Source organism: Eublepharis macularius, chromosome 8 (assembly GCF_028583425.1).
Source record: "Eublepharis macularius isolate TG4126 chromosome 8, MPM_Emac_v1.0, whole genome shotgun sequence".
NCBI lineage: Eukaryota > Metazoa > Chordata > Lepidosauria > Squamata > Eublepharidae > Eublepharis > Eublepharis macularius.
In genome coordinates, this window is record NC_072797.1 from 652756 (window position 1) to 718033 (window position 65278).

The 65278-nt window shown below is 51.3% G+C and overlaps 2 protein-coding genes and 1 pseudogene across 2 annotated transcripts; 2 read left to right on the plus strand and 1 right to left on the minus strand.

Annotated features, from left to right (window-relative positions):
• Window positions 1-29565: 29565 nt before the first annotated feature.
• Window positions 29566-40138, plus strand: LOC129334472 (B-cell differentiation antigen CD72-like; annotated as a pseudogene).
• A 4683-nt stretch (window positions 40139-44821) lies between these two features.
• LOC129334986 (uncharacterized) lies at window positions 44822-45843 on the plus strand. Its single transcript, XM_054987398.1, has 2 exons — window positions 44822-45060; window positions 45153-45843. The coding sequence occupies exons 1-2, from the start codon at window positions 44845-44847 to the stop codon at window positions 45720-45722; spliced, it is 786 nt and encodes a 261-aa protein (XP_054843373.1). The 5' UTR covers window positions 44822-44844; the 3' UTR covers window positions 45723-45843.
• A 9266-nt stretch (window positions 45844-55109) lies between these two features.
• LOC129334473 (uncharacterized protein F54H12.2-like) lies at window positions 55110-56423 on the minus strand. The gene has a single exon (XM_054986609.1). The coding sequence runs from the start codon at window positions 56421-56423 to the stop codon at window positions 55110-55112; it is 1314 nt and encodes a 437-aa protein (XP_054842584.1).
• Between the last annotated feature and the right edge of the window lie 8855 nt (window positions 56424-65278).

Sequence of the window (65278 nt, forward strand, 5' to 3'; positions counted from 1 at the left end):
TGCTCTGGACTCCCTTTCGCCAGATGATCCATATTTAAAGCTTGCTGTCAGTTTACAGGTCAGAAGTTCAGTTGCTTTCATTATGAAACTTTCTCTTCTGCTCAGGTCCCGGCCACAAGGTTCCTTCCGTGTCTCCCCCATTTCTTCAAGTTGCCTCCTGAGGACTTCATAGTCAGCCCTTGTGTGCTCAGTAGCAAAGAGTCCAGTAGCACCTTTAAGACTAACCAACTTTACTTTAGCATAAGCTTTCGAGAGCCACAGCTCTCTTGGTCAGATGCATGTGGTGTTTATGGCTGTTGTGCCATTTGTTCCCGTGTGGACCATCACAAATGGGTAACTGTCTGTTGATTTGACTAGTTTGGCCCTCTGGGCTCTGATATCCTTGATCTTCACCCCTGGCAAGTAACACACCTCTTGGGCCATGGAGTCAGGCCTGGACACATCACACTCCATACTCCTCAGCAAAGAGTCAGCGGTCACCAAGACTTCCCTTTTCTATCTAATGTCACTTGCTTGTAGCTCCCGGGTGCCCCTACTTGTTCTTTCCGGTCCTTGTTGTTGGACATCTGCCAGTAATTCCATCACGACAGCAAGGGCCTAGAATTCATTTCTCAGCTCCAGTGACAATGAGTGCCGTCTTGCTCTGCACCTTCTGGCTCATGCTGTCGATCTCTGAGGAGGTTCATTAGGAAAACATTCTATGTTACTGCCCCTTCCACCCCTCTTTCCATCTCTTTGCAGAGCCTGAAGACTTTTGGTGATGAAATCTTCTCCTTCTTTGATCTCTTGAAGGGTACTAATCCGTTCCTCCAGGCTCTTCGCTTTTTCTTCCAGTAACACAATCAGCTTGCACTTGTGACTAGGGGTGTGCGCTTTGGGTCCCCGGTTCAAACCCCCCCCCCAAACCGGGCCCGATTTGTAAAGATTTGGTATTTCCGAATTGGAGCCGGTACGATGGCCCTGATTTGAAAATACCGAATCAAAGCTTTCCGAAGCAATTTGGATTGCTTCGGAAAGCTTCGGGGCCTTAAAAGGCGCCCACCCTCCCATTCTCCCACCACCACCCCCACTTACCTGGGGCAGTGTTCTGGCAGCGGTGCGGGCACCGGCATTTGCTGCTGCCCTACCGGCCACCACAGAAGCCTCAGTGGCAGCTCAGGCAACACAGGTGCCAGTGCTCACTGCTGCTCTGCCGGCCGCTGCAGAGGCCTCCATGGCAGTGCCGGTGGCACCAGTGGCTGCACTTGCTGCTGCCCTGTCTGCCACTTACACAATAAAGAAGCCAACCTCCGTTAAACAGCAAACCAACAATGGAAACCACACTGGAGGATCCAAATCAATAATTACCACACTAAAGTAAATATTTGTTTATATATTCATTGCTCAGTGAACCTCAATATAAATATTAAACAATCTATTCCAAAATACAGAACAATAATTTACATTCCATACAGTGAATAATACACATTTTAGTAATTTTCACAAAGACCATTTTAACACAGCTATAATAGCGACAGCTCCAAAATGAATATTTATTAAATCCTTTTAATAGCTCAAATCCCCATCTTTGACATACACAAGTCTCATCAATTGGGTATAGAACCTAAGAAAATGCAGCATGATATTCGCTAGTGCACACAAGGCTAATAAGTTTTGTCGGTGTACACAAGGCTGTTCATAAAGTCTAGTTGTATGTTTCAGGTGGCTGAGAAGATATCAAAGCCCGTGTCTGGCATGGACTCAACAAGGGGCTGGCTGATGTCCAACTTGTTTCTCTCTGCTTCATCAGGAGTCCCTTGTCAGAACCACCATCAACAATTCAATCTTAAACCGTAAACTTTGCAGCAGAGCTTCAGGCAGCTTCACAGCAGAGAGATATGCTCTATACATGCTGAAGAGATGCAAAGTTTGCAGTTTATGAAGGCCGAATCATTTTGAAGCATACCAAAGCAATTTCTGAATACCTGAACCCGAAGCAGCTTGCTGCTTTGGGTTTTGGGGTATTCTGGATTGTTTTCCCACTTTGGGTAAATCCGAAGCGGGAAAACCGAATCTTTCCCCGCTGCACACTCCTGCTTGTGACAAATGCAGTCCTCGTCCTCATGGAGGAAGACAAACTTGGCACACCCCTGGCAGGTAACTGGAAATGGCCCTTCAGCAGCCATCGTCTTCTTCAAAAAAAGAAGTCTGCCTATGACTGCCATACACAATAGATTTTCTCCCTGGAGTCTACTTTCTGCGAGGAACCCTGCCCCTGCCCAAAGCCTGGTCTAATATCTCCTGAGAGCAAAGAGGTAACACAACAAGGGAAGTCTAAACAGAAAAAAGTGGAGGGGGAACATTACAGGGTCACAGGCCAAGAGCCCTTTGGCACTCGCCCCTCTGGCAAAGATGAAGCCTTTAGATGTCAGGAGCCCAGCCTCCTGCCTGACGATGGCCGAGGGGGGTAGCGCTCACTCCCCAGCAGACCGGCCCTCCTCAGTTAGCCCCTCCACACACAGGGGGAGAGGAGGGGGAAGCCTCTCCCCGGCAGGCTGAGCCCCCCACTAACTCCCAGGCCAGAAGCACCAGCTCCCTCTCCACCCGTTCTCTCTCTCTCTCTCTCTCTCTCTCTCTCTCTCACTCACTCACTCACTCACACATACACACTCTCTCTCTCTCACACTCACACATACACACACTCTCTCGCACAGAGAGAGAGAGAGAGAGAGTGAGAGCATGGCTCAGTCAATTATTACCCCATCACCTTACCTTCTTACCCTGACAAGACATCCCAAAGGAAATGTGCAAAAACGGAACTCCTCTGCCCCTCACTTTTTCCATGCCCTGGCTGATGTCCCAAAAGGAAAGGGACTGCAGACTATACTACTGAATATAGTATATATTATTTGTTGTGGTATGTTCTAGTCGAACAGCCCCACTACTCTGTCTTGCCCTCTGAGGCCTCTGGGGATTAACCAGGAGCAGCTCAAGTCTGCCTTGCACAGGCCACCCACCCAGTTCCTCCCAACCCTCAGAGGGGCTTTTGATCCTTTCCCCTGGTACCTGCCGTCAACACGTGGCTTTCGCAGGAATTGCCCATGGGGAGGGCCAAGGCTCCCTGCTCCCTGCGCGGGCTTGCCTCTCTGAACATTGCCTCGTGCCCAGTTTCCTGCTACCCAGCACCTGATTGTTGCGCTTGTGCACTACTGGGGGATCAGCAATTGCCCACAGACCACTCTCTTCTCATGGCACCTGTTTTAAATAGCATGGTTGAGCAGTGGAAATGTATGTGGTACAGAGAACAGCTACCCGCATTTCAGAATTTAAAAAGCATTTGTTTTAAAAAGGGGGGGAGATGTTCGTATGCATACTTTCAAGCACAGCAAGAGATTTGAGCAAGGGATGCCAAAGGAAACATGTAGAAACAGAATTCCTCCACCACCCCCCCCGCCACTGTTTCCACACCCTGGCTGACGTCATTCTAAAGCAGGCTCTCTCCCTTAGAAGGTTCCAGGTTACTGAGAGGTGCCCATCCCTTGCCAAACTGGTTTAGGCTTCCACTCTGTGCCAGGAGATTTTGTCATCTCCCTTTGCCCACCTCCTGGGCAGGTCAAAGGGCAGGTCAGAGCCGCTTTTCCTGAGGGGTCCAGGAAGAATCCACGCTGGCATTTTAGTCCTCAAAATCTCTGTTTCCAACCCACCACCCTCGCCACACACCCCTGCAAGGGTCAGCTTTTAGCAGAAAGTCTTAAGGGCCACCCCTTGGTCTTCAGCCAGGTGGGGCACCTGCTGCATACCTAAAGACCCCGGGTGCGGCTTAGGAAGCATTTGGCTTCCCCTCCCCCCTCCTGCCTGTTCTCGGCTAAGAGACACTTTTAAAGATTTTCACACCAAACCTACAAATAAAAAGCATTTCTCCACGTATGTATTATCAGATGATGTTATTTTTGCCTTTTTAAACATATCGTGTTAATACTTATGCTTTGTTTCATCTTTGTTCCAGATTTATGCTTGCTTTTAGAGTTCACAATCCTAATCCTATTACGCTGCTTATTGGATGTCCCATCCTATTGATTGCATTGCCTTACACAGTATGATCTGCCTTGACTCTCAGTGGAAAAGGTGGACAATAAATAACCAATAAATAAAATAAATGCAAATGCTTCAAATAAAACCAGAATGAGCTTGACCCCCTTGGAGCCCGCCTTGCATCTCCCCTGCCCAGTGCCTTTGATGGCGGCGGAAAAGGAGCAGGCGGACACTGGACTAGCAAGAAAGACCCAGACTCCATGGTTTTAACTGAAACAAATTTATGAGTTTATTGAAAGTGAGAGTAAAATTCTACACGGAGGGAGAGGAAGAAGTTAGCTCAGGAACAGAAGTACTGGCTGCATGGAAACACAATCGCTTCGGACCTCTGGTTCTCAGTTTGGCCTCCACAGCCGCCCTCCCGCCCACTCTAATTTAAAGCTCCATGTCGCAGTCCTTCTAGGCCCATGAAGCATAGATCTCCCCAGTGCAGAGGCCCCTGGAGGGGCTCCGGACTCCTCCCTCCCCCCAGGGGCCCAGGCTGCTCCGCCAGGCCTTTCCTTTCGTCCACTCCCCTGCCTTTTCTTCTTTTCTGGTGATGGGTGGTGGGGACAGGGATCAGGGCCAGTTCCAGGTTCTGGAGGGCCCTGGCAGAGGGTGCTCAGGACCCCCCCCATGCCCCCTACTAGGCTCGCCTTCCTGCCCTCTCACCCACCTGCCCCCACCTGCCTGTGCGCCGCAAGCCCTCCCGCCACCTGCAGTCACAGCGGTCCCCGCTGCCCTCACGCTTTCCCCCCAATGGTGGGTGCAGCTGGGAGTGCCGCTGCTGCCATGGCCACGAGGAATGCAGATGCTGCATGCTCCACACACACGCGCCCTTCTCCTGCAGTGCTAGGCAGCATATGCAGCTGGGAGCACGCAAAAGCAGGCCGTGGGAGGGGGTGAGTGCAGGCGGCAGAGGACACACGGGAGCAGGGAGTCAGCTGCAGTGGGAGCCACCAGACGCCACGGGCCCATCACACCATGTGCTGATGCCCGCCCTGACAGAGCGTATTTGCATTGTCTTAGTTTCCTTTAGCACCCTGTCTTTACCCCAAAAAGAGAAGAATACACACAACCCCTCTAGTGGTACCCCAAACACTGCCCTCTGACCCTGACCCCAGATGTCGCTTGACCAGGCTCCTCGGGGTTGGCATATTCGCCCCTCTTGGGCTTCCGTGCCTGTCAGGGTTGCTCCTGTCTGCTTGCCCCCCCCCTCCAGGCTTTCTCAGGCCCTTTCCATCCTCAGCCCCCTAGTTCAATCCGGAGGTCTTCAGGTGACCTGTTCATTGGGTCTCTTCAAGCCCCACAGCTCAAGGGCTTTTGTGATGTGCTGCAAGGCCCATCTCTGAGAGCCAGCAGTTCTGGAACATGAGAAGGGCTCCACGCCGCCCCCACCCCCTGCACAATGAACAGCTGCCCCGAAGCTGCTCCTGGGAGCTCCGTGTCTTCCGACGTGCACATTCGCTCCGTTGGCAGAATATCGCCCCGTAACGCCAAGCGCTGCCGCTGCCTGTTCTCCAGCCTTCGGGCTTCTGCTCAAGTTCATCACTTTAATGTTTCGAGAAGCACATGAGCGAATCGCTGAGCTGCTTTTAACTTCGGGGCCCGAAGATCCTTTAAACGACTTTGGTTGTAACATTATTTAGAACATGCTGGAAGACAGAAACCCCCTCTGTTCTTTTGTTAAAAATCAGTCCTAGTCCTTCCCCCCATAACCATATTCTGTGAAACTGGGGGCTCCTTTCCACGACCCAGTAAAGGCATGGGTGCTGTAGCAAAGGAGACCTGGTTACAGGGGGTGGGGGGCCTGACCACCTACCCATAGGCTGGAATGCTCCAGCTCCTTATTTACATTAGGGGCATTCTCTTGTCTCCCGGAAAGCAAAACCAAATCATTGCATTTCCAGAAGGTTGTGCCTCGGCAGAGGTGGGTTCCCAAGGCGAAGTTCTCCACAAGTCTGGAATGACCCTTCACTCCGTTCAGGTGTTCAGCTCCTTGGGGCGGGGCAGGGGCGGGGCTCGTCTTGTTGCTTAGGCCACCCTGTCAGGGATCACATGCACTGGCGCTGCTGGCTGAATCCTCTGAGGTGCCCGGAGCCTCCCCCTGGCAGTCCTCTGTTGCCCAGCTATCTGTGGATGCCCATCAAAGGACGGGAAAGCTGCATCACTGCATGAGGGATGGGGGAGGGGTGCAATGCAACCCCAACCTGTCCTCCGAGGAGCTCAGGGTGGCATGGAAAAGGGGCAGGATGCAGGAAGGTCCAGCAGAGTCATGCTGTGGACTTTGCCCACCGGTGGCACAGGGGGTTCGGTGGTGTTACCAAAGGAGAGAAATGGGGGTGGGGGGGGAAACCAATGTCCTGCAGCTGGGTGGGAGCTCTGCCGCAGCAGCGTCCTCCTGTGGCTTGGGTCCTCCCACCAGTTCCAGGTCCCAGGATGCCTGGGGGTGGGGGTCTGTGCCCTGCAGCGTCTTGTGCCAAGGGCTCCTATGATCCAACATGGGGCAGCAAGGCAGGGTCAGGGTCAGGGTCAGGGCCCCCTCCTTACCCTGGGTGCTGGTGGTGGTGCTGGTGGTGGTGAAAGTCTCAGCCTGGGACCCTCCAGGCTGGGCCCCTAGAGGAGGCAAAGCACTCCTTCCGTAGCTCTCATCGGGCTCTTGCTCTATGTTCTGTGGGCTGCAGGGGCAGGGAAACCAGCGGCCAGCTGGCAAGATGTTCTCTGCAGGGGGGTGCTTGGTTTCCGGGATTCAGGGGGGGGCAGGTCACACTGAAGATGGCCAAGGCAAAGGAGCATCCAGGCTGTCCCAGGCTCTCTCTGTGTGTGAACCAGAGGCAGTGCCATGCTGGCGAGGGCAGGAGCCACAAGACAAAGCCCAGGCTGAGCAGGAAGGGGCTCTGCCCGCCATTGATTATGGGTGCTTGGCTGGTCCAGAATGATGGGCATCAATTGGAATGGAAGCTGTGAGGGTGTGGGGGGCTTTGTGTGGCTGGCAAGAGATGTGGGCATGTGGCTTCCAGCTCTCAGGTGGTGGACTCTAGCTAGGGCAGCTGGGACTCTCCTACAAGCCATGGTGTGTGTGTATGAGAGAGGAAGAGAGAATGGGGCTCATGCTCTCTCTCTCTCTCTCTCCTATTCCAGTTAGATTTGACGGCTGATGTTCGTCACAGAGGCCTCGCCTGGCTGGGCTGCTCTTAGCCGCCCCCCCCCCAATGTCTTTCGGTCCTGGAAAGGCCATGTGTGGGGAGGGAGCTTGGGAGGATTTCCTCTTCTCCTGCTTCAGCTCTTATCACTACAGGGGGCTCATGAGGAACAAATCCCAGAAGACCCAGGCGTGGCAGGGTGCAGGCAGGCCATGCAGGCGCCTCCTCCCATGCTGACACGGTTGCATTGCAGAGAAGTACAGGGGGGGGCTGGGCCTTGTGAATCCAGCAGGAAGGGGTGGTTGAAAGGAGCCTGCACCCAGGGCCTTCTGTGGGGGCCTTTGTACTTACATGGGCCTCCCTGGGGCTTCCTGCCAGAGAGGCGGCCTCCGGAGCTTAGGCCAGCCAACTTGGAAGGGAGTCTGGTCCTCCAGGCCAGGCTGGCTTCTCACAGATGTATCGGCCTGTTCTAGTGCAAGTTCCTCGTGACAGTTTTCTTTGGTTCAGTGTGACACAAACGTCATATGGTTTGTAAGAAGAAGGCATCTGAGGCATGTCAGCTCTGGAAGGATCAAGGAAGACCAACTCCATGAAGTGGCCAAAGGTCTAGCTCCCCGCCAGCTGTGCATTTTCTATCCCACCACACAATGAGCCATTGCCAGCTGGCCCCATTTGCAATGCCCAGGCTGGTCCCAAGGCTCCGCAGCTCCAGCCACACCCAGTGGACGGAGGGCCAGAAGACGTGGCTGGCAGCAGCAGACCTGGCTCCGGGCACCTGGTCTCTGCTGAGCAGCTGCAATGAAACAGGGGGGGGGATGTGACTTGCGGCAGAGGAGTGGCAAGTGGAAGGGGGGTGATTAGCCTCCCCCCTGCTTAGCTCTTTCCCCTGCACTCATGCTCAGTCGGTGAGGGGTGGTGGCTCGGATCAGACTTGGGTCGGGGGGACCTGGGTTCAGATCTCTGCTCTCCTGCAGAAGCTGGCTTGGTCACACCCTCTCAGCCTAGCCTACCTCACAGGATTGTTGTGAGGATACAATGGAGGAGGGGAGACTGGTGTAAACTGCTTTGGGTCCCCACTGGGGAGGAAGGTGGGAGTCAATAAAATAAAAAATGAAAATAAGCCGGGGTGCCTGAGAGCCTGTACTAAGACCAGGGGTGGCACTTGGTATATCGAAGGCGGCACCTTCCATCCATCACTGCAGAGGCTCAGGACGAGGCTAGCAGCTGCAGAGGGGGAAGAACAGAGACATCACCCATTCTTTGCCCAAGCTGAACAGAAGTTGTTGATGGGGAGCCAACGCAACGTGACACTTACCCTGCGTAGGGCGAGCGGTCGACCCAATGCCAGTTCCACTGCCTGCTATACCATGCTGCGCTGAGACCAATCCAGAATTCATTTGACTGCAGATGACTCTGGGACCACAAAGAAAACGATGAGATGGGTGAACGCTGCTGCCCTGGGATGCTCTCAGCACAGAGCACCTGCGGCAATGCTCAGGTTTCCACTTGCGAGGGGAGGGGGCTCCGCCTTCCTTTCCACCCATGACTAAGAGGGCTCTGGCTTCAGTACATCTGATAAGAGAAGGAGGCCATGCGAGGGGGGGGGTCCTCCGGGGTCTTGACCACCTTTTGGGCCTGGAACATGGGCAGCCTTTGCCTCAGCTGCTGGGCTTGGGTCTGCACCGACTCCGCCTTGGGGCCAGGCCAGCCTGCCTCTCCAGCAGCTGCTTCCCCACTTCCAATCCCTTCTCAGCCTCCATGTGTGAGTGGGGGCCCTTTCCCAAGGCACCCTCGATGCCCAGCAGTTTCTCTTTCACATTGTGGGTGGAGGGAGGCACAGGATGTAGTGCTGCTCCATCCCAGAAAAATCCCTGCATATAGAAATATAGCGCACAGGTCCCAGTGCAGACATTCCTCTGCCTCTGTTGGGCTCCCCTTTCCTGGCCAACGAGGTCCAGTCAGAACGCTGGCTGAGGTGGGGACTGCAGTTCCAGTACCGTTCCATCCCTGGGTGATGCAACTGGGCCCCCACCACAAATGGTTTTCTCCTTCTCTTGAGGCAGGAATATCAGAACAATCCCAAGGGGGTGTGATAGACTCCTGTGTGTGGGGGGGTGTCTATAAATTCCCAGGGCACATGAAAGAAGCTCTCTTATCTTGCATCTTGGGACCAGGGAGGCAGAAGGCATGAAGGGCTACGTCATGCTCAGCACCCCCTTTTCTGCAAATGGAAATGGCGTTCCTTCTCACCGTTATCACTGCAGCGTCCCACAAGGTTCCAGCATCCCAGGGCTTGACAATCAGCAGCTGAGAGGATTGCCTTTGACAGTCTCGCTTACTGTCTTCCCAAGTCTTCCATTCATTTGACAGCCACAAGCACTTCCATCGGAAGAGCGTCCATCCGTTGGGACAGCAGCCTGGGGAAGGGGAAGGCACAAGGGGAGGGGAGGGGGGGGTCCCAGGTGCACCCTGATCTGGAGCCCCTGTTATTAAACTGTGCTTCACGCTAGGCTGCCTTTGGGGACAGCTCACAAACTCCAAGTGTGACATGACAGCTACGACAGCATCATGCTTAAGCATCATGCTTGGACAGAGACAAATCGGACAAACGAGGGGTGAAATAATAGTATTCAGAGACATTTCCACCTCTTGCCACCACTCAGGCTCTACAGGGAGCCAAAACACACGGCCCAAGGGGGTAGGAGGCTTGCGGTCCATTTAACTGACCAATGCCAGTTCCTGGATCAGCTGAGGGGCTGGGGGCAAGGCACAGCCCTCTTAGTCGTTGGACTTGGGCAGGAGCCACCAGCCAAGCTGGACCCCCACAAGCAACAGGCTTACCAATCCGCTGGCATGATGTGGCCTCCTCCAGCTGCCGGGTGGCCTCCTCCTTGTCCCGCTGCAGGACAGTCAGGTTGCTCCGGGCCCGCCTCCGCTCCTGCTCCAGCTGCCGCTGAGTGCCGTTGCCCGCCCGCCAGCTCTCCCAGAGGGCCAGCCGGGTGGCATTGAGCTCGGCCCGGGCCTGGTCGAGCTGCCCCAAGGACCGCTCCAGCTCCTCCTCCCGGCTGCCGATTCTCTGCCCCAGGGCGCCGCTCTCCGCCGCGTGCCTCTGGGATGCCCGCTGCAGCTCCCGGGAGACCTGTCCGTCTGCAGAGATATAAAGGCGGGGTGGGCACCAGGCGGGCAGGGGCTGGCGCCGTCGGCAGGGCGACCCATGGCCCCGACGGGGGAGGGGGTACTGTACCGGCAGGCTCTCTGCTCCCCAGCAGCAGCACAGGGCAACCCGCCTCGAGCCGATCGGTTAGGGCGGGCTATTCGGTTCACCCAAGGCAGGGGACTTACATCGGACGCCGAGCGCCAGGCAGGTGGCCAAGAGGAAGAGGCAGGAGCCCAGCAGGGCCAGCAGCGGGACGCGCCCCCTTCGTCGCCGGGCGGGCCCTGCAAGAGAAAGCGGCGGCTCGTCGGGGGCCCTGCGGAGGGTCCCCCTGCCCTGCCCAGCCTCGCTCGGCCCTGCTCGCTCTCCGGGCGCCCGCTGTGGTTGGCGGGGCCGGGCCGGCGGGCAGTTCTCGTAGGTGAGCTCGCCCTCGCCCTCGCCCTCGCCCTCGCTGCCGTCTGCCGGGGGGGCGGCGGGGCCGTCGGCGGGCGGGCGAGGCGGGCGGCTCTTGCGCGGGGCGCCCTTGGCGAAGCGCAGGTCCGCGTAGGTCACCGCCTTGGCCATGCCCGGCAGCCTCCCTCGGGGCCCACCCGGCGATTCGCGGGGAGCGGAAGGGGCTCCCTGCGAGGAAGCCTCGCCCGCCTCGCCCTCGGCCCCGCCCCGGAGGACACCAGCGGGACCGTCCCGCCGCCCTCAGGCGCCTCCGCCGGGGCTTTCCGCGGGAGAGTGGCGCGCCGAAGGGCCGGGTCGGCTCTGAGGTCCGACGGGGGGGGGCGCATTCGTAGCTTCGGGGCAGCGAGATCGGACGGTCTGCGAGGGGCAAAGCCCGGGAACGGCCCGCTGGGCCCTCGGCGCCTGGCGCCCCGAAAGGAGCAGTCGGGGCCGGCGGCCGCAGCCTGGAGCATCCGCCTCCCTCCGACGAGGCAGGCTTGGCAGGGGCAGACGAACCTTCCCTGGGCAAGACCCCCAACCACCACTTCGTTTTTAAAAGGGGGGTTGTAAGAACGAGGCAGGAGCCCCGTGGAGCAGAGTGGCAAGCGGCTGTACTGCAGCCCAAGCTCTGCTCACGACCTGAGTTCGATCCTGGCATAATCCGGGTTCAGGCAGCCGGCTAAAGGTTGACCCATCCTTCCGAGGTCGGTAAAATGAGTGCCCAGTTTCCTGGGGGTAAAATGTAGGTGATGGGGGAAGGCAATGGCAAACCCCCCCGTAACAAAAAGTCTGCCAAGAAAACGTCCTGATGCGACATCCCCCCAGGGGTCAGTAATGACTCGGTGCTTGCACAGGGACCACCTTTACGTTTACCTAAGAACAAGGCAGTGCCCCCCCCCCCATGACATGCTGCACTTTAGGTGTTTGCAGGGGACCGCTCCTAGACGTGCCCCATCTATGACATCTATGCAGCGCTATGCTGCACCATCCTGCAGTCCCACTGAAGCAGAGACTTGGGCCAGGGGGAGCAAAGGACCGTCTGTGTTGGGTGCTCAGAGCTCAGATCGTGTTGACTAGCCAACTCTGCCCCCCCAGACAAAGAGTGCTGGGTTCCCTTCCACCCCACCCAGCTTGCCCTCTTCTGCATCCTTTGGCTTTGCCAGTGCTGCCCAGTGCAACCCGCCACTAGCCACCTCCCCTCCCCATGTGACTGCCCTCCTCTCCTGCACTTCCTCAGGCATGCAAATCGTCCGCTGTTTCCTGACATCTGCCTTCTCTTTCTCAACAGGCCCACCTCAAAAGGAGTCTAAATGTGCAAATTCAGAAGGAACTTCCTTGTAAAAAGGAGAAGACGCTGTCCCAGGCTGTGTGATTTGAATGTCAGAAACATCAGCAGGCTTGGCATCTATTGGCCAAAGGGGTTTTATATTGAATTTCCTTCAAAACATTTATATTAACATTAACAGTTACAAACTCTTACATGTTACTTACTAGCAACAAAGCCCATTGCGTAAAAAAATGCAACGGGCTCCAGCAAATGGTTGGAAGGGGTGCATCATGCCAGGCCTCCCTGCCACCACTGTGGCCTCTGGAGGGACGTGCCACCCTGCCTGGCCTTCCCACTGCCATGGCCTATGGAGGCCTGCCACCTTGTTTGGCCTTCCCACTGCCGTGGCCTATGGAGGCCATGTTGCCAACAACTCAGTTTTTAGCCTTGTTCTCAGGATAAGAACTGAGTTGTCACCAATACGACTTGGCTTTTAAATGGTAGGATTATATAGCTACTCAGGATGTGTCTAGGGCTGAAGGGGCTTGGAGAGCCAAACCATACCTTGCCATGAGACGCCCCTGCTGCCCCCTAATTCTGCACTGGGTCTGACTCTCTCCGGATAGGCCAGTCACCCCAGTGTAAAACCTTGGGAGTTGGGCTTTGGGCTGCACTGACAGAACCCCACATCAGAATAAGGATGGCCTTGATGGACTGTAATGGCCTGACTTGCTATAAAACAGCTTCTTCATGTGTTCAGTTTGTACTGAAAATGTAGGGAATTCTGTTTTAGAAACTACTTCCTACGACTTTCACATTGATGAACAAAATTTGAGTCCAGTAGCACTGTACTGTAACCACAGCGTAGAAAGCCTCCGTATCTGTGTAGTCAGAACTATGTGCTGTCCCTTTAACAATTGGTACTCCATGGGAATCGTAGTTCCCATTAGGACAGCGGGACATTTGAGAAGTTTGTTGTAGGTCTTCCTGTTAGGGTGTTCGTTTTAGGGTCCTCTTCCTTTTTCTTTGTTCGGCAACTTACCCTCTCAAGCAAGGATGCAAAAGCCATTATGAATTCACCTCTTGTCTACGAATAAATCTGGAGTCTGGACCAATAAAGATGTACCAAGTTTCTGATTGAACCATGTCTTGTTTATGTTGGAAATAGCAATGTCTGGTGTCCTGCAGCAGCCAGAAGAGAAGAAGAGCCTCCCATGCAGGGGGCAGCCAGGATCACTTAGTTAGGACAGTGAGAGCAGCACCTCCCTCGTTCCCTGGGGGTCATCTCCTTGTCTTGACTCCTATTGGGCTAAACAGGGCAATATCCTGCTTCTTCTCTCTCCTGCCACCACTTCTCTCTCTCTCTGCAAGATGTAGTCAGATAGCAAGGAATCTATCCCTGTCTCTCCTTCTTCACTATCAAGTATGTATTTCCTCAAATAAAACTTTTTATCTCTCTAATCAGCACAGCATAATTCCGCTGCGTTATTTGCACTCATTCATCAGTTTACTGGCTCCAACTGTAAGTAAGGATTCCTTTAAAATCTGGGTTGAAAGAGGCAGCACATTAAAACTACCTGGAAGCCAGCCCCTCCTTTCAGCTGCTTCCAGAATAAGCACCTTAAAGACTAACAAATCTTTCCAGGGTATTCTGGGGGTTTGGGGAGGGCTGAAAGGCAGGAGGGGTCTGGGGAGAGATGGCAGGTAGGGAGGCAATGGGGGTTTAGGGAGGGCTGAGAGGCAGGAGGGGTCTGGGGTGGGATGGCAGGTAGGGAGGCAATGGGGGTCTGGGGAGGGCTGAGAGGCAGGAGGGGTCTGGGGACGGCTGGCAGGTGTGTGTGTGTGTGTGTGTGTGTGTGTGTGTGTGTGTGTGTGTGTGTGTGTGTGTGTGTGTGTGTGTGTGTGTGTGTGTGTGGATGGCTGGCAGGCAGGATGTGGAGCCAGGGAGGGCAGGGAGGCGGGCTCACTCTTCCTGCCACATCCCCGGCTTGTGCCCCGTTGCCCCGGGTCCGAGGAAAGCAGTGCGCCGCGGCTCTCAAGGGCCTCGTAGAGTGGCGGTGCTCCACTTGTGCCCCCTTGCCCCAGGTCTGAGGAGAGCAGCGCGCCATGGCTCCCACGGGCCTCATAGGGCGGTGGGGTTCTGCTTGCGCCCCCTTGCCCCGGGTCCGCGGTGAGCGGTGCCCCGTGGCTCCTGCAGGCCTCGTAGGGTGGCAACGCTCCGCTTGCACCCCCTCACCCCAGGTCCGCGGAGAGCGGCATGCTGTGGCTCCTGCAGGCCTTGTAGAGTGGCGGCGCTTTGCTTGCGCCCCCTCGCCCTGGGTCCATGGAGAGTGAAGCACCCGGCTCTGGTGGGGCTGACGCGGCAGCGAGCACTTTGCCCTTGCCCCGTTGCCCTGTCCCTGCCGAAAGTGGTGCAGCTCGGGTCTGGCGGGGGTCAGAGGGCGACGGGTGCTTCTCCCCCACCGCGGCTCTCCCAGGGCTTGCTGGCGCGCCATCCTTCCTGCCCACCGCCAACTGGGCTACGAAGCCCGGTGGCAGCAGTCCGGGCCTACTCTCCCGGCCCTCCACCGCTAGCGGCGCCCTCTCAAAGTGGTGTTCCATGGCGCCCTTTTATGCTGGTGTGCCTGCGCAGGCGCACCAGCATAAATGTGCATCATCGGAAAGACGCTAAGGGAATTATATAGTAGGATAAGGTTATATCAATACATAAACATACACATTATAATTCTTGATACAAATTAATTTTTTACAAACTTGTTTTTTATTAAGTAAGAGACTTGACATTGGATTCATAAGATTTCTAGTTCTTTCTCCCCTCTAATTTTGATTCTAATATTGTTCAGTATAATGTATTGGATGACTGTATATCGTTTTTAGTAATAAAGTCAATAAAAGGCATCCACTTTTCATGAAAATTTGTTGTTTTAATGTTGCCAATTGAATCTTGGAGACCGTCTGTAATTTTGGTGTAGTAGTTTGGTGTAGTGGTTAAGAGTGCCGGACTCTAATCTGGAGAACCGGGTTTGATTCCCCCACTCCTCCGCTTGAAGCCAGCTGGGTGACCTTGGGTCAGTCACTGCTCTCTCAGAGCTCTCTCGGCCTCCCCCACTTCACAGGGTGTTGTGGGGATAATAATGACATACCTTGTAAACCGCTCTGAGCAGAGCCGGATTTAGATGCAGAGAGGCCCTAGGCTACTCCACTTGTGAGGCCCCTCCCAATCCCCCACCCTCACGACTAGAAGAAAATGGAAGAGTGTTATAATCAAAATTGAGTGAAGCCAAGGATGATGACGGGTATTTAAAAATCTGCAATTCACAATTTCTCCTCTAAAGGACATAAGATGTTATTATTAAATACCATAGTGATTGTAAAAAAAATGCATAAATGTTAAAATTAACACTGAAAAACTTTTGCAATAACTGAACTTTGTAAACCTTTTGTGGAATAAGCATTAATTTTTAGGAAAATGAAGTTGTAATGTTATTCTTAAAAAAACCACTTGAGTTTACAAATTATATTGCCTGGGAAGTGTAAATAAAATGATCATGATTACCTGACAGTGTGGCAGTTTTAGAATCAACTTTATGTTGTCACTAAACAGTCAGTTTTAAAATACATATTAAGACGTAAACTACAACCATCAAATACAGTAAGACTAAAAATGTTTTTTTCTAGCCTTCCTCATAGCAAAAATCATCCAAAACTTCATCAAAATTTGTTTGTCTAAGTTTTTCACTTTCAATGTACAGAATGCTCAGTGCAGACAACCTCTCTTGAGATATCGAGGCCCTTAATTCATTTTTAATTCTTTTGAGTCCTGAAAAACTCCTCTCTCCCGAGCAGTTAGTGACCACAAAGCTAAGAAACAGCCGCAAGATTGCGGCTTCCACATTAGGAGGGGCCATCTGAATTTTTTCCTTGTATATCATTTGATAAAGGTCTGTATGAGACAGAGAGTGCTCTTCTGTAAGCCTATGGCTTTGTCTTACTGTACAGGTGAAAGTGCAAAAGTTCATCAGTAAGTTTCAGGTCAGTATCTTCTGGGTATGCTTCCATCAACAGTTCAACACCTTGCTGAATTTCTTGCTTAGATGCTGTCAGATTAGCAAGAATGGAAAACAATTGTGCAACATCACTGTACACAGTACTTCTTCTCTTTAAATTGGCTTCAAGTGCATCTAATATAGGAATAAGGATTTTATCCTAAACTTCTCTCTTGAAGAAAGTGCATCTAAGGCATCAGGTGCACTCCTGTCATTTCTTTGCCGTTCCCTTACTCTTTGTCTCCTTTTTTGTAGTTAACATTTGGCAAGGTGGCTTTTGCTTGTTTCTCAAGCTCATCAAAATCTTGTCTAATTTTCCTTAAAAAATCCACAAGTGAATTGTACAAACTTGCACAAGAACTCAATAACAGGTCTGATTTCTGAAGGGCTTTGATGACCTTGTGAAAATGACCTCAAAAATGCAGCATAAACACAAATTCTAGTTCCTCCATTTTCTGCAAAAGATTGTTAGCTTAAAGCCTGGTCTTCCCCTTCCCATTAACGTCAGAGTACAAATGACTGAGGGCATCAGTGATAGCACTGTAACTTTCCAAAACAGCTTCTGTGGCTTTTGCATGTGCGTCCCACCTAGTGTCTGACAAATATTTAGGCACTTTAGACTGAGGTGGCAAAACTGATTTTAGAACTGCTCATCTCTTTGTAGAGGATGAAAAGAAGGTATAAATTTCATTGATAATGCCAAAACAGTTTACTGCATCAAGGCAGCAATCCACAGCTGAACGGCCCACCAGATTTAAAGAGTGACCTGCGCATGGAATAACAGCCCAATCCTAAGAGGGGCGGGGAAAGTGAATAGGAACCGAACTAAGGCTTGCGACGGCGCATCTGGGCCTTACGCCTGCGTAAGTGGCCCTCCACCCGCGCTGGGATGCAGTGCTGGCCCGCCGGCAGGCCGGCACCGGCACAAGCCACAGGTGCCCGGGCGGCGGAGGAGTGGCGTAGAGCCCCACGCCGGCACAGGGGGGGGGCGGGGAACAGGGTGGGGTCAGAGTTAGTCTGCTCCCTAAGCCCCTCCAGAAGCGGGAACGCCCACAGCGGCGCAAAAAAGCTACGCCACGGAAAAAGAAGGCGTAGCCCATAGGCGCCCATGGAACGCCGAAAAACCGGCCCCCTCTCCGAGCGCCCAGTCCCGCTTCCATGGCCCGAAGGAGCATAGGATGAGAACTATCCCGGGGACCAATCAGCGTGCGCGCCCGGCGTGGACGAGCCCCCCTCTCCGCATCCTATCACCTGCGACCACGCCCTACAAAACATCCGGCCAGTGCCCGGCCAAACCCCTCAGGTAAGTGAGCACATCGCCGGAGGCTCTGTCCCTCTGTCCGTGTGCTGTGTGGCGTTGCCCCTTTGAATACCGAACGGGGGTGAGCGCATTCACGGTGGCAGGCACGGAATGCACTAGGGGGACTTTGTGAAAAAGTGGGGGGACTTCCCGTAAAAGGGAAGAAGTGCAAATGTCTGGCTAACCCCCTTTTTACCCTGACAGGAAGAACAACTCAACATCTAACTGGACTCATGCAAGCTAGTTGCTTCTAACTAAGCACAAACAAATTAACCCTTCCGTGAGAGAAGGGAGTGACACTTGGCGAACTTACAGCAGCCTCTCCCGTTTCCTTGCAGGTACCCTGACTCTGGAGTTCCCGCCTGGTGATGACTGACGGAGTGCTGACAGGTGAGGAGGAGGTAGGGGAGGGGGGACCCGTTCCGCAGATTAGTGCAAACCGCCCATTCACCTGACTCCACCGGCTCACTTGCCGCTTCGGGTGAGGCCAAGCAGGGGTGGGGGGTGATCATGGCCGCCCCTGGCCGCCTCAGAGCAGGCGCCCCGAAAACCACACGTGACCAGATGTTTGTAACGACCAACTGATTCCCTCCCCTAAAGGTAAAGGCTTGCCACAGCCGAGTGCATCCTCGCCAGACTGCCGTGCATCAGCTGGTCGCTGCTGCCCTCGACTACGTGCATCCTCCCAGATGGCGGAGTGTGGGGCTTGCCTCGCCAGTGGAACGAGGCAAAGCCCACATGTGTCTTTTTCTCCCGCAGGCACGTCCAGGCCATGGCTGCTTTCCCGCGCCCCGCCCTCCCCAAACATCTCTGACGGATGGTTGGCTGCAGCCCAGGAAGCACTTTCGCGCCGCGGCCTGCATCCCAGCCCCGCCCCTCCGAGCGGGAAGGAGGGCTGTGTAGAATGCTCCGTCTCCCTTGCTAGCCTAAACACAAGCCCGCTTTTTCCAGTGCAATAAAACGAGTCGTAAAACAACTACCTTCTGTTTCTGCGAGCCTGACTTCGTCCTCTGCCCCTCCCCCAACACTCCCGTCACATATCTCCACCTGCACATCGCCACAAATGTATCTGACAGACCCCATTCTGCCTCCCCGCCCCCTCCCTCCCCTCACAGTAACGTCAGGTAGAGGGTTGGGGCAGGGCATGTCAGCGGGGAGGGGGGAGCCACCGAGGGCGCTCGATCCCCGGTAGGGCGAGCAGCTGGCACCCGATAAGCCAGGGAGAGGGTGGCCGGGGGTGCTGCTGCAAGGGGGCAGGAGATGGCAGGGGAAACGGTCCGCTCACTGGAACCCTAGCCCCATCAGTGAAGAAACTAGGGTAGCGGCAGGCGGATGCTGTATCCCGGGCAGGAGGTCTCGCGCGCCTGGGGAGGGTCGCTCCCGTTGCAGCCGCAGCCACAGCAACAAAGTCCCATGAGCAGCCACCTCCCAGAGTGGGTCCAGCCCCTCGGGTGTCTGCGGCAGCCCCATTGGTCATTCCAACACCCTCCACCCCGCGGCGTCCCGCCTCGCATCCAATCCTGCGGGGCAGTTGCAAGGCTCCCGCGCCAACATGGCATGGTTGTTGGGAGGGGTGGGGTGTGTCCAAGGCTGCGCGTGGCTCCGCCCTGCCCAGCGGCTTCCCCCGACACTGGCCATAATGTGGGCAGCGATCGAGAGGGAGCGGCTAGAGGTGCACGCCGCATGGGAGGAGGCGAACAACCGTGGCCAGGAGTTCATGGCCGTGGTACTGGAGGTGGGAGAGGGGCTCCGTGCCTCTCAAGCCCGTGCCGAAGCCCTGGACTTGGCGCTGCATTGGGCAAACGGGGGAGAGGCTCCTCAGACCACGCCCACCCCTCTCCTTCCCAACTGCGAGCCCCGAGCCAACTGCCAAAAAATGTTATATAAAATAAATATGTAAAACTTTGATTAGATTCTGCAATGGCTTTAGAACAATTTACCTACTATTAACGTATGAAGCAGTATTGTTTGGATTTATTGGCATGACAATTGACACCATCAATATTTCTTTTCATATCCAGGAAGTTCTGAGAAAGGGGTTGCAAGTGCATGCTGCAGGCAGGGCTCTGTGAAGTGTGAAAGACAGACTTCCCTGCCTGGGAGGGGTGAGGCCAGTGCCAGTCACATGTGCTTGCCTTGCTCTGTTCAGGCCAAGGAGGAGGGAAGGAATGGAAGGGACTTGGGAGAGCTTGCTTGCCTGGTCTATCTGCCCCAGCCGGCCCCCCACTCGCACTCGCCCACTGATTAAAGTGCAGCATGTACCACTACTGACCTGACCCTTGAGCTGGGGAAGGCTGTGCAGCTGATTGTTGACTCTGGGCTGCTGGCTCTGGAGTCCTGGAGTCTGTACTCTGAATAGTGGCACCAGGGACCTAGAAGGGGCAGCGCTTGTCAGTCCAACCCCGGCACAGCCTCATCAGGGCTGGCCTTAAGGCAATTGGAGCAATTTGGCCAAATTGGGCCCTGTGGGACGCTCCTAAAGGCGCCCCTGCACCAGGGCAATCTAGATGGAGTTTATTTATATTTCTAAGATTCTGCAGACTTTGGCTGTGAACTGCTCCCCCCCAACATTTTCAAGTTGGGCCCCACTTGCTGGCCCTGAGTCTCATAGTTGCTGGGCCCGAGTTGCTGGCCCCAGCCCTCGCATGAAGTCTTAGGTTTGCAATTTTGGGAGAGGGGGGGCAGGGCTGTGCCCGCTTGGGGGGGGCAGGGCTGTGGAGGCACCCTAGATTTAGAGGCCCTAGGCTGAAGCCTACTTAGCCTATACATAAATCCGGCACTGAGCACATGGTGTGATGGGCATCTTTCGGGGCCCATGGCTCCCACTGCAGCTGACTCCCTGCTCCTGCGTGTCCTCTGCCGCCTGCACTCACCCCCTCCCACAGCCTGCTTTTGCGTGCTCCCAGCTGCATATGCTGCCTAGCACTGCAGGAGAAGGGCGCGTGTGTGTGGAGCATGCAGCATCTGCATTCCTCGTGGCCATGGCAGCAGCGGCACTCCCAGCTGCACCCACCATTGGGGGGAAAGCGTGAGGGCAGCGGGGACCGCTGTGACTGCAGGTGGCGGGAGGGCTTGCGGCGCACAGGCAGGTGGGGGCAGGTGGGTGAGAGGGCAGGAAGGCGAGCCTAGTAGGGGGCATGGGGGGGTCCTGAGCACCCTCTGCCAGGGCCCTCCAGAACCTGGAACTGGCCCTGATCCCTGTCCCCACCACCCATCACCAGAAAAGAAGAAAAGGCAGGGGAGTGGACGAAAGGAAAGGCCTGGCGGAGCAGCCTGGGCCCCTGGGGGGAGGGAGGAGTCCGGAGCCCCTCCAGGGGCCTCTGCACTGGGGAGATCTATGCTTCATGGGCCTAGAAGGACTGCGACATGGAGCTTTAAATTAGAGTGGGCGGGAGGGCGGCTGTGGAGGCCAAACTGAGAACCAGAGGTCCGAAGCGATTGTGTTTCCATGCAGCCAGTACTTCTGTTCCTGAGCTAACTTCTTCCTCTCCCTCCGTGTAGAATTTTACTCTCACTTTCAATAAACTCATAAATTTGTTTCAGTTAAAACCATGGAGTCTGGGTCTTTCTTGCTAGTCCAGTGTCCGCCTGCTCCTTTTCCGCCGCCATCAAAGGCACTGGGCAGGGGAGATGCAAGGCGGGCTCCAAGGGGGTCAAGCTCATTCTGGTTTTATTTGAAGCATTTGCATTTATTTTATTTATTGGTTATTTATTGTCCACCTTTTCCACTGAGAGTCAAGGCAGATCATACTGTGTAAGGCAATGCAATCAATAGGATGGGACATCCAATAAGCAGCGTAATAGGATTAGGATTGTGAACTCTAAAAGCAAGCATAAATCTGGAACAAAGATGAAACAAAGCATAAGTATTAACACGATATGTTTAAAAAGGCAAAAATAACATCATCTGATAATACATACGTGGAGAAATGCTTTTTATTTGTAGGTTTGGTGTGAAAATCTTTAAAAGTGTCTCTTAGCCGAGAACAGGCAGGAGGGGGGAGGGGAAGCCAAATGCTTCCTAAGCCGCACCCGGGGTCTTTAGGTATGCAGCAGGTGCCCCACCTGGCTGAAGACCAAGGGGTGGCCCTTAAGACTTTCTGCTAAAAGCTGACCCTTGCAGGGGTGTGTGGTGAGGGTGGTGGGTTGGAAACAGAGATTTTGAGGACTAAAATGCCAGCGTGGATTCTTCCTGGACCCCTCAGGAAAAGCGGCTCTGGCCTGCCCTTTGACCTGCCCAGGAGGTGGGCAAAGGGAGATGACAAAATCTCCTGGCACAGAGTGGAAGCCTAAACCAGTTTGACAAGGGATGGGCACCTCTCAGTAACCTGGAACCTTCTAAGGGAGAGAGCCTGCTTTAGAATGACGTCAGCCAGGGTGTGGAAACAGTGGCGGGGGGGGGGGGTGGAGGAATTCTGTTTCTACATGTTTCCTTTGGCATCCCTTGCTCAAATCTCTTGCTGTGCTTGAAAGTATGCATGCGAACATCTCCCCCCCTTTTTAAAACAAATGCTTTTTAAATTCTGAAATGCGGGTAGCTGTTCTCTGTACCACATACATTTCCACTGCTCAACCATGCTATTTAAAACAGGTGCCATGAGAAGAGAGTGGTCTGTGGGCAATTGCTGATCCCCCAGTGGTGTACAAGCGCAACAATCAGGTGCTGGGTAGCAGGAAACTGGGCACGAGGCAATGTTCAGAGAGGCAAGCCCGCGCAGGGAGCAGGGAGCCTTGGCCCTCCCCATGGGCAATTCCTGCGAAAGCCACGTGTTGACGGCAGGTACCAGGGGAAAGGATCAAAAGCCCCTCTGAGGGTTGGGAGGAACTGGGTGGGTGGCCTGTGCAAGGCAGACTTGAGCTGCTCCTGGTTAATCCCCAGAGGCCTCAGAGGGCAAGACAGAGTAGTGGGGCTGTTCGACTAGAACATACCACAACAAATAATATATACTATATTCAGTAGTATAGTCTGCAGTCCCTTTCCTTTTGGGACATCAGCCAGGGCATGGAAAAAGTGAGGGGCAGAGGAGTTCCGTTTTTGCACATTTCCTTTGGGATGTCTTGTCAGGGTAAGAAGGTAAGGTGATGGGGTAATAATTGACTGAGCCATGCTCTCACTCTCTCTCTCTCTCTCTCTGTGCGAGAGAGTGTGTGTATGTGTGAGTGTGTGAGAGAGAGAGTGTGTATGTGTGAGTGAGTGAGTGAGTGAGAGAGAGAGAGAGAGAACGGGTGGAGAGGGAGCTGGTGCTTCTGGCCTGGGAGTTAGTGGGGGGCTCAGCCTGCCGGGGAGAGGCTTCCCCCTCCTCTCCCCCTGTGTGTGGAGGGGCTAACTGAGGAGGGCCGGTCTGCTGGGGAGTGAGCGCTACCCCCCTCGGCCATCGTCAGGCAGGAGGCTGGGCTCCTGACATCTAAAGGCTTCATCTTTGCCAGAGGGGCGAGTGCCAAAGGGCTCTTGGCCTGTGGCCCTGTAATGTTCCCCCTCCACTTTTTTCTGTTTAGACTTCCCTTGTTGTGTTACCTCTTTGCTCTCAGGAGATATTAGACCAGGCTTTGGGCAGGGGCAGGGTTCCTCGCAGAAAGTAGACTCCAGGGAGAAAATCTATTGTGTATGGCAGTCATAGGCAGACTTCTTTTTTTGAAGAAGACGATGGCTGCTGAAGGGCCATTTCCAGTTACCTGCCAGGGGTGTGCCAAGTTTGTCTTCCTCCATGAGGACGAGGACTGCATTTGTCACAAGCAGGAGTGTGCAGCGGGGAAAGATTCGGTTTTCCCGCTTCGGATTTACCCAAAGTGGGAAAACAATCCAGAATACCCCAAAACCCAAAGCAGCAAGCTGCTTCGGGTTCAGGTATTCAGAAATTGCTTTGGTATGCTTCAAAATGATTCGGCCCTCATAAACTGCAAACTTTGCATCTCTTCAGCATGTATAGAGCATATCTCTCTGCTGTGAAGCTGCCTGAAGCTCTGCTGCAAAGTTTACGGTTTAAGATTGAATTGTTGATGGTGGTTCTGACAAGGGACTCCTGATGAAGCAGAGAGAAACAAGTTGGACATCAGCCAGCCCCTTGTTGAGTCCATGCCAGACACGGGCTTTGATATCTTCTCAGCCACCTGAAACATACAACTAGACTTTATGAACAGCCTTGTGTACACCGACAAAACTTATTAGCCTTGTGTGCACTAGCGAATATCATGCTGCATTTTCTTAGGTTCTATACCCAATTGATGAGACTTGTGTATGTCAAAGATGGGGATTTGAGCTATTAAAAGGATTTAATAAATATTCATTTTGGAGCTGTCGCTATTATAGCTGTGTTAAAATGGTCTTTGTGAAAATTACTAAAATGTGTATTATTCACTGTATGGAATGTAAATTATTGTTCTGTATTTTGGAATAGATTGTTTAATATTCATATTGAGGTTCACTGAGCAATGAATATATAAACAAATATTTACTTTAGTGTGGTAATTATTGATTTGGATCCTCCAGTGTGGTTTCCATTGTTGGTTTGCTGTTTAACGGAGGTTGGCTTCTTTATTGTGTAAGTGGCAGACAGGGCAGCAGCAAGTGCAGCCACTGGTGCCACCGGCACTGCCATGGAGGCCTCTGCAGCGGCCGGCAGAGCAGCAGTGAGCACTGGCACCTGTGTTGCCTGAGCCGCCACTGAGGCTTCTGTGGTGGCCGGTAGGGCAGCAGCAAATGCCGGTGCCCGCACCGCTGCCAGAACACTGCCCCAGGTAAGTGGGGGTGGTGGTGGGAGAATGGGAGGGTGGGCGCCTTTTAAGGCCCCGAAGCTTTCCGAAGCAATCCGAATTGCTTCGGAAAGCTTTGATTTGGTATTTTCAAATCAGGGCCATCGTACCGGCTCCAATTCGGAAATACCAAATCTTTACAAATCGGGCCCGGTTTGGGGGGGGGGGTTTGAACCGGGGACCCAAAGCGCACACCCCTAGTCACAAGTGCAAGCTGATTGTGTTACTGGAAGAAAAAGCGAAGAGCCTGGAGGAACGGATTAGTACCCTTCAAGAGATCAAAGAAGGAGAAGATTTCATCACCAAAAGTCTTCAGGCTCTGCAAAGAGATGGAAAGAGGGGTGGAAGGGGCAGTAACATAGAATGTTTTCCTAATGAACCTCCTCAGAGATCGACAGCATGAGCCAGAAGGTGCAGAGCAAGACGGCACTCATTGTCACTGGAGCTGAGAAATGAATTCTAGGCCCTTGCTGTCGTGATGGAATTACTGTCAGATGTCCAACAACAAGGACCGGAAAGAACAAGTAGGGGCACCCGGGAGCTACAAGCAAGTGACATTAGATAGAAAAGGGAAGTCTTGGTGACCGCTGACTCTTTGCTGAGGAGTATGGAGCATGATGTGTCCAGGCCTGACTCCATGGCCCAAGAGGTGTGTTACTTGCCAGGGGTGAAGATCAAGGATATCAGAGCCCAGATGGCCAAACTAGTCAAATCAACAGACAGTTACCCATTTGTGATGGTCCACACGGGAACAAATGGCACAACAGCCATAAACACCACATGCATCTGAGCAAGAGAGCTGTGGCTCTCGAAAGCTTATGCTAAAGTAAAGTTGGTTAGTCTTAAAGGTGCTACTGGACTCTTTGCTACTGAGCACACAAGGGCTGACTATGAAGTCCTCAGGAGGCAACTTGAAGAAATGGGGGAGACACGGAAGGAACCTTGTGGCCGGGACCTGAGCAGAAGAGAAAGTTTCATAATGAAAGCAACTGAACTTCTGACCTGTAAACTGACAGCAAGCTTTAAATATGGATCATCTGGCGAAAGGGAGTCCAGAGCAACCGAGGGGAGGAGAAGCCCAGAGAGAAAAGTACAAGCCGGAGAAAACCTGGTGATTTGCTTCTGCTCGCTGCAACTTCCACATTTGTTTCTTTGGATTTTTTAATGCTGCCTCTCCAGGGACCTGTCAGAGGTGGCTTGCAAAATAAAAAACACTAAAAGCAAGCATTAAAAGATATTAAAACCCAGCATTCACAACACAGCCCAGCATAAAAACACAGACCATAAAAACTGATCACTGACTGCTTAAAATAAGAGGTTCCAGACCAAAAAGGGTGTCAAAAGATGAACCCCCTCAACTGCGAGCCTGGGGGAGCAGAACTGTTTGGGCCTGGTGCCTCAAGGGGAAGGGCATCCCACGCGCAAGGTGCCACGACTGAAAGAGCCCCGTCTCTGGCCGCACCTGCCTCTGCTCTGAGGGCTTGAGAGGCAGATCTTAACTGGCAGGCTGGACCATATGAGGAGCCAAGGGGGGCACCAGCTTCCTCCCTGCCCTCTGAGGGTGCCAAGTGTGCTCCCGGCCTCTGAAGTGGCCAGCTGCCTCGCCCGCAGCTTCACGGGTGCCTTGGATTCCTATGACATGGCATGTGCTCTGCATACTTCCTTTGATCAGTTGCTCTTGCAAGCGTCATGCTTACAACCGCGCTTAACAAAGTGGTTTGATTGGTAAAGCTAAGCAGGTGAGTGAATGGTTGGTCTCGCTCTCCCCAGAATCCTGGAACAAACCTTTGGCAGGCACTATGTCCAGCTCAGCAGAGCGGAGGACTCTGCCACACACACCCGGCAGCACCCCAGGTCCACGTCACCCCAGCAGCTCCTCTGAAGGCGCATCCTGCCGCTTGCTCCTTCCTGGCTGCCAGCATTTGGATCTGCTCCTCCGAGCTTCAAGAAAGCCCTTCTCAGACCTTGATGGGGGCTGGACCAAACCTGAAGCTTTCTTACACACAAAGAGCCCTGCTGGATCAGACAGGCAGTCCACCTGGTCAAGCATTCTGTCTCACACAGTGACTGACAAGGAGTATGGGAGGGCAAAGATGGGTGCAGCCGTCCAGTGGGCCAGCAGAGAGCTGCGTCCGTGGCTGGCCCTTGCAGAGGCTCATTCGTTGCTGAAGGCCTTTTCTTGCATTTCTAATGCCTGCTGAATTTACTCACAGCAATTTCCTGAAACGATATCAGTCATGCTGTTTTATTCATATTGCTCTGGATTGTTTGTGATGCATGCTGGTGTTTAGTCGATTTGATTGTAAACTCCTTTGGGCACGTTTTGTCAGAGCAAATGACCTAAATAAAAAGACAAATAAAAGCACACAATTCCAGCTAGACCGTTTTTGCCATTTGGCCTGCCTGCACACACACAGACTAGAAATGACATAAATAATGAATGAATGAATGAATGAATGAATGAATGAATGAATGAATGAATGAATGAATGAATGAGGAGGTCTCAGCCCCCAGTCTGGGTGCTCAGGCTTCCTCTGAGCCATGCATTTGCTCAGCTCAACTCTCTTTTAAAGTAAACTTTGGTGCCCAGGCAAGGGGGCGTTTGCAGCGAATGTTGGTGAAGGCATGTGCAAACCCCCTCTTCTGCCCTCGACAGGACTTTGGCAAATCGAGCCCATGCTTGCTGATTTTTCTGAGGTCTGGGACAGCATCTTCTCCTTTTTACAAGGAAGTCCCTTCCCAATTTGCACATTGTAATTATATTTAGAAACCTCTAATGTGGCCTTGCTGAGAAAGAGGAGGCAGATGTCAGGAAATGCCTGAAGATTTGCATGCCGGATGAAGGGCAAGAGAAGGACAGTACAGAGTCCAGTTGCACCTTTAAGACTAACCAACTCTATTGTAGCACAAGCTTTTGAGACCCACAGCTCTGTTCCTCAGGTGCAACTACAGAATAACATGGCTAACTCCTCTGGATCTACGACCAAGAGAAGAATGGCAGTCAGGTGGCATTGTGTGTGGGGAAGGCAGCTGGCTAGTGCCCTGGGGCAGGCGGGCCACACTGGGCCACACTGGCAAAGCCAAAGGATGCAGCAGAGGGCGAGCCGGGAGGGGTGGAAGGGAGGGTCAGGGTAGCAGAGCACCCAGAGCTCTTTGTCTGGAAGGAGACAGTCGGCTAGACAACAGTATTTGAGATTAGGCTGGTGGCAACTCAGGGGACGCCCTCCTCAGCCCTGGCACCAAAACTCTGGCATTCTTGTCCCCGGAAGGAGATTCGCCTGGCCCTTTCTCTTGCTGTCTTCCACTAATAGTGATGACTTATTCGTTTTGGTAGCACCCAAAGTTTGTGGTGGGGGATGAGCTTTTGTGAGTCACAGCTCACTTCTTCAGATAGATATCTGAAGATAGATAGTCTTATAGGAGCTACTGGACTCTTGCTCTTTTTTACAGCTACAGACAGATTAACACGGCTACCCATCTTTATGTGTTCTGTTGGCATTCTCTCAGTGGTCCTGCCCAATGTTTTAATAGTTGTTTTCATATTTTTATATGTATATTTTAGGTCTGGTTTTAGTTGTTTTAATGATGTGTTTTTACTGGATTCAATGGTTTTAAGACGTGACTTTATTATATATATTTTAAATTTGTAAGCCACCTTGGTGGCCCTTATGAGAGCAAAAAGGTGGGGTATAAATTTTGTAAAATAAATAAAATGTATCTGAGAAGCAGTCTCAGCCACCTCCTGAGTCTTAGGGCTGGAGAGACCTGTGAAATCTGAGGCTTGGGAGGGACTTTGGATCACCCCCCCCAGTCTGCAGCAGAACCTCCTACTGTCAGATTATGGCATTCCAGACTCTATAGTCTGCCTTCCTCCCCTTTGCAAGAAGACAAGGTCTTTTGATTTCAAAAGGTTTATTTTGAAAGACAGCATTCAAGTCCAGATGTACATATTCTAGGATCAGAGACCCTAGCTGAGCAAGGAATTGCTAAGAATGAGGCACAAAGTGAAGGTTGTTACATTTCAGGCCCTCAGCCTCCTCCCCCCCCCCCCAGAGTTCACATAGACGAAAACCTCTCTGTGGGAACAGCCAAGGTCGATGCAGGCGAAAACAGATAAGACAGTGTCCTTTCCCATGGAACCGGCGCCGGCAGGTGGTGGGGCCTAGAGGGAAAAGAAGACTACACAGCTACAAGATTAAGTATGGCGTGACTTAGGCTCCCTAGGTCATGCAAAAGAACAGTTCAATATGAAGAACAGATCCTGACACCTACAACTGAGGCCACCCAAGAGGGAGAGCGGCCTGGGCCCAGCTCCCCTCCACGGGGAGGGACCAAGAAGAGGCAGGGAAGCACTCAACGAGGGGCCCTGGATAACACCCCCTGCCAGCACCCACACCCCATTCCTGGGCCACAGCCAGAGGAGCTTTTATTTGGGACGGGCAGTTCTCTTTGGCTGTTCTGGCCCTGTGAAGGAAGCCCCCTCACCCAGCTATGCGCCCACCCGTCCTGTGGCCATGCAGTGTCCCCACCACTCCTCCAAACCTTCATTTCATTTCTCAGAAGAACTATTACCCCACTTTCCTCCAAACCAGAGTGGGAATTAAGGCAGGAAACACCCTAAATTAAAGCAACAGGGGGCAGCCACTGCAGCAAAGGGAAGTCAGGAGAGCCCCCCCCCCCCTCCTGGCTTTCCACCAATGATGCAAAACCAAACTATTCAAAAAGGCTTTTTACTCAAATGAGAGGGCTGCTGCATTGTAGGGAGGGGGTCTCAGATGCTTCGCTAAAGAGTTAGGGGCCGTAGACTTCACCACTCTGTTGCCTTGCATATTATCTGCTGCTTTGAATATGTGCTCCTCTGTACCACCAGTGCTCCACGTGGTCTAATGTCAGTCCTAGAAGTGATTATGTTCTGCTTCAGTATTTTTTCTGCTCTGTAATGGATTCTCGCTGATACGATGCCTTTTAAACTTGTGTCTCTTTACCCTGTGGCGTTGTTCATGAAACGTACTTGATACTGATACTAATCTCATACTGTGTAATGCGCCTTGAGTCTCAGTGAGGAAGGCGGACTATAAATGATATACATAAAATAAAACAAATAAAACAAAGCCTGCCCCCCTCCCCACTGCTAAGCATCCCAACTAAGACGGACCCCCCCCCCAGCCCCTTCTCTGCCCCCTCCGGCTCCGGCTCCGGCTTCCGTTTCTGCCTTAGCCGGACCGGAGCGGGGCTGCGCAGCAGGCGACAGCAGCGCTGGACGGACCCCGGCGCTCGGCTCCCGGGGCGAGTGGGCGGAGAGGGGCTGGGCCGAGATGGGTCGCCCCCTGCTGGTGTCCCCCCGGGCTGAGCCAAGCTGGGCGAGGATTTCGCTCCGGGAAGCCACAGGGCGACGGTAGGGCCGGGCTGGGCTGGGCGCGGGCATGGCCGAGGCGGTGACCTACGCGGACCTGCGCTTCGCCAAGGGCGCCCCGCGCAAGAGCCGCCCGCCCGCCGACGGGCCCGCCGCCCCCCCGGCAGACGGCAGCGAGGGCGAGGGCGAGCTCACCTACGAGAACTGCCCGCCGGCCCGGACCCGCCCGCAGCAGCCGAGCGAGGCTGGGCAGGGGGCCCCGGCGGGGGCGGCCCTCCGCAGGACCCCCGACGAGCCGCCGCTTTCTCTTGCAGGGCCCGCCCGGCAGCGAAGGGGGCGCGTCCCGCTGCTGGCCCTGCTGGGCTCCTGCCTCTTCCTCTTGGCCACCTGCCTGGCGCTCGGCGTCCGATGTAAGTCCCCTCCCCGCCCAGGCCCTCCTTCACCTGGCCTGGCCCAGCCCTATGGCCGGCCCCCCTCCTGGGGGTCCCAGGTGGGTCGCCCTGTGCTGCTTCTCGGGAGCCCAGAGCCCGCAGGCGATGCAGCCACCCTGCAGACGCCCCCCACCCCCCCAACCCCGCCCGGCCCGGTTCCCACTCCCGCCTTCACTCCTCTGCAGACGGGCAGGTCTCCGGGGAGCTGCAGCGGGCATCCCAGAGGCACACGCAGCGGAGAGCGGCGCCCTGGGGCAGAGAATCGGCAGCCGGGAGGAGGAGCTGGAGCGTTCCATGGGGCAGCTCTCCCAGGCCCGGGCCGAGCTCAATGCCACCCGGCTGGCCCTCTGGGAGAGCTGGCAGGCGGGCAACGGCACTCAGCGGCGGCTAGAGGAAAAACTGACTCTCCTGCAGCGGGACAAGGAGGAGGCCACCCGGCAGCTGGAGGAGGCCACATCATGCCAGCGGATTGGTAAGCCTGTATCAGGGGGCAGTCGGGCTTGGCTGGTGGCTCAAGTTTCTTGACTGAGTCTCTCCGCATGAGACATCTTAGGGATGCTCAAGTGTAGGGAGATTCAGTGTTGTAGTTCATTCATTCATTCATTCATTCATTCATTCATTCATTCATTCATTCATTCATTCATTCATTCATTCATTCATTCATTCGGGTTATTTATAGTCCCCCTTTCTCACTGAGATTTAAGGCAGATTATACCTAGCGTTCGATTAGTACAATCAGTATCGAAGACATTTCCATACAGCGTCAAGGACATTTCCACAACAATACCATAGGATCTAAAAAGGCAGAGCTGGTGGAGATCGCTCCTCAGAGGGTTTGTTAATTTCATCTTCTCCTCCCGGAAGGCTCTGTCAGTTTCACCTCTCCAGTCTAAAACTGTACCTGATCACAACCAGAGGGCAGTGAGGAATGGAAAGGGGCAGGAGGTGCCTTCCAAAGCCGGGCTTGGGCCTGGAGAGGTTCTAAGGGGCTGAAGTTTCCCTTCTGGCATTTCACAGCTCTTGCCTTGCCTACTGTTAGGATCTGCCAAGTAACCTTCAAAAGACCCCCCTGTTTGTTAGTAAGAAAGACCTTTGTTGAAAAGTTGCTGGTTTCACGATCTCACTGGGTTCTTTGCCAGGAATGAGGGCACAGGTAGGGATCAGGCATATAGATCATTCAAAGCCCAACACTCCCCCTTTTCCTAAAGGCCGGCTAGTTCCACTGGGACACAGCTGTGCAGGGGATGGGACGCAGGGAGAGATGGCACACAGGGGGTCACGGTTAGGGAGGCTTCCTTTCCCACGGCCCAGCTGCGAGAGCACAGTCTAGCAGAGACAACCTCAGGAACAAACAGACTTACACCCTGTGTGAGGGCGTAAGAGACAGCGGACAGTTCAGGCACCGCATGACCCTTCACAGATAAGCGTAACATCCAGCCCCAGCCCTGGCGCATGAGCATGGCACGTGCTGCCAGCATTTGACACCTACAGGCCCCTCCGCTGATGCGTGAACTGGCATTGGTCAGTAAAATGACAGCAAGCCCCCTACAAATTTTGGCTGGGTGTTTTGGTGCTGTCACATAACTTGAAGTTTGTGAGCTGTCCCCATAGACAGCCCGACATAAAGCACATGGCAATCACAGCCGTTCCGGATCAGAATGCATCTAGGACCCCACCCCTTCTTGTGTCTCCCCCTTCCCCAGGCTGCTGTCCCAACGGATGGACGCTCTTCCGATGGAAGTGCTTGTGGGTGTCAAATGAGCAGAAGACTTGGGAACGGAGTCAGACTGACTGTGAAAGGCAATCCTCTCAGCTGCTGATTGTCAAGCCCTGGGATGCTGGCACCTTGTGGGACGCTGCAGGGATACCGGTGAGAAGGAACACCATTTCCATTTGCAGAAAAGGGGGTGCTGAGCATGACGTAGCCCTTCATGCCTTCTGCCTCCCTGGTCCCAAGATGCAAGATAAGAGAGCTTCTTTCGTGTGCCCTGGGAATTTATAGCCTCCCCTTGGCAGTCCACCCCCCGCTTCCCCGCCCCCAGGGTTGTTCTGAGATTTCTGCCCCCAAGAGAAAGGGAGAACCATCTAGCCAGCTGGCTCCCTTGGACTCCATTCCTGGAGGTGTGATATCCTAGCCAGGGGGGAGAGACGGCAAGCTCTTTGTTTTCCCCCACCCAGCATGTGCGTAATGTGAGAGCTGGAGGGCTCTGTGCTCAGGGGGCACGGCTTCCGGCCCCTGGCGCTGCTGCCCTGCTGAGGGGAAGAGCCAGCAGTGGTCTATAGACCGGTTCTCACAGAATTACAAAACTGGCAAGCGAAGGAAAGCCCTCCAAATGCCCTTCAAATCTGCCACCAGCCCCTCAGTGTTTCCCAAAGCTTAGGAGGGGAGGGACACCCCTCCCAGCCTGTAAGGGAACTAAACAAAGCAAAGCTTACCTTGCAAGAATGGTTTTGCAACTAGAGTTCACAGCAAAAGTGTATTTTTGTAGTAGGTGGTTCACAAGAGTTTACAAAAGTGAGTTCAGCAAAATGATTTTGAGTTCTGAGACTCCAAAGTCACAAACCCACACAAAAAGATAATATAATTATTTTATTAAGGTGCAAGGTCACTATAAAATACATGAGACAGAATGTGAGGATTAAAATAACAAAATCCTATAGCTTTGTAAGCTCTAACTTTTACATACCAATATCATAGCAGAAGATAGATCTCAAAGTTGTCGAGAATGTGGGAGGCAAAGTCTCTGGTCGAGAAGCAAAGAGTGGCTGGGCTTCATAGCAAAGCAAAATGGATGGGCACCTGAGCTCCCATCCCAGTCAGAGCCGGATTTGAGATGCTGGGCGAGTTACAATGGAATCTCACTGCAACCCACCTCACGTCTGAGGTCTCCATGCTGGGTAAAGGGTTTTTAAGCCATTTTTGCCATTCCAGTGGTGTAGGCCCTGCTCCAATTAAGTGGCCAAAAAGTGATGTCATAGTCAAAAGGAGACTGGGCGCAAAAGGGGCTGGGCACAAAAGGCTGCAGTCCTTGGCACCGAGCTCCTATCTTGCAGGTGCAAATTAGTTCCTAAAATCAGTAATGTTGATTGGCTCACTGACTGTCCATGGAAGCTCAGCCCCCCCCCCCCTCCCCTGAGTCTGAAGACAGCTATGTTCCCAGAGAAGCTGCTAGCAACAGGGAAAAAAGGGGGCGGGGAGTCGGGCTAAAGGAAGGCCTTAACAAGACAGCACAGCTTCTTGACCAAAGTTCCAAGAGACATGGCCTCTGCAAAAGTTGACTAGAAAAGCATTTTTCCTTACAGTGGGTGCCTCATTCCTAATACTGTTTTTACTCCAATGCAAGACTAGTTTTTTTCCCAGGTATGCCATCCCCAAAAGGGGGGATCATCTTACGTTCATTTATAATAGAAAAGAGTCCAGTAGCACCTTTAAGACTAACCAACTTTACTGTAGCATAAGCTTTCGAGAATCACAGTTCTATGTGCATCTGACAAAGAGAACTGCGATTGGTTGTTGTGGATTTTCCGGGCTGTATAGCCGTGGTCTTGGCATTGTAGTTCCTGATGTTTCGCCAGCAGCTGTGACTGGCATCTTCAGAGGTGTAGCACCAAAAGACAGAGATCTCTCAGTGTCACACTGTGGAAAAGATGTTGGCAGGTCATTTATATCTACTCAGGAAGGTGGGGTTGGGCTGAGTCATCCTGTAAGAGTTTCCCAGGGTGTGGAATGCTAATGGCAGGAGGCTTCACTGTATCCTGAGGAGGTTCTTTTGCATATGGATTGGTGCTTGATATGCTAATCTTCTCTGCAGAGCTATTGTCGGGTATAGAGTGTTTTGTTAGCCTGGTGTTTTTCAGGACTGGAAGTCATGCTCTATTCATTTGTCTCTTCTTTCCTGTTGAAATTGTGCTTATGCTTATGAATTTCAATGGCTTCCCTGTGCAATCTGACAAAGTAGTTGGAAGTGTTGTCCAGTATTTTAGTGTCCTGGAATAGGATACTGTGTCCTGTTTGAGTTAGGCTCTGTTCAGCCACTGCTGATTTTTCTGGATGGCCAAGTCTGCAGTGTCTTTCATGTTCTTTTATTCTGTTACTGGAACTGCTCTTTTATTAGAATGGGGAATCAGCACAGCAGTCTAAATTTAGCACGGGTCTAGCCATCTATACCAAGGTCCTGCTTTTCGGAAATCCCCGCGACAAAGAGGCAGACTACAATTATTCAATCAATAACGTGTATTTTCTAATAGTGTGGCGTATGCCTAAACTTACACACACATACAAGATTACATACAAGAGCTAAGAAATACAGAGTAGGAAATTTAGAGATGGCTGCATGAGCGAGAGCCCCATGATGACAAGGGCATACTTACGAGAATCCTGAAGCAGAGCAGAGATATGAGCAGTGAAAAGGGGTCTAGTGCCTGCACTACACCACGGGTAGAACGGCAGCAGGGAAGTTAGGATAGGAATGGCGCGCACTCCCTCGGGTTCGAGGGGCAAGCTTATATACTTTCAAATTACCCAGGGGCTGACACCCCTTTCAGTGGTTCTCACGACTTAAATCAAAGGATTTGGGGCCATCGGAACAGCCTTGATTGGACAATGTTTGAAGTCTGATGTATCATGACACCTTTTTGGGAGAGGGGATGGGGGGGAGGAAGGCGATCCGGGCCGTTTGCACTTTCCCAGAGCTCATTCGGGTGCCTTCAAGTCCGGAGTGCAAAGGTTGCTTTGATGTGCGCTTGCTGATTGCCCTGGCTGACTGATGATCAATCTCCATCCTGGACAGGTGTTAAGAAATGCGGAGGAGAGCGGGATTCTCTCGCTGTGTACGTGGTCAGCTCGCTTCTTCGAAATGGCTTCCCAAAGCAGGCAGTTCCCCTTGGTTTCCTGGCTGTCTGAGAATATGGCTGTCGTCTGGGCACGGCTAGGGCTTACCAGCAGACTGCCTGGCAGTGAGGGCACACTTGGGACCCAGCCCACGGGAGGCTCCCGGCAGGAGCTGGCCAGGGAGCGCCTGCCCATTCTCGCGGAAGGTCTCCCTGGCTGGCACCTGGCCGCTGGCAGCGTGGTCTCCGAACACGTCTTCAACGGTGAGCAAATTGGCACCTCTGGTGGTTGAGCATCCAGTGGGGTGGGGGAGGGAAGAGGGAAGAGGGGGAGGTGTCATTTGTAAATTTGTTACGGAGAACCACATAGCCAGATTACAAAATTTAGATCAGCCAATGGGCTGCACTTCTATGTGTCCACCTCGGGAAAATTACATATATATATGTATGTATACACACACATATCCATCCATCCATCCATCCATCCATCCATCCATCCATCCATCCATCCATCCATCCATATATATATGTGTGTGTGTGTGTGTGTGTGTGTGTGTGTGCATGCACATATCCATCCATGTATATGTATATGTATATGTATATGTATATGCATATGCATATGTATATGTATATGTATATGTATATGTATATGTATATGTATATGTATATGTATATGTATATATATGTATATATATACATACATATACATACATACACACACACACACACACTCATATATACACATACACATACACATACACATACACATACACATACACATACACATACACATACACATACACATACACATACACATACACATACACATACACATATTAAGATGCAACCGTCAACACAATTTCATAATATGCAAGGTAACTCATATGCACAGGCTTAAGAGCAGAAGTATTTCACAGAAGGATCAGCAATTACACAATCACAAGCATAGTCTTCCAGGTAAAAGCGGGAGGCAGTTCATACATGGGTTGAAACCCAATTCATATATGATTTCCGGATGGGGGGTACATAGCAAGTCATAAGCCCAATCACAGGTGTAAAGCAATTCCTGAATGCATAGTAATTCATGGGTACAGAGCAATTCATAGACACCAAGCAATTAATTCATAGACCAATCCATTCATAGAGGGTGGAAGTGACACACCAGACTAAATGTCATATTGCAATTCATGAACAGACATCATTCCCATGTGGCTAAAATGAGAGATGACATACAGCAGTACAGATGCGCGCGCGCGCACACACACACACACACACACACATAAATCGTAGGGGTTATTTCATATATGGCTAAAATCAAAAAGCAAAGCAGAGACATGGGTGATTTGTAAGCCATGGGTTAAGCTGAGGGCATTTTAAAATATGTAGAGACTCAAGACATAATGTGGTTCACGGTGCATACAAGCACAAGGAAAATGACAAACGTACCTTAAAAAGCACTACAGCGGAGGAAGACGGATTTGAAAGAACAGTTCATAAGGCATAAAACTTGGGGAACTAAATTCATAGGGGTACAATTCCTAGAAGGCAATTCATTGGATAAGTCCATAGGAACGGGGAGAGGAAAAAGATCACAGATGGCGCAGTCCACAGTACAGCTATGAGACTGGGTTGCATATATATATATATATATATACAAGAAACAAGCAAACTTAGTCCAGGTACCTTTGCACTCCCCTAGACATCTGCATTGCGCCGGAGCATGAGCTGGCAGGCGAGGCGTCAGGCACACAGTTACTAGTCCTCATGGGGGGTGGGGCTGAGGGTGGCCGTCTGGAGGCAGATCGCGGGTTGGGAGGTAGCAAAACCTGCTCCCCCCTAGTCCACAAGAGGGCCTCAGAGCGGTGTCCAGCAAGCAAAGCATCTATGGGGCCGGTTCAGTTCGTACGCATAAATGTACACACAATTATCATGGCTCATAACAACAAAGGCAAATAGGAAAAAAAGACATCAAGGGAGAGGGAGAGGGAGAGCGCCCAGACCGTTCTCCTAAGGCAGTAAAAGCTCTGGGTTGTAACGATCCAGGCAGTGAGCTACCTGAATCTGCTGGAGTTGTCTGCGGCTCCAACATCCTATGTAAAGCAGGGTGGCACACAACAAAACTTGGAAAATCAAAATAATAACAATCAGGTGCATGGCCAGATTGAATATTCCGGTGGCTGTGGGACTCCAGCCGAGGAGGGACTCCCACCACGAGTGTTCTCCGGTGACCTTGATCTCCTTGACCAGGTCCAGGATCTCTTTGCCATTGTGGGATACCATCACTGCGGCGGTATCTCCATCTCTCTGGATGCTCTGGAGAGTGCGATGCAACTGTGGGTGGGTCAGGAGCTCGTGGATCACTTCCAACCCAATGCCGAGGGAGTGCCTGGATGCTATGCTGGGTGGTCCCGATGTAAACTTGTCCACAGCTGCACGGTATACGGTATACTCCTGCAGAGGTGAGGGGGTCTCTACTGTCTTTTGCTGATCGTAGCATCTGTTGTATTTTTGGGGTGGGTCTGAATACTGCTTGAAGGTTGTGCTTTTTCATAAGCTTTCCCATCTGATCAGTGATTCCTTTGATATATGGCACTTTTCCTGTGGGAGACTGCTTTTCCTTGGTTGTTTGATTTATCCTTGGTTTACTTGCTCTTCTGATTTCATTTCTGGAGTAGCCATTTGCTTGGAATGCGTGGTTTAGATGATTAATTTCCTCATTGAGAAGGTGCGGCTCACATATCCGTCTTGCACGGTCTACTAATGTTTTTATTATGCCTCTTTTCTGTCGAGGGTGGTGATTGGAGTTTTTGTGTAAGTACTGATCCGTGTGAGTTGGTTTCCTGTAGACCTTGTGACCTAACTGGAAGTCTGCTTTGCGGATGACCAAGGTATCTAGAAATGGAAGTTTCCCCCCGATTTCTTTCTCCATTGTTCTCTTGCCATGAAAGCCTTCGACAAGAACTGTGATTCTTGAAAGCTTATGCTACAGTAAAGTTGGTTAGTCTTAAAGGTGCTACTGGATTCTTTTCTATTTTACCCCTATTTCAGACACTGTTTGGGCTGTCCTCTGGTTCTATCCAAAATTTCCCCTTTCCTGTAGCTCCCTATCACCTCTTCTGAAATGGCACAAAAGGTTTCCTCCATCACATCACATAAAAAAGGGTTGTTATGAGAGGATGGGGCACTTGTAGCTCTTTAGCTGTCCTCTGGTTCTATCCAAAATTTCCCCTTTCCTGTAGCTCCCTATCACCTCTTCTGAAATGGCACAAAAGGTTTCCTCCATCACATCACATAAAAAAGGGTTGTTATGAGAGGATGGGGCACTTGTAGCTCTTTAGCACATTCATACTTTGCACTTGATGAAATAATTTTCATTTAGAGTTTAGATTGTTGTTTACTGTATCCCATGGGGTGGGGGGTGGGGAGATTCCCTTTTGTTTCTCTGAGTTGGTGCAAACCCCAAGCCAAGCAGCCCAGGCAAGAGCTGCCCCCTGACTACCAGTGTTCCAGAGGCTGCAAAGGTGGGAAAGCCCCTGGAGACCCCCCCTGCATGCTCTCTCTGTCTTTTCAGAAGCACTGAAACCAGAGAGGTGTCAGCAACGGGTGGGTGCTGGCCCCTCCCCTCAGGAGTGGAAGGGAGTCCCCGAGCACTGCTGCAGGCGGTCGGTTCTGAAAACATCCCAGGGCAGTGTTCACTCACCTTGCCGTTTTCTTTTTGCTCCTAGAGCCATGTGCAGTCAGATGAATTCTGGATTGGACTCAGTGGTAAAAAGAAGTCTGGTTGGAGTTCCGAGTGGCTTTGGCTTGAGGCTGACGGCTCATGCCTCGCAGGGTGCGTGTCATGCTGCATTGGCTCCCCGTCAACCACATCTGTTCAGCTTGGGCAGAGGATGGGCAACATGTCCAGCCTTCCACCACTGCAGCCCCTAGCCTCGCCCTGAACCTCTTCAGTGGCCAGTGGTGCTGCTTCATTACGTGCCAAGTGCTGTGTCTACCATGGGCCCATCCAGCTTAGTGCAGTCATTTCAGACCGGCTGTGGCTCTCCCAGGCCTCCAGCAGTCCCAGCCCAGCTGCCTGCCCCCTTCTCAGCGACAAGTTCCGGAATTCAGCCCGGCCAGCCAGGCGCTCTGCTGTAGCCGCCCCTGCGTGGCAGAGAGAGAGTGACCTCACATTTCAGGGGGCCTGGACAATGATAAGGAACGGGACGATACCTCCCACGCCACTGACCAGCTCAAGGCAGGACACCCTCCAAACCACCCCAACTTATTTTCATTTCTAATTTTATTTACTCCCGCCTTTCTCCCAAGTGTGGACACAAAGCAGCTTACATCATTCTCCTTTCAGTTTCACCCTCACAAGAACTCAGTGAGATAAGCTAAGCTGAGAATCTGTGAATGGTCCAATGTTACCCAGCAACCTTCTGTGGTAGGGTGGGGATTGGAACCTGGGTCTCCCAGATACTAGCCCAACACTGTAACCACTACCCCACACTGGCAGTGCCATGGCCCAGGGAAGGGAAAGGTTAAGGGCCCGTTCCAGCTGCCCCCATTTCCCACCCCATTTCATTGCAGCTGCTCAGCAGAGACCAGGTGCCCGGAGCCAGGCCTGCTGCCAGCCACGTCTTCTGGCCCTCCGTCCACTGGGTGTGGCTGGAGCTGCGGAGCTTTGGGAACAGCCTGGGCGTTGCAAATGGAGCCAGCTGAAATTGATGCATTCTGAGGGGCAGCAGAAAATGTTCCGCCGGTGGGGAATACGACTTTTTGCCATTTCATGGAGTTTGTCTTTCTTACCCCTCCAGAACAGACATACCTCAGTTACCTGCTAAGTACAACTCAAATGAAGCCTGCGCCACTCTGAACCAAAGAAAACTGTCATGGGGAGCTTGCACTAGAACACGCCGATACATCTGTGAGAAGCCAGCCAGGCCCGGAGGACCGAACTCCCATCTGGGTTAGATGGCTTGAGATCCGGAGGATGCCTCTGCAGCAGGGAATCCCGAGGAGCCCGAGTAAGTCCTAAGAGGCCCACGCAGTGCCCTGGAATGTGGGCTCCTGTCGACATCCCCGTCCTGCTGGTTGCACAAGGCCCAGCCCCAGTCCCCCCCCCCCCTCCGCACTTCTCTGCAATGCAGTGGTGCCGACATGGGAGGAAGAGCCTGCCTGCACCCCGCGACGCCTGGGTCTTCCGGAATATGCTCCGCACGAGCCCGTTTCCGTGACAAGAGCTGAAGCGGGAGCAGAAGAAATCCTCTCGAAGCTTCCTCCCCCAAAATGGCCTCCTCCCCACTCGCTCGCTCGCTCGCTCGCACTGGCCTATATCAAATCCAAGCCTGCTGCAGAGTCCACCACCTGAGAGCTGGAAGCCACGTGCCCGCACCTCTCGCCCGCTACCCAAAGCCTCCCACTCCTTCACAGCTTCATTCTGGACTGCAAAGCACCCCTCGGCGGGAGGAGGAATAGAGGAAGGGGAAGAAGAGCCTCGCCTAGCTGGCCCTGAGCTTTGGCGTGCAGCTCCAGCTGTCCCCAGAACGGGCACTGCAGCAGTTCTCCCCTCCTCTCTCTCTCACACACACACAGAATAAATGATGGGCCACCTTCAGCAGACTTGGCCCACGGGCTCCCCATGTTGTTTTCTTTCCTCCCCAGCAACCGAACACCACCTTTACAGGGAATGTCTTGGTTCCACTCTGCGTGGGGGTTAAGTCATCCTGTAGGGCAGTATGTAAATTGAATGTTGTTGTTGTTGTTGTTATTCCATTTCCACAGCTGTGGCTTCTGTGCCTCTGTAGCTGGCAGAATAATAATAATAATAACATTTATTATTAATGTTTTAATGTATTATTAATTAATTAATTATCGATTTATATACTGCCCTTCAGGATGACTTAACACTCGCTCAGAGCAGTTTACAAAGTATGTTACTATTATCCCCACCACAACAATCACCCTGTGAGGTGGGTGGGGCTGAGAGAGCTCTGAGAGAGCTGTGACTGACCCATGGTCACCCAGCTGGCTTCAAGCAGAGGAGTGGGGAATCAAACCTGGCTCTCCAGAGTGGAGTCCTGCTGCTCTTAGCCACTACACCAAACTGGCTCTCAGAGAATGTGGTATCCTGCTTAGCTCCAGCAGGAGGAGTGCAGCTGGAGGGGCTCAGGCTCAGGTTTTCCCAGCTGCAGCAGTTGGAATCACGGGGTGACCCTGCCTGCCTGCCTGCCTGCCTGCCTGCCCTTGCTCTTGATCATAGAAATGACACACACAAAACACTGCAAGGCACACACTTCCCCGTGCACACCAAGGCATGTCTTGGGACCTTGAACCGGTGGGAGGATCTGGAACTCAGGTAGAAGTGGCTGCCCCAGAGCCCCCCCCCCAGCCATTCCCTCCCCTTGGTGGTATCTCCTCCAGAACCATCGAGTCAGCTGAGGGCAGAGCCCGTGGCACAGCATGATTCCGCTCGGCCCACCTGTGTCCTGTACCACTGCATCACCCTTTGCATGCCATCCCTGAGTCCCTCGGAGGAACGGTTGGGTTGTGCCGCACGCCACCCCATGTCCTTTGCCCCATGGATTCAGCTTCCCTTTCCTTTGAAGAAACGCCTACCAAACAGCGGGGCAACAGGGGAGTGCCTATGGAAGGCAGTGGGGCACATCACAGGACGCAGCCAGCACCACTGATGGATATGGCCCCTGACAGGGGCGCATAAGCAACAAGACAGCCCCCCCCCCAACAAAGCAGCTCAGCCTCTGAATGCCATGAAGCGGCGGGCAAGGCTGACAGGAAATGCCCGAGGCCGAGGGGTTGGGAGGCTGTTCTGGCAGGAGAGGGCCAGGCACAAGGGGCAGAAAGGGGCAGAAAGGGGTGTGTGGCAGAAAGGAGCCGGAGACCTGCCAGGGGCTGGAGGGGGTAGATTTGCAGGAACAAACGCATGCCATGAAGGAATCAGTGCTGGACACACGGCCTTCCCTGGCCCTTAATGCAACCCCTCTGCTGTTGCCCCCCTGGCAACACGGAGCTCCATCCCCATGGAACCAGAAGCGAGCAGGTGCCGGGGGAACCCCTCTGGAAGCCGCATGGATGGGTGGTGGTGTGTGGGAAAACAGGAGCTGGTGGTTCCGAGAGACCAGGAGCCACGCGGGAGGGGGCAGGGTCCGCAAGAGCTGTGGAGAACTTCGCCTTGGGAACCCACCTCTGCCGAGGCACAACCTTCTGGAAATGCAATGATTTGGTTTTGCTTTCCGGGAGACAAGAGACTGCCCCTAATGTAAATAAGGAGCTGGAGCATTCCAGCCTATGGGTAGGTGGTCAGGCCCCCCCACCCCCTTTAACCAGGTCTCCTTTGCTACAGCACCCGCGCCTTTACTGGGTCGTGGAGAGGAGCCCCCAGTTTCACAGAATATGGTTATGGGGGGAAGGACTAGGACTGCTTTTTAACAAAAGAACAGAGGGGGGTTCCTGTCTTCCAGCATATCCTACTATATACTTCCCTTAGTGTTTTCCTGATGATGCACATTTATGCTGGTGCGCCTGCACGGGCACACTAGCATAAAAGGGCGCCGTGGAAGGCCGCTTCCGGAGGGCGCCACTAGCGGCAGAGGGCTGGGCGAGTATGCTTGGCCTGCTGCCACAGGCTTCGTAGCCCAGTCGGAGGTGGGTGGCAGTGTGGGAAGGGCAGTGCTCTGGCAAGCCCCAAGGAAGTCGTGGCAGGGGAGAAGCGCCCGTGGCCCACCACTTTCGGCAGGGACAGGGCGATGGGCCAAGGGTGAAGCGCTCGCTGCAGCGTCAGCCCCACCGGAACCAGGCGCTCCACTCTGCACAGACCCCAGGTGAGGGGGTGCGAGCGGAGCGCTGCCACCCTACAAGGCCCCTGGAGCCGTGGCACTCTGCTCTCCATGGACCCAGGGCAATGGAGCGAGAGAGGAGTGCCACCGGCCTGAGAGGCCCCTGGAGCCACGGCACTCCACTCTTTGCTCCAAACCCCCATTGCCTCCCTATCTGCCATTCCTCCCCAGACCCCTCCTGCCTCTCAGCCCTCCCAAGGCCCCCTGCTGCCCCTCTACCTGCCAATCCTCCCCAGCCCCCCCTGCTTCCCTCCTGCCAGCCCTTCCTAACCCCCGCCCCCACCCCCGCCACCAGCCCTCCCCAGCCCCAGCTTTCTAGAGCGCGTTGTATTTATTGGCACAACGGGCTCTGTTTCTAATTCTAAATAATGTTACAACCAAAGTCGTTTAAAGGGTCTTCGGGCCCCGAAGTTAAAAGCAGCTCAGCGATTCGCTCATGTGCTTCTCGCAACATTAAAGCGATGAACTTGAGCGGAAGCCCGAAGGCTGGAGAACAGGCAGCGGCAGCGCTTGGCGTTACGGGGCGATATTGTGCCAACGGAGCGAGTGTGCACGTCGGAAGACACGGAGCTCCCAGGAGCAGCTTCGGGGCAGCTGGTCGTCGTGCGGGGGGGGGGGCGGGGCGGCGTGGAGCCCTTCTCATGGCATTGACTAAGCAATGTAATAGGGTTAGGATCGTGAAATCTAAAATCAAGCACAAATCTGGAATGAAGATGAAACGAAGCATAAATATTAACGTGATATGTTTTAAAAGGTAGAAATATCATCTGATAATACATATGAGGGGGGAAAGGCAGACTATAAACAAACAAATAAATAAATAAATGTTTTTCTTTGGCGGTTTGGACGGAATCAAAATCTTCAGTGCTAGTTTAAAAAGTGTCTCTTTGCCGAGAACAGGCAGGAAGGGGGAGGGGAAGCCAAATGCTTCCTAAGCCGCACCCGGGGTCTTTAGGTATGCATCAGGTGCCCCACCTGGCCGAAGACAAAGGCCCAGCCAGTTAAGACTTTCTGCTAGAAGCTGAGCCTTGGGCAAGGGAAGGGGCAGAGACTTGGAGGTCTGAAATGCCAGAGACGATTTTTTGCAAGCGCAACAGCAGTCCCTGCACTAACCAGGTGCTGGCTAGTAGGAAACTGGGCAGGAGGGTTAGGGTCCAGAGAGGCAAGCCCACACAGGGAGCAGGGAGCCTTGGCCCTCCCCACGGGCAATTCCAAGCAGTGCTTGTGGGCACCAGGGAGAAGGAGCAAAAGCCCCTCTGAAGGTTGGGAGAAACTAGGTGGGCGGCATATGCAAGGCAGAGACTTGGACTGCACCTGGCTAATGCCCAGAGGGCAGGATGGGACAGTGCAGCTAGTCTGTTACAACATACAACAACCTATAGTAACCAGTAGTATAGTCTACAGTCCTTTTCCTTTTTAAAAAGCATTTTCCTGAACAATTCTGTTACAATTATATCTCTCTTACCTATGTAAAGATGTCTTTCTGAACAATTCAGTTTTCACGGTTTGTGGAATGCCAGGAGAGTAGAGCACTCCTGATCTCATTGGATCCCCCCCTCCCCCAGCATGCATCTGAGCTCCAACTCACCCTCACAGTGCAGTCCCAGTGGTGGGAACAGTGGGGTGAGAAGAATAAGGGGGGTACCTCATGTCATAACAAAAAGTGACAGGTGCCCCGCCCCTTTCTGGGAGGAAGTCCCGCCTCTATAACCCGGAAGTCCCGCCTCTATACCCCGGAAGTCCCATCTCTAGACCCGGAAGTACCACCTCTAGACCCCGGAAGTCCCACCTCTAGACCCGGAAGTGCCACCTCTAGACCCCGGAAGCAGTACCCCACCTGACAGGAAGGGCCTAGCAGGGTCCCGCCTGCCCCTGTGGACCAATAGGAAAGAGTTTTGAGTTTATGGGGTGCTAGGGTGGAAAATTGGGGGGCAGACCAGCCCCCTGCTCCCTAGAAGAGCCTAGCTGGTTCATGTGACCCCTCATTTCGCTCCCCCGAACCCCCAGAAATGGTTTTTGACGGCCCTAGCCCCCTGTCTCTGTATAGGTCCCCTGAGGGGCTCATGTGACGCTGCCATGCACGCGTCATGACTGGCCCTACCTCCTGGATGTTGTTTAAATGCGCCAATGAGCGGTGAGATGGCAGGGGAGCCTGGTCTTTAAATGGAAGAGCAGCAGGACGATCACAGCTTCTTCTGCGGCTGTTTTTGCTGGTGCAAGATGGAGAACACCCCTACAAACACGCTTGAAATGGCTGAACCAGTGCCCGAGGTGAAGCGTAAAGCCCTCAAAAGAATGTATGTCAAGATGTCCCGCAAAGGAGATGGCAGCATGTCGGTTGTGAAGCGTCTGTTTGGTTCACCGCCAAGGACTGTAGAAAATGACCATGCTGAACCTAATATGAACAAAAGAGGCAGCCCTGAGGGCAGCCTTTCAACAACCCAGCAGGCTACAACTATAATAGAGGTACGTATGCTCTAATTTTACAAGGCTCACCCAAATATATGTTTGCAGACTGTAAAAGCATGATCTAAACACTCTGTTGTAAATTCTTCTAGGAATGCTGCCGTTCAGATACCCCTGGCCTGATATGGCCCCTGCACGACAGTGTGGATAGATATTTTGAACTGGGCATCCTTCAAGAGGATTATGTCAACCCTAAAAATAGAAGATCTGCAATGAATGAAGTAGTCAAAGCTGTTTCATATTCCATTTTGAACCATTGTTTCAGCGAGATAATGTTTTTTAAATGTACAGGATGTGTTGAAGATATCCCCGCGCAGCTGGGCCACGATTGCCTGACATGGGAAGAGGATTTCTATAACCAGAACTTGAAATATGTATCTACTAAACTCTCCATGGGGCCCATGCTCTATACCATAACACTGCTAGCCACAAGTATCCATTGTTTTACAATGAATGAGGGGCATATTAAACGGCTAGGCAGGTATATAGAAGCGATTCAAAATGCTAAGAATGCACAAGATGCTCTAAATGGATTATTAAAGCAGTGCAAACAACGTTATGTAGATCTGGCTATGAAGATTATTAGAAAGAAATTCACACATCATAACTCCTTACTGAATTACTGTGGTATATGTGCACCAGTCTTAGAGATCAGGATGTAGCCTGTGCCTGATATAAAACAAAGCCATTTTCAATTTTTAAAAATGTGTTCGTGCCTTTTGTCTTACCATCACAGAAACCACCGGGTATGTCTCCAAAAAGATAAGGAGACTGTGTAGAATGTAGCCCGTGTTTGTATAAATAAAGTTGCTTTTCAATCAGTTTAAATGCGTTTATTCCCTTTGTCTTACCATCAGAACATTGTCTGCCTACAGATGATGAAGAATTTAAGTCTTTTCCAAAGATTCACTGTTCTGCTGAGAAGTATTATTGAAAAATGTAACAATTTGCAACATTTCCAATCCTTTTACTTTTTAATTTCTTTTTAAATTAGTGATTTTAAAGCATGGTCCTGTAATAGCACAAGAAGTTCAATTCAAAAGAATGTTCTTACAAGACACCCGCGATAAATACTAGTTATAATCACTTTCACACAGATTCCAAGGGGTTCTGGGGTGGGCAGCTGTAAAACAGTGGTAAAAATGACACTACAAAAGCGTGATCTTTACAAGACCACCCCCCCCCCCAATAAATACTTGTTGTAATTACTTTCACACAAATTCCAAAGGGTTCTGGGGCTGGAAAGCTGGACAGCGGTGGGAAAATAACGCTTCTGTTTACTTTAAATGCCTGGTAGCATCAATTCAGAACCATACCAAAGTTGTAAAAAACATACCCATGATATATGCGATAAGACCCCAGATGCAGGGGCCCAGGGATGAAGTAGAGGTTACTCAAGAATACTTGATGAACAGTGCCCTCTCGTGTAAAAATACTGACAGAGGGCTTTTAGAAGATAGCTGTAGGCCTATGTCAGCTAGAGACTAACAAAATTTGTGGTGGGGTATAAGCTTTCGGGAGTTTATCTTCATAAAACAACAGTGTTTCCCCCCAAAATCTATGAGCCTCTATGCATTATTTAACACCGGGGATAGAATTATTTGTGTAGAATTATTCAGTTGATCCTGTTCGCATCTCCTACAAGTCCCCAAAAGGGAATGTTTCTGGCATCCTAAAAATCTGATTCTGGTACCACCAGACAGAACACGGCAACAGTCTGTTTTCAAAAGATAAGGGGAAAATGTGCTGATTCCTCCATATTATGGGGGGTGCCATAAAAGAAAAGCACCATATTTCAACCGTTCTTCAAAGATTTGGGGTATGACGGGTACGGATCTGAAGGGTTTAAAAACCGCGCAGACGGCACAGCTTTTACACACGCTTTCTACCCCTGGGCGCCAAGAAGAGAGAGAAGGTAACAAGCCATCCTTGGTGAGTATCTATGGGCTAACAATTCTTAGAAGGGATTCTAATATTACGTATTTTTCCATTTTTAATAAGGACAAATTATGAGCGACCATCATCACATTCTGGATGATCTTGAAGGTGAATTTTTAAATCAGCATGCTTTTTCCAAACTGAGAAAGGGCTGAGGGGTTTTACACTGCTGCCAGAATACTGTTTCTCCACTCCTGCTTATAACTACACTTTTTAAATCTAGCACTCTCCTACAACTATTGTGTATATGAGCTCTGTTAATGAAACTGATATAATTCACACCTCTGTCTCTATGTTTCGAAGGGGGGGCATTAACCGCTCATTCTTTATCCAACTGTTTATCAAATAGGGGTCTGATAACAACCTGTGCTCTACTTTGAATGCTGCACACTGCTCTTTTCTAACACAGCCTTTCATTGTAAAAGTTATTGCAAAATTTGTGTGTGTTCTAGGATTCATTTTTTGAGGGAAGTGGCTGTGATTATATAAATTCGCCCCATAGCTGCTAACTGTACTTTTAATCTGAATTTAAGATGCTATGCTCTTTTGTTAATGAAACTGATATGATTCAGGGGGGTGGTGGGGTTCTTTTCAGAATACTGCTCATGCTTTCTCACACCTACTAACTTTAAAGCGGGCTGTTCTCTCAGTCAAGTAATATGCATGTATATTTATGCTAAATTAGCATTGCCAAGCTCATTGTTAATGATGCTGGTAGAATAGAAAAATGCATGTGATGAATTTTTGTTAACTGATGAATGTATCATATGATGTATTTTGTTTTTTATTTGACAGGTGCTGAATCAATAAAAATAAAAAAGTCTCAGCTGTATTGTACAAACACACAATGTGCACTAATGCTCACCTTATCTTGTGTATCACTTTCATTATAGCAGCAACTTTTAAATTTTCTCACCTACACATGACATAATGCTGGTATTAGGGTGTGTGGGGGTGTGTGGGGTGCTCAGGGGCCTTACTACTGTACGGGTGTGTATATACTCACACTATGAACCCATTCCTGCCAGAGAAAGTCAATGTGCAGCATGTAAGCATTCTCCACCAGCCATGATGGGTATTTTACCCCCCCCCCGCATACGCACCTTGTACCTATTCCTACACATCTGTATCATCTGTTTCTCACCCTCTATCGTTTCTACACAGAAATATTTCTTGATGATTTGAATATGCCCCTGGAAACTGCTCCTCCCAAGAGTGCTCAACAAGCCAGCACCCGCCGCACTACAGATGTGCAAGCAGAGGTCCACGCCTATGGCCCAACTTTCTTCAGTGAAGAGATAGGTAAATCCCACCACTCACTAATATATACTATAAAGCTGTATCAACACAGCTAGATTAACCCCGTCCCGCTCTCTTACAGAAATTATTTCAGAGGGAAGCACCATGCCAGTAGCAGCGACAGAGACTCCTACAGCAGCCCCTAGTAAGTCTCAGCTTAACAGGGGTCTGAGAGTTATGCTAGATAGCCACGGGGGAGGCAATAATGTGTTTTTGTTTTCTAGATACATCAGCTGCTGTGCCCCCGGGTGGCCAAAGACGCAGGAGTACAGCTCACAGCCTGAGACGACAGCCAGAGTCGAGTGCTAAAGGAGTACCACCTGCTAAGAAGAAGAAACCCGACCCTCCACAAAATATTGAGGAGCGTTACAAAAAGCTTTTTGAATACAGCCAGAGACTTTGTGACGGCCTCAAGAGGCTAAAGGAGAAAAAGCTGATTCTGGAGAAAGCACAGCAGTCCGTGGCTGAAGAAGAAATACAGCTCGGCAAGCTATGTGGCAAATATACACCTGATATTAAAAACGGTAACAACTATTCTGCCTGTAATGACAATTCATTACAAGGGGGTCGCGGGGGACCACAGGCCCTTTCCCCCCACCCCAGGGGAGATGAGGATGCCAGAGGTGCTGCTCCACCCTCTCCACACCATATGCAGGAACAAGAAAGTGTGTGGGATGCCGGGGGGCTATCTTCTACCCTACAGTGCTCACAACCCCTGTCACAGGAAGTTGCAGCATCTCCTCTAGAGACACCCCCAACTGAGAGGGATAATCCACCTCTAGAGGAAGATGACAACTCACCGGATGCGGGGGTTCATGTGGAGCGTGTCAGATCCTGGGAGAGGCCTTTTGAAAGATACAGGTCACTAATGATTAGTGAAGAATTTCGTTTTGTTAATTTAGACAGGGTGAACTCATTCCCCCAGGCTATTGCAGCACTATTCAGAGGCATTCAAGAGGTTCTGGATGAACTGAACGGGCGAATAGAAGATGGGGACTATGTTCAGTTGCGCTTAGAGGGTGGTGGGTTAGAAAATGCTCTGTATTCATTTAAGAAGAAAAAGAATGAACTAAGTGCAGGGGAGTTCCTTGAATATATTAGTGCCTTGCTCCAGAGCAACAGGGAGATTCTGGGTAACAGCACATTACGCCTAGTAGCTACCATTGTAAAAGCTCCACGGGGGGGTGGGCGCCGCTCAATCAAGTCTATCCCTTATAGCTCTATTATTGAAAAAAAGAGGCAATTTCTGGTGGACTTCAACAGTGAGCACCACAACCTCTGCTTTGCAGGTGGTCTCTTGTCTGTTATGGCAAAAGGGCAGCCCACAGACGCAGAATTGTTAAATGCTGCCAGAAAATTGCACAGAGATCTAGGGTGGTCGGATCAGAAAAGGGTGGGGCTCAATGATATAGCATGTATTGAAAACCATTTAAAAGTCAACATTCATGTGGTTACATGTTCTGATAAGGGGTGGGGGATCTTTAAAACACAGGAACCGCGGTATCCAAATACGTTCTTCGTCCTGTTACATGCGGATCATTATTACGGTGTGCGGAATGCTAAAGCATTGATGGGTGCACGAAATTACTGTGGACACTGTCATACCCTATATTGTCATAAACACAATTGTTCTAGGTACTGTAGAATGTGCACAAACATAGACTGCAAGAATGAGGTGGGGGTTGCAAAGAAATGTCCACACTGTTGCATGTACTGCAGTTCAGAAGCATGCTTTCAAAGACATTGCGCGTTGGCAAGAATAAATGAGGTGGAGTGCCCAGCTAGGGAGTGGTGTAAGAAATGCAAGTCTTAAACTGATGTGAAGCATAAGTTCAAAGAGTGTCACGGGAGGGCCTGTAAAGTCTGTAAAGCGAACCTTGCGGAAAATGAGGATTACCACCTATGTTACATAGAACCTCTTAAAGAGCCTGCATGCTCGACGCACTACATTTTTTATGATTTTGAATGCATGCAAGAAACAGGGGAACATATTCCTAACCATGTCCACGCTCGAGCTTTTAAAGAGGACCCCAAATGGGCAGCATCTGGTCAGTCTTGGGAGTTTAAAGGTGAAACATGCGTTTATCAATTTGTTAAAACATTCACCACAGATAGTACATTCAAACACTGCACGTTCATAGCTCATAATGCCAAAGGCTATGACTCCTACTTTATCGTTAAGCAGCTCATCATGGAGAAGCTTTATCCCCAGCTGGTAGCCATGGGGGGAAAGCTGATGTGTGTAACAATAACTAGTCTTGACATAAAATTCATAGATTCTTTGAACCACCTGCCTATGGCACTCTCTAAACTTCCCAAAGCCCTGGGGTTCAAGGGATGCAAGGGTCATTTCCCACATTTTTTTAACACTGTTGAAAATCAAGCCTATGTAGGACCATTACCCGATGTAAAATACTATGGTGTGGATCACATGATGCCCAAGGACAAGGCCGATTTTCTGAAATGGTATGAGGAAAACAGAACAGCAACGTTTGATTTTCAAAAAGAGTTAGCATTTTATTGTCAGCAAGATGTTGAAATTTTGGAGCGGGCCTGCACCATGTATAGATCTGAAATTATGAGTATGACTCAAAAGGGGGCCCAGTCTATAGATCCCTTTCAGTACCTCACTCTTGCAGGGGTATGTCTTGCAATGTACAGGTTTAACTTCCTGGCCCCCGGTACCATCGCTATTCCACCCCCAGATGACTATCACCGTATAGTGAAGAGATTTTCAACTGCATCGGTCCAATGGCTCATGTACACCGAATACAGTGAAAATATCCAAATACGTCACGCGTTAAAGGGTGGCGAAGTTCAGGTAGGCTCTTACCATCTAGATGGCTATGCGGTCATAGATAATAAGAAAACTGCCTTTGAATTTCATGGCTGCTTTTGGCACGGGTGTGTGCAGTGCTATAATCCATCAGAGATTAACAGGATGACAGGAACAACGTTTGAATCTCTTTACAATGCAACCTGCCGCAGGTCTGATGATCTTAAAAGGCGTCAGTTTGAAGTCAGAAGTATTTGGGAACATGAGTGGAACCATTTAAAGAACACTGATGAGTCTGTCAGAGAATTTCTTAAAGCCATGCAGTTTCCAGAGCCGCTAGTTCCCAGAGACGCCCTGTTTGGTGGCCGTACTAATGCAATCATCCTCTATTACAAGCCGGCACCTGGGGAACAGATACACTATTACGATTTTACCAGCTTGTACCCATTTGTTAATGCAACAAAATTGTACCCTGTTGGGCATCCGCAGATCATTCAGGACAATTTCAGACCTCTCACAGATTATTTTGGATTTGCTAAGGTTAGAGTTTATCCCCCAAGGGGCCTCTTCTTCCCAGTGTTACCTTCTAAGGGGGGTGGGAAACTCCTTTTTACATTGTGCCGCACGTGTGCTGATATAAAGCAGCAGGAACCGTGTACCCATAGTGATGAGGAGAGAGCCCTTGAGGGAACGTGGTGTACTGTGGAACTGGAGGTAGCTCTGGTAAAGGGTTATCGGATAGTCAAAATCTTTGAAGTCTGGCATTTTGCAGAAAAATCTGACAGGTTGTTTTCAGAATACATAAAAAAGCACCTCCGTCAGAAACAGGAATCATCGGGCTATCCCGAGTGGTGTGTGACAGATGAGGACAGAGAGAAGTATATTGCTGATTTTTATAAAAAGGAGGGGGTCCTTTTGCGCTCTGATCACATAGGGATGAACCCCGCCAAGCGTCAGATTGCCAAACTGTTTCTTAATTCTCTGTGGGGTAAATTTGCTCAGAGAACAAACTTGGCAAATACTGAAATTGTGAGAGATCCTGACCGTTTCTTCCAGCTGGTATTTTCAGACAATCACGATGTGTCATCATGCAGCTTTATAAGTGAGGAAGCTGCGTGTGTATCATGGAAATACTCTAAAGGCAGGCTGACTACATCTACAAACACCAATGTCTACATAGCCTGTTTCACAACTGCATATGCGCGCTTAGAACTCTACAATTTGCTAGACAAACTGCAGGAGCGCTGCTTGTACCACGACACAGACTCTGTTATATTTGTGACCAGGAATGGGGAGTGGAGCCCCCCCTTGGGGGATTATCTTGGGGAACTCACGAGTGAGGTGCCCCCAGAGCAGCATATAACAGAGTTTGTTTCAGCAGGCCCTAAGACCTACGGGTACAAGCTGTCAGGGGGAGAGGCGGTGCTGAAGGTAAAGGGAATAACTCTGAATGCCGCCAATGGTGAAAAGATTAATTTTGACAGTTTGAAAGATTTGGTTTTTGGCCACGTCTCAGACCCTGAGCCCCGTGAAATAGTGGTGCAGCAGCAGGGGATTGTCAGAGACAAAAAACGTTTTGTCATTGAAACAAAAGCTCTTAAGAAAACTCAGAAGGTTGTTTATGACAAACGTGTGATTGTTGACGGCTTTAAGACGCTACCTTACGGTTACTGATATGGATACAAGGTGGCTGCACCCTTTCTCAGCCATCCTTGCCGGTCCCAGCAACTGCGGAAAAAGTTATTTTATAAAAAATCTGCTTTTGAATGCAAAATCTACACTCTCTGTCATGCCGGAAAATATTGTGTGGTTTTATGCCTGCTGGCAGCCCTTGTATGAAGAATTGCGGCGCCGGTTCCCCTTTATAAAGTTTGTAGAGGGCTTGCCCTCAAGCCTGAATGATGATGAACTGCTGCCTCCTAATAAAATAAACACAGTCATTGTGGATGATCTGATGGCCTCAGCGTGTGGTAGCGCCGAAATTGAGAATGCGTTTACTAAGTATGTACACCATAGAAATCTGAGTATCATTTACATAGTTCAAAATTTATTCTGCCAGGGTAAGAGTAGCCGCACCATCAACCTGAATGCGAAATACATTGTGTTATTTAAAAAACCCCGAGATAAATTACAAATAGCAACTCTAGCGCGCCAGATGTACCCCGGTAAATCATCCTTCTTTATGGAAGCTTATGAGGATGCCACACGAAAGCCCTTTGGGTACCTGGTGGTGGATTTAAATGCAGCCACTCCTGATCCCTACAGGTTGCGCACTGGCATGTTCCCCCCTGACCTGCCTGCATCCTATGTTATTAAAAAGACAGCGGGTGGGTTCAAAAGGCGCTAACTTTCAGCTGCTGTGACATTTTAAGGAGAGGTGGCTGACCATTGCAGAAGCATGTCAGAGTGCTTAAAAAGAAACGGGGCGCTACTGAAACTCGTCTCCAAATCTTCCCCTCGCCTAAGGAAAGCTATTCTGAGTGCAGCCCCAAATGATCTAATCAAGGCTATTGGAGAAATAGCTCTAAACACCCTAAAAGGCATCATCCCCCTATCACCGCGTCAGAAGAACGTCCTGCGAAAAAAACGAGGCATCATTAAATCCCTGAGCAGCGGTAAAACTCCTCTTACAAAGAAGAAGCGGCTTGTGAGGCAGCAGGGAGGCTTTATCGGATCCCTGCTAGGTTTTGCTCTGCCCCTGATTACCAGCTTTTTAACCCCTTCCTGATGGAGCATGCTGAGAAGATGTACCTGGTCCCGAGCCATCAAATACATCGGCTAGCTATTCAGAGGCCCCCTGAGGGTGAAAGCATCAGGCACACAGCTGTACACTCTCTAGATAGGGAGATGAAGACCGTTCTAGAGAGAGGGGACCTGTCTGAATATGAGAAAGCCAAACTGTACGGGTCTCTCCTCCAGAAATATTTAACCCATGTCAGAATGGGAGAAGAAGAGAAAACTAAGCTGAATCTGTATCTCCCACAACCAGGGTTAGCAGCAGGCAGCGATGAAAAAAAGGCCGCGGTTTTTGAAGAGGTACTAGACAATATGCCCCTCCGATACAGGAACAATGCTCGTGTGCTGCTGAAGAAGATGGGTCAAAACAGTGAAATAGCCTCGTGGGATGAGAGGGGAACTTTTCTTTACAGGGGAGTGCCTGTAGCCGGTAGCCACTTACTCGACCTCATCAAGGCTATTACTCACGCGCGTCCTCCCTCTTCTGCACCCCCACCTAAAGGCTTTGATGTGTTTATGACAGCTTTGGCTGAACTCAACACCCCTGCTTCCGTCGCGGGCACCCCTGCTACTAGAAAAATACTAGAGGGCCTGAAAAGCCCCCAGCCTTCGGTTTTAATCCGCCCCCCTGCTTCTTCTTCTAAAAAGAAAAAAAGGAAAAAACAAGAGGTACCGGCACAGTGGTTGACCGAAGAATAAAATATTTTTGAAATGTAAACCTTTGTCTGAGTATTTTTAGACAAAAGACACAGTTAAATTTTTTCAGAGGGTTTTATTAGGGGTACAAGAAACACAGGTTTGAATTCGCGTGTACATGTTTTGTAAAGTCTTTGAATTCTCTCTGTTTTTCACAAAACTCATGACCATCATGTCATTCTGCTCGGGATTGGGGGAATACATCTTCACAACCGTGTCAAAGGGGGCTCCTCTGCAGCGCTGATGTAGAAAAAACAGACAGTGGTGACCGCAGGTGTTAGATGTGGGTCCTTGGAGCCTGTTCTGCTGAAAATGGACCTCCTCAGAATTTTTGTTTAAAAATTTCATGATGGCTTTGGGGAAGAGGCGGCTGCTCGGTGAGTTCCCATAAGAGTCAAAAAACTCTGCTGTGACATGGTCTGGTAGGTATATTGCTAGCCAGTGTTCCCCGGGGAGGTAGTGGGGATGGGTGTTCACCACTAGAGATGCCGGCCTCCGAACCACTCTTTTAACAGGAAGTTGATCGCTGGGGAAGACATCTAAGAAGGTTTTTCGGGTGCGCGGGTTGTCAAGTAAGGCCTGGGATAACTGGATTGTGTCCATCTTACATGTAATCAAAAAGCACGTTACGGTTGTGGTTGATCTCTATGACATTATCAAACACCCCATACACAATCAAATTAATGGTTCGTGGTAGGGCCGCAGCAAAACGTATTTCTGCTCTCAGGTTCCCGGTTTTAATCAGGGAGTAATGGCCGGTGCAGTCCTGATCAGGAGAGAGGTCAAAAGCAAACAGGGTGTACCCGTGCCTATACTCTTCACGATCTACCAGGAGGGGCCTGTCCTGAAGGTGCTTCCCCGCTGTTTGCACGAGGCTCATGTATTCTCTCACGTTGTTTCCGGCTTCAAAGTCGGGCTGGAAGGGCTTGGAGGGGACCTGCTCCCCGTCCACGTACAGGGCTACAAAGTTAATGTTGTAATGTTGGAAATGAAAAGGGTTTTTGGTGAAGGCGCCACTGAAAGCGTCATTGTCCACGAGCCCCATGACCACCATTTTGGGGAGCTGTCCCAAAAACAGGTTGTCTTGGTTGCTCACGCGGGCACCGGTAGGGATGCTGAACACCTTCATGTCGACACGGTCCACAGGGTATTTTGCTGTGGATGTCAGCAGAGCTTCAGCGTGGGCCAGCCGTACGCCTGGGGCTACTTTCACTTTCTTCACAAAGAGCGCGGCAGAATCCATGTGGAGCTTATAGCGCACAGCAGCCCCCTCGCCACTCATCAGGCAGAAAGAGTCTTTGTTACGAGCTAGTTTGATTTTGACATCCACGCCATTTAAGAGCAGCTTTTCTTGAAAAAATATATCGGCGTGGAGATGGCCTAAAAGGTCTACTGTTTTGCTTTCGGCTGCCAGCAACGCCCTTTTGGCAAATCCTTTGTTACCTTGGTTCAGCAGGGTGCTGTCCATCAGACTCGCTGTATCCTTATAAAATCCGCCTGAAGAAAATTGGGTAGATAGGATTTCAAAGCTGTAGTTGAGCACTGTTTCAATGAGAGCCCTGTAGGGATAGCAGTTGTTACTCTGGCTGATGAGCCGGTCGCCTAGGGTAACATCCAGCTGACTGAAAATGGAAGCAATTGGGTAGTTCACCAGGGCCACTCTAGCATTCTGTGCGATGTCGGTACCATCTTCTTGAGTAATTTTACATTTCACATACAAGAGAGTATTGTTTAAATCGAGGTAATCTTCACCATTCCCGGCTATGAAAAACTCTAGAGGTGCTGACCCCGTGAGGGCCGAGAGGGGTGGAACCTCGATATATACGCTTTTCTCAATGCTGGTCTGGGTAGGAGCTATCTGGAACAGGTCGAGCTCGGACTTTACACACTCTTCCGACCCGCAGTGGATGAAAGCCATAGCCGTTTATAGTACGTCTTTGAGCCTCCTGTGAGACTCCTTCTTCTTCTTGTTCTTTACTCTCCCCTTCTTCACATTTGTCTGTTTCTTAGCTCCCCCGCGCCTTCTTTTAATGGGTCCTGGGGGGCCTCTGCGTGTGCTGGATGCTTTTCTTTTCAGCCCTCCCCTTCTTTTAAGATATAGAAAGCCCGACCCCTCCTGGGGGGCCAGTTTATTCATAACGCCGTGAGTCACACGGCTCACAACATCTTGAGCGATATTACGTGCAGCGGTTTTCAGGTGTGGCTTGACAATATCCACCCCTTTTCTAAAAAGTGGCACTGCCATTCGAAAAAGGCGCCGGAAAATCCCCCCCACCCCCGCTCCATACATAACGGGTGCCCCGTGGAACCCGGGGAGGCCATAACCCGCCTGAGATTGGTAATATCTCCTAAGCATCGCGGGGTCTCCATAGTCTTTCACGATCACCATTTCTTCCGTGGGCGTATGTGCAACCTCACAATCACCTTGCCGTAGCGGAATGGCACGGCCCGATTCTGATCCGTCTTTATTTCTATGCGGATGGTTTCAATGTGGTGCTTATTGATTGGAATATAGTGAGGCTCGTCATATGTGACCGTGATAAAGTCATGGTGCTTCCCCTGTACAGGAACACACCGTAGAAGGGGCACCGCTGTGTCCCCCACTAACTGATGTTCTATGATATCAGTGTACAGGTACAGGGTATTAATCCCTCCTGTAATATCTCCGCAATTGTAAATTCTTTTGATCGGAACATTAGGGGGTGCCCCCATCACATGGGCTAATTCTTCACTCATTGTGACGGTGTAAATATCAAGCCCGTTAAATCTGAGCATTGCACACGTTGGATCAAAATAGAATTGTAGATCAGGGGGCGTCCCAGCCTGTCTTCTGACAGCTGTATTCATAAAATCTGATATGCTGCGCAGGTCATAATAATAGCCTGAACGCACATGATACTCATTGCTATTGGCACCTTCAGAAATCCTGAATGATGCATTCTGGCTAAATGTGTACCAATTGCGAGGATACTGAATTTCAACCAGCCCCACTTCCCATTCTCCCCGCAAATCAAGTGGCTTAAACAGCCGCACTGTGAAAGAGGCGCTGGTATTTTCGGGAAATAAGTCCATAGACGCATTGCTAGGGAGTGTAATGTAAAAACCGTCATCCCCCATAGTGGCCTGCTATGTCGTCAGCCTGCACCCAACTGTTAAATTTAGGTGGCCAGCCTAACCACTTCACTAAAAGATACTTCTTTTTCTTCTTAGTTCGTGTAGCAATAATTTTCTCAACCCTGTATGTCCTGTCCTCTCGAGCATTAATCTTCTGCAATTCCTCAGGGTAGAATCTCCCTACTAATAGTTCACCATCAAAGTCTTTTAGGTGAAATAAGGGCCGCTCGCCTCTCCTTGTGATATCTTCTATTATGAAAATTTCATCGGTGAATGTCTGCTCATAACCCTTCTCAAAAGTGCCTTTAGTTTTCGATACTCTCACGTGATCTCCTTTTCTTAACGTGGTATCTGTTTCTTTTCTTTGAAAGGAGGGATCATAAATGCGCCTCCATATCAGGAGAGAGTTAGATGCGTTAACATCTATGGGGCGTGCCTGAATAGTTCTATGAAAACTGTGATTGTACCCTTTTAGAAGCTCTTGTAACACATTTGTATATCTATAAGTATTATTGGCTGTGAAATACCGCCACATCTTTGACTTTAAAGTCCTGTTAAATCTTTCAACCACTGCTGCCTTGACTTCATTGTTGGTCACAAAGTGGTGAACCCCATGTTGTTTTAGTACATTGCTCACTTTTTTATTAAGAAATTCTTTCCCCCTATCTGTTTGTAACTTGCACGGAATGCGGCCCTGCTCGAATATATTTTTAAAAGCCGCTGATACTTCAGCCCCTGTCTTGTCTTTCAGTGCTACTGCCCATGCGTATTTAGACAAAATATCAATCACCGTTAGAATGTATTTGTACCCCCCGTTGTATTTAGAAAGCTGTTGCATATCTGCTAAATCAGCCTGCCATTGCTCATCCACATCACCAACATAGGTCTTGTTTCTTTTAAAATGAACTCTTGCTGACTTATGCAACGTGTACGCATCCTGATCCAAAAGCCATGCTTGCACATCCTTTCTAGTCAGTGTTTTACTAGTCTTAGAAGCCTCTCGAAAGAGGGATTCTGCTCCCCCAAAGCTACCTGCTCCCCCCGGATTATAGTAAATCCCTTTTAATACCGTCTCTTGAGGCATCATGAACCGACTCAACGCTTTTACACTTGGAAAAGGCATTTTATTAAAGTGTGTACAGATTGTGGGCTTTCAACCACAACTCCACCCCCCCCCTTCAATTTCCTTCTCTGGTCATAGTCTCGGGTGCTGCTCCATCAACCCGCAACTCGGGATCTCCTTTTCTCCCCCCTGGTGTTCCTAAAGGCTCAAAATCACTATCATCGGTTTCAGTTATCGACCATTCATCAGAAGACTTGCAGCAACTAAGATTACAGTATGGCGCATATGGTCTCCACTCATCATCTGAGCTGTTAGAATAGCAGCAATTTTCATAGCAGTAACTCAGCAGAGGTCTCCTCTTTTTCAGCTTCTTCCCTACAGAGGGCTGTGGGTAATGCTCATCTTTAGAGCTCTCTATGCTATCCCCAGCAGGGCCCCACATTGTCTCCTCATTCAGTAGAGTGGGGACGGGGAGCACCTTGGGTGTGACACCATCAGTTTGCACCCCCTGCTCGACATTTTCACTCTCAATATCGCTATTATCATCAGTTTCTGTTAACGACCACTCATCAGAAGAGTTGCAGCAACTATAATGACAGAAGTCCAGGCGCGGTCTGTCCAAGTCATCTACATAATCAGAATCACAACAGGTATCACTGCAGTAATCCGTCTTAGGTCTCCTCTTTTTCAGCTTCTTCCCTACACGGGGCTTTGGGGGATGCTCATACTCAAAGCTGACCGGACCATCCCCAACCGGGCCTCTCGCTAGCACCTCATCCAGTAGAGCACACTCGATCAGCACATCTGTTGGCTGCAGGAATAGGAAAAAGAAAAACATTTTAGAATTGCTTCTCTAGCCACCCTACATTCTTCCAGGACCCTCCTTCTTTCGTACTTACATCTGGGACCAGGTATTGAATGCGCGGCTTTACGCCTTCTTTCACTGGGTCTGTCGCTTTTGCACTATCAGAAACATCCAATGTTGGATCTATTTCCCCAACCTCTATGGGGACAGCATCCTCTGGTTCATCCCCTGAGTCCTCACAATCTGCTCTGGCACCCTCATCATCTTCATCATAGGGGACTTCTTGACAATATGCTATGTGGTTGCAAAATCTGCAACAGTCAGGATCAAACTTGTTCTCCTTGACCTCCTCAGCCACCGCTACATAGTTCAGCTCCGCCATCTGCAAAATAAAAACAGCCGCCCAGTATGCTATACCCTGTTTCCGTTTTCCCCCTTTCCCCTAGTCTCAATACTCACATTAGGGTAGAGAGTCTGTATGCACTGCGACACTTTTTGTTTCAGCAGTCCTGGTACTGTGCCGTCTTCCTCATGCACTTCTGGCTGCTCTTGGATACCGTGTACACTCTGCATTTCTTCATAAATGGGCTCCACTTTCTGGCTCATCCCCTCTTATGCTTTTCGCTCCCTCAGCCGTCTCCTCCTCCTCACATCTCAGGCAACCGCATTTTTGCCAATCTGCTATTTCTTCACAGTACGGACAGCACTCTGGGTACACTTCTGTGTGCGCCGCTTTGACTATTTCGGAAAACACCTCCCAATCCACTTCATAATCATCTAGCTACAAGAGAAAAAAACTCTGTTTTTCTACTTCCCACAGGTGTCTGATTCTTTTTCCGCTCCAGCCTTCCCCCTTGTACTTACCCCCTGTACTAAAAAACGCACACACTCGGGTCTGTCAAATCTAGCATCCGGATCGTCACCGGGTTGTTCAGGCTGCATGCATTTGAATTTTTGCCAATACATTACACCACGTCCCAGGCATCCGAATTTTTGTCGATATGCTACTTCAAAGCAGTGATCACAACACTCCGGGTAAACTTCTGTGTGAGCTGCTTCAACTATTTCTGAAAACACTCGCCACGGTACTTCTTTATCCTGCAGCTACAAAAAAGAAAAAGGCCTGCTTGTTTTTCTGCCACCTCTGGGTCTGATTCTTTCCCTTCTTCCCCTTCCCCATGCACTTACCCCTTGTACTAAGTGAATAATGCACTCTGGAAAGTCAAATCTCGAAAGCTCTCTACATTGTGCATCTTCTTTGCGGGGTTCTTCGCAAGAAGCTCGCATTTCTTCCACAGCTTCAGTTCTGTAAGGCTCCGGCGTATTCATTTTCTCGTAAACAGGCTCTGCTCCCTCAACAGCGCTGCTAGCCCAGCAAGAACAGCCGCAGAAGAAGCTGTGATCGTCCTGCTGCTCTTCCATTTAAAGACCAGGCTCCCCTGCCATCTCACCGCTCATTGGCGCATTTAAACAACATCCAGGAGGTAGGGCCAGTCATGACGCGTGCATGGCAGCATCACATGAGCCCCTCAGGGGACCTATACAGAGACAGGGGGCTAGGGCCGTCAAAAACCATTTCTGGGGGTTCGGGGGAGCGAAATGAGGGGTCACATGAACCAGCTAGGCTCTTCTAGGGAGCAGGGGGCTGGTCTGCCCCCCAATTTTCCACCCTAGCACCCCATAAACTCAAAACTCTTTCCTATTGGTCCACAGGGGCAGGCGGGACCCTGCTAGGCCCTTCCTGTCAGGTGGGGTACTGCTTCCGGGGTCTAGAGGTGGCACTTCCGGGTCTAGAGGTGGGACTTCCGGGGTCTAGAGGTGGTACTTCCGGGTCTAGAGGTGGGACTTCCGGGGTATAGAGGCGGGACTTCCGGGTTATAGAGGCGGGACTTCCTCCCAGAAAGGGGCGGGGCACCTGTCACTTTTTGTTATGACATGAGGTACCCCCCTTATTCTTCTGGGGTGAATTCTGGGGTGGAGGCATTTCTCCCCAGTGTGTTTCTGGCAGGATGGAGCCTGTCTTTGCTGCACTCCCTTACCATCAAAGGAACATGAAAGGAGGTCTGGAGGGGGGGCAAAGCAGCCCCTTGCAAAACACAGCCCCAAGTCTTGCTTGCTAGAGAAATTCACACCCAGGGTTCCCCCAAAGGCCCTAGCACAGGGGCATTCTGAGCCTGCAGTCCCACGGTAGAGCTCAGGATGCCGTACATGGACGTATCCAGGTGCATCTTTCCTCACAACAACCCTGTGAGGTAGGCTTACCTGGAGGAAAGTGATGGCTCCAGGCCACCCGGCGAGCATCATAGCAGAATGGGGACCCTAGTCTGACACTCTAAGCAGTAGGCCATGTTGACTTTCAGGGTGAGAACCCACTCATGGTGCATCAAGGGTGCTCCCCTCACTTCCTCACGGTGCCCACTCCAGTGAAGGGGTGGTGGCAAGGCTGCCCAGGGAGCAGGTCTGCCCCACCTTCCACCTGCCTCTCCTCTCATGTCTGTCCAGCCAAGCAGCGCCACCCCCTCCTCGGACTCCCTATGCCAGGCACAGCCCCCTACACACACACACCCCACAAGCAGCCAGCCATCACAGACTTGCGGCTAGAACTTGACAAAGCCGGCTGACGTGCAAAACCTTCTGGCAGGAGGGAAGTGAAGTGTCTGTGGCTCAACTCACCAGAGCTCAGAGCTTCACCCCGGGACTCTCACACCCCGAATGTCTGGAAAACTGGGGAGTAGCTTGCAAAAGACCCCCCCACACTTCTATCCCCAGCATCTCCAGTTCAAGGGACCAGTGGCAGGTGATGGGAAAGACCTCAGCCCGAGACCCGGGATAGCCGCTGCTGGTTGGAGTGGACAAGACTGGCCTTGGCAGAGAGTGGCCTGAACCAGAAGAGGGCATTTGTGGGTGCTCCTGTGTGTTTGTGCAAAGGCGTGATTAGAACTGAAACTGCACCGAGAAGCAACATGCCAAAGTTGTCCGGAAGAAGACGAAACAGGGTGTCATTAGGAAGTGCTACATTCTGCCTAAACTTTTGTTTCATATTTACGTGTGGAAGGAATCCTGTGGTCAGAACAGGAGCAGAAGAGAAAGTTACATCGTGAAAGCGACTGAACTTCTGACCTGTAAACTGACAGCACGCTTTAAATATGGATCATTTGGCCAAAAAGAGTCCAGAGCAGCCCAGGGAGGAAGGAGCCCAGAGAGAAAAGTACAAGCCGAAGAAAGCCGGGTGATTCGTTTCTACCCTCTGCCATAGCAGGCTATGACTGGCTATGGCAGCCAAGGGTGGGCACCAGCTCTGTCCTTGCCATCCCCGAGGGTGCCAAACGTGCTCTCGGCCTCTGAAGTGGCCAGCTGTCGGGTCACAAGCCCCCCCCCCACAGCACCCCCAGGTCCACGTCACCCCAGCAGCTCCTCAGAAGGCGCATCCTGGCGCTTGCTCCTTCCTGGCTGCCAGCATTTGGATCTGTGCTCCTCCGAGCTTCAAGAACGCCCCTCTCAGACCTTGATGGGGGCCAGGCGGATGCCTGTCCAAACCTGACGCTTTCTCACACACCAAGAGCCCTCCTGGATCAGACAGGCAGTCCACCTGGCCCAGCATCTCCTCTCACACAGTGACCAACCGGGAGTTTGGAAGGGCAAAGGTGGATGCAGCCGTCCAATGGGCCAGCAGGGAGCTGCTCCTGTGGCCAGCCCTTGCAGAGGCTCTTTCATTGCTGAAGGCCTTTGCTTGCATTTGTAATGCCTACTGAATTTACTCACAGCAATTTTCTAATACTATATCAACCATACTTTTTAATCATATTGTTTTTAATGTATTTTGGTGTTTTGTCAATTTTACTGTAAACAAATTTGACACATTTTATCAGATCAAATAACAAAAATAAAAAAGACAAACAGAAGCAGCCAACCCCTCACCCAGCTAGACCCTGTTTTTTGCCATTTGGCCTGCCTGCACACACCCTGGCCCCGCCAAGGAGGGTTCAGCCCCCAGTCTGGGTGCTCAGGCCCCCTCTGGGCCATGCATTTGCTCAACTCTATTTGGAAGTAACTCCCGTCTGCCCGCATGACGACGGCGTGGAGCCAGCCGTCCTCCGAGGAACCTTCCTCTGACTTAAGCAACTCTTCTGTCAGGTCTGTTGCCCACTGTCCCTCCGTATTGTTACCCAGCTTGTAATACGGAGAGCCACTTAGGTTGGAGGAAGGGTCTTAGGAGAGAGGAGAGCCACTTAGGCTGGAGGAGGAGAGCCACTTACATTGGAGGAAGGGTCTTAGGCTGGAGGAAGGGTCCCAACTTGGCTTACTGGGAGGTGGGCAGAGTAGGACCCACCCTGATGGTGCCAGATGGGTCACCATCCTAGTCTGCAGCTGCAAAAGAAAGCAGGAATCCAGTGCGACCTTGGAGGCTACAACCAAGTTTATTCCAGGCCACACCCGGGCTTTACAACTGGAAAGCAGAGCTCCGCCGTGGCATAGTGCAGCTGCCAGCCCAGTTCCCGGGTCCCCCTCCCTTGCCACTGGGTTTTGATCTCACAGGCTCCTCTCTGCTCAGACTGAACCACACCGAAAACGTGCAGGGACGGGTTTTCAATGCTCCTCCCAAACCAGAGGAGGCTGCATTTGCAGCGAACGGTGATGAAGGCACGCTCAAAACCCCTCTTCTGCCCTTGGAAGGGCTTTGGCCAATAGATCCCAAGCCCGCTGACGTTTCTTACACTAAAATCACACAGCCTGGGACAGCATCTTCTCCTTTTTACAAGGAAGTCCCTTCCCAATTTGCACATTGTAAATATATTTAGAAGCCTGCTGACATGGGTTTGCTGAGAAAGAGGAGGCAGATGTCAGGAAACACCTGAAGATTTGCATGCCTGGCTAGTGGACTGGGGCTGCTGGGCTCCACTGGGCCACACTGGCAAAGCCAAAGGATGCAGCAGAGGGCAAGCTGGGAGGGGTGGAAGGGAGGGTCAGGGTAGCAGAGCACCCAGCGCTCTTTGTCTGGAAGGAGCCAGTCGGCTAGTCCACACCATTTGAGATTAGCCCCCTGGCATCCCAGGATAGGGCCCCCTCAGCCCTGGCACCCAGACTCTGGCACTCTCTCTGAGGCAGATCCGCCCGTCCCCTTCTGCTGCCCTCTTCTGCCAGCGGGGGAAGGTGCTTTTTTTTTTTTTTGCTTTGCTTGGCCTTCCCTCAGTGATCCCCCCTCCCTCCTCAATTTTTCACTCTTGTTTTTATTGTTTCTATTTATTTTAAGCTCTGTTTTTAAAGTGTGCTGCTTTTAATCATTTTTATTGTGTATATTTTAAATGTGTTAAATATGTTAGCCACCTTGGTGGCCCTTATGCGGGCAGAAAGGCGGGATATAAGTTTTGTAAAATGAATAAATAAAATGTATCTGACCAGCAGCCTCAGCTGTGTTGTGCTCCTTGGGGCTCGACAGAACTGTGACATGAGAAGCTTACGAGGGACTCCAGATCACCCCCCAGTCTGCAGCAGAACAGCCCTAGAGGTGTGCCCCCCCCCAGAGGCAGAGCAGCCTGGGGCCCAACTGCCCTCCAAGGGGGCCAAGAAGAGGCAGGGAAGGGCTCAGTGGATGGGGGGGCTGGATAACCCCTCCAGCACACGTGCCCCGTTCCTGGGCCACACCCAGAGGAGATTTTACTTGGCCTGGCTGTTCCCTTTGGCTCTTCTGGCTCTCCGGAGGGAGCCCCCTTTCCCTGCCATGCGCTCGCCCGCCCTGTGGCCACGCAGCATTCCTGCCACCCCTCAGTCATTTCACTGATTAAAACAATTA

Bases quoted from the DNA above. Each gene is read 5' to 3' on its own strand.
- LOC129334986 (XM_054987398.1), top strand. From the start codon at position 44,845: ATGGCTGAACCAGTGCCCGAGGTGAAGCGTAAAGCCCTCAAAAGAATG. The intron at 45,061-45,152 runs GTACGTATGCTC...AAATTCTTCTAG, and splicing joins AGGCTACAACTATAATAGAG to GAATGCTGCCGTTCAGATAC.
- LOC129334473 (XM_054986609.1), bottom strand. From the start codon at position 56,423: ATGGCTTTCATCCACTGCGGGTCGGAAGAGTGTGTAAAGTCCGAGCTC.